A 72,089-nucleotide genomic window follows, 5' to 3' on the forward strand; every position below is an offset into this window, starting at 1 on the left:
TTCTTCAATTTCAACGCGACCAACCCCGCCGGTGTCTTAATAAGGGACGCCTTGGGGTAATAATTCAGTCGGTGTTCAGTGTGTGACGGAGCCGGTTGGTGTAATTTGAAGGCGAAACTGAAAGGTGGTGCTGGTAGCGGTTCGGTCTTCCTCCTGCAGCAGCGGCAGAGAGCAGCTACCGCATCACTCACACTGCGCTGCTCTAATCAGATCCTTCCGCCAATTGTCGCAGTCGCAGGAGACAGATTGCGCGCCGACGCCAGTTGCTAGCTAGTGCGGTAGTGAATCACGAAACTGATGTACTTGCGATGCCAAAATGGCGGATTGCGCTAAACGACTTCAACGCTTAATGAGCCCAAATGAAAGCATGTGTCTGAACGCTTCCATTTCGAGCCGACAAACGAGCTTGATGATCCGCTCGGTAACAGAATGGAGAGAATAAGGAGGATAAAAATATATGTCGAGAAGTTTATTGTTAGTTGTGTTCATGCGACTTATATTCATATGAGCAAAACAGTTTATTCAATTTTAACATGACTGGCAGCAGTAACACATATCACAGTTAACCTCTTTCAAAGTAAGTTTCACCACTGCGGAGTGATATTTGACAAATTAATGGTTTATCGCGGCAAAATACGAGACTATCGTCCATTGAGAGAAGAACCACTGCTCTCCCTCTCTCTAAATATACGAGTTGACTTAATCTGATGCATTGTAATTATTTATTTCCTTAGCTGTTTTTGTTCTCATTTGTAATATTTGATTGTTTAAACAATTAATAGCAAATATTTTTAGGCTGCTTTTGTCTGATCCTCATATAATTATGATTACACAAATCCAAAAAGATCAAACTATCGTCCTATATTCCTGAAATACCTTGTTTCATTGTGATATCTTAATCCCATTGCACAGGTTTATGCCCTCTACCCCATTCAGACAATCACATTAATTGCAAAAAAAGAAAAAAGGAATAGAACAGAACAGTACTGACACAATGGGTTCAAAGGAAATTGTCAATGGTACAGCACACAATAATTCCGATTCTAGTACAAAATTGAAAGTGATGAAAGCATAAAATGTGGAAATTAAAAGAAATACATTGTATTATATGGTTCATGTTCAGAAGTCCATGGTGGAGTGCCCAAAAACAATGAAAACAAGAATTGTTTTGTACTTATGTTCAATTCCAAAATGGTTTTTGTTCAAAATTTTGATAGATAGATAGATAGATAGATAGAATAAGATGATAGAAGTCAGAAAACAGAAGCTGGGTTGTTCTTACAACGTTCAAAATACAGTAAGATAATACGCTGCCTTATCTGACTTTCTATGCCATGAAGCATTAAAAAGACTGACGTCAATAAAGCAGCAACAAGGCCTGGGTGCGCGCGCTCTCTCTCATCTCGTTCGCAGGGAAACCCCGAATCAGCCTCCGCGTGATGGCAGTATGAGGCAGTCCCTGCAAGCCAGAGCGTGGGAGTTCCTGTCTTCGCCATGTCGGGGTGGTGCTGCAACGCGCTGAGGATACCCTGAACCGAGCAGAAGTCTCTCAGCCCCCTCCTGCTTCTCCATCCATCCATCCATCCATCTATCTGTCTATCTATCCGCCCCCACACGGCACCAGGCAGAGTCCAGCATCTCCAGCATAACAGTTTCCCTGGATCAACTGCGACACATCTTCCCCCCTGACCGACGGTGGACGGAGGAGAGACGCACCAAGTGATGCGGCTTCTGCAGCCCGCGAATCCCGCAGCACCGAAGACCGCACGCTCACCCGTTAGGAGTAGGCGCACTTTCCCCGTTATCCTCAACAACCCATGAGAATGTCCAGCGCAGACATCATGGGTTTAAACCCTACCGACCGCGTGATCAAATGTAAGTGGATTGTGTTTTGTACCTTTTTAATCGTACTCAGCATTTTTAAGCATGCAGCGTTAGGTGCGATTGTGCATGTTTCGCGATGCTTCTGTTTCTGTGATGATGCGCTATAAGAAAACTATATTTTTTTAAAATATATTTTGAAACATCATACGTCATTCATCAATGATTGATCAGTGATCAATGGATGCTTCAGATGGTGTGTTTGCATCCAAAAAACTATTTCCATTAATCGAGAATGGCAACCCATAGCGATGCTGATGCAGGAGAGGTATGGCAAGCCATTTTAACATGTTTTACCCCAAACTTTATTTTTTTATGTTAGCAAATTAGGAACAAGTGCTTATTTATTATTATTTTCTATTTACTTGGGGCAGACAGGGGCCACCTGTGCTTTTAGGGGGGCACAATTTTAAAATTCATCTTAACCTACTTTATTTTCCATTCAGTCATTTTTCAACGTCATATATCACTGCAATCTACAAGTAATCTATAACAATTTCAAATCACATGCTCACGAAGAGGAGCGCTTGTGCATTCGGCTGAGTAATGTATATGTACTTGCACATAGGCTTTTATGATGCAAGATTAATGTAAACACAGCCCACTGTGAACATCCTTCAATGGTTCAAATAGTGTGTGTGTAAGGAACAGGAAGTAAGCAAATTACAGCTATTTCTAAAGCACGCAGTGCCTTCTTCTGTTAAAAACGAAGCTCAGAATCGATTTAAGAGAGAATCATGATGCATTTGGAAAATCTCAGAATCGCTGCAGAATCATTTCTCGATTTGCGATGCATCGATTTATTGTCCCAGCTCTAATTCCATTAGGATTTATTGGTTTTAAGAAGCAACCAATATAATGGGTGATGGTTAATGTATCCTAATAGTGTAATCTATTAACTTTGCATAAGTTTTTTTAACTTAAGTACAAAATATTGTAATACTTTGTATTTAATGTGAATTTAATACACACACCGTAAGTTACTAATTAGCCTATAACACTTTCATTGTACAAAAAGAGAGCAAAGAATGTTTATATTATCAAAGAACGTTTTCACTTCAGTCCAGTGGGTTCAAGCACACAAAATGTTCCATAATAATCTCTAAAGCTGTTAACACTGTGAAATAAATATCTTACTTACATTTGTACATCTTCACTCTGTTTTGATGAGAGAACAAGCCAGAGAATTCGGTCAGCGAGCGAAACAGCAGGTTTCAGCAATGACTCATCTGAACGGCTGTGATTGGCCCTTGCATTCATAAACTCAACAGAATCATATGAGATTGGTAATAATGTGCAGTGCTTTAAAAATGTGTGCATCCCTTGCTTTGTGCCAGGCAGCAAATGCAGATTTGAATTTAGCAGCTGGTGATGTTTTTATATATATATATATATATATATATATATATATATATATATATATATATATATATATATATATATATATATATTGCCTATATATATAGTTTACAGGACAAACTGCGCATTTCATCCAAAATTGTTCGGTGTGATGTGATTCCAAATGCAGGTATCATATAACCGAGCTAGTAACTAAATTAGTACTAGTGTCTAATAAGTGCTATAAAACTGAAATACACTATAAATTTGGAGGACATTTTTAAAAGAAAATACTGTTTTTAAACTGTTTCTACTTCAAAATGACACATTTAATTTAATGTGTTACTTGCATTTCTTTGTAAATATTTGCTAGCAATTTCTGATCGAACATTGTTTTTACAATTTTTTTTGTAGATAAAGGCTAGTCACTATTGGAATAGGGACTAGAATCTTTATTAAATGTATACATGTAGTAATTAAAACTAAATAGTAGTCACATAAATCTAAGACAGTTGTAAAGAACAAAAGTGAAACGGCTTGCCACATCTGTGGAGCGCATCGACGGCTGCGCGCTTGCTGGCGGATGGACGAACTGTTATACAGTGGCAGGTTACCCGAGAGAGAGAGAGAGAGAGAGAGAGAGAGAGGGGGGGGGGGGGGGATAGAGATAAAGGGGGGAGGAGAGAAAAAGAGAGAGATAAACATCTCGATCCAATGAAATATTTTTGGCAGTTTGAGGATGACAGCGAAAGGACGACTTAAAGGTAGCGTGGCTATTGCATTGCATTCCTGCATTGGTTCATGCATCTCCTTGCGCTTTCCCATTCGCATCTTTTACTCTAATGTCAGTGCGCGCGCTTGTCGGGTAGCTACCAGCGCTCGGATAACGAGGTGATCTCGTGAGTTACCATATCGATTGTGCGTGTAATGATGTGAAATGTGTAATGCCTCGAGACCCTGCACGAGTACACTCTTGTCATGCAGGGAAAATGCGTTGAGTTCCTCGCAGTCAGTTCGTACACTGACATACACATCCTTGCATAGACGGCCTATGAGGGTATTTTAGTGTATCTATCCGTAGCAGTTTATCGATTCGTTGGTACATCGTTACACACTGTAAACAAGGCTTGCACATAGAGGATGTGCTGGATCCAGAAATCCCAGTGGCATTAAATCGAATTGTTATTGCAGAAAAACAAGTTACATTGCAGAACTATATGTTTCATCTGATATGATGCATAAATACATTAAGAGACTATGCAAACCCATCATAACTAGCCTATACCAATGCACGCATGCACGTAGCTACTATAAGCTTAGCGAAATTTAAAGCTATATTTATATTTCCAGTTTTTGCAATACACATTAAGTATATAATAATAATAAACAACAACAACATTAGAATGTCAAGTAGTGAAGATGTGGGCACTACAGCATCACTGAATGATGAGATATGTGGATGTGGATGTATAGTGTGGGCGGTCAGTGGAGAGAGGGGTTAATTAGTCTTCAGCAATGCCTGTGCATACTGAAAAGCTACCCAAAAGCATCTATCCCCTGTGTATATGTGATCAGTTTGTTTGGATTATGGAAAACAATAAAGGCGGATGGGGAGGCACGTTTTGGGCCACCGTAGTGTGTGACCAAGTGTGGTTTGGGCAGAGAGAGAGGTGTTGTGTACTGTAAGGGGTATCCCTTCAACCCTGGAGTGTGGCCGCCTGTAATTATTTAGCAACATATGCCATTCTGCATTAAATAATCATAGTGCAGCATATGTGTCACATTTATGTAATATTAACCGTTAGGTATCTTGGGTACTAAGCTTTAGGGAAGGTCTGTGTGAGAGCGTGTCCAGATATAGCTGGTGGACGAGGAAGGCAAAGCAGCCAGTATGAAGGTGAGAAAGGTATGAAGAGGACACAGCAGAAGTAAAAAACTGCCTGATGGTTCATAGGAACCTTTATACCATGGTGTTTTTTAGTCTAGAAAATGGTTTGCTTGGGATAATTATTCACATATTACTCAAAGAAACTTCAAAGAGTACCATGGTATTACCATTATGCTTGTATAGATGTTCTATTCTAGAAACAATGGTTATACTATGGTACCAATGTCCATTGTTGGGAAGATGGAATGAGATTCCATATTAGATATTGCTCCAAGATATCTTACCATGGGACCATGGTAACTAAAAGGATCACTATTGTACCATGTCCATGGCAGTACTGTAGTACTTTCTGCAGATTTTTCTAGGGCGTAACAGAGAGTAAAATTGGTGCATAGAAGAAGGCATGCTTGAGACAAACACAAATGAGTAAGCGAGTAGATTGCTTAAGATGAATTTGCTCATTTCCACAAGTTATTATGTGCTGCATTCTCCGTGAGACAGAATGCGCCTCACTGCCATCTGTCTCCTCAAGGAATGTAGTAATGCAACAATAATGACTAGATTATTCTAACTGCATCATAGTGTATTTTTTATGATTGGTACTAATAGGTGTTCTTGGCCCCTAGGAATGGAGATGTTTTGAAACAGGAATAAATTATTTGCATGCAATCATAAACACACACTTTCATGGCATTATCGAAACCGCTTCAAAGATTGAAATTTTTCTCCTGATTTTGTGCCTGTGTTAATTCATGCATGCCTCCTGCCGAGTGCGACACGCAACATGAACGGGATGTTAAAGCCCTGAACACTGAAACGAAGTAAGAGTGTTGACATGAGCCTGGCGATAAATGAAACGAGAGCAGGTGAAAGAAAAGAGAGGGGGAAGTGTGAAAAGTGTGGAGGATGAGAAGTGGGAGAGATGGGGAATCAGGCACTTGACATCCGATGGATGGATGGATGGACGGATGGATGTGCATGCACTTGTGTCCCAGCAATCTCTTTCTCTTACACACAGGGGGAAATGCACAGGCAGTGTTTGGAATGGAATTCTAAGGTACTGCATACTGCACACTATACTGAATATTGCTAATTGTGTTTAAAAAATAGTATGTGGACATTATGCAATTCTAATCAAACCAATGGTGTTTATTATATCACACTTGAAGAAAATTATAATTTTAACATTCCAGTTTATTTCAAAGCATTTTGTAGTGGATTTTATCACCCAATAACCTGATCTGTAAATCCCATGGATACTTTTGAATGACTGTCTGAATGGTTTAGTTAACTGAACTATGCTAACTAGCCAAATCTATGTTGCACAATGTAGTATAAAAGTACTTTTTAAGGAACATTAGTGTACTTGATGGCCATATTTATGATGCAGCTACATTAGGCATGCATGCATCACCTCTTATGTATCTGAAAGGAGAAATACTGAAATCTCAGACCAAACTCATTTAAATGGCATATTTCAAATAAGCAATAAATTCTGGCTTGTCAGATAAATGCTGAAATAGCATTAAAAAGGCATTAAAACCATAAGCAATAAAATAAATGCAAGCAAATAGCATCAAATAGTGTGCTTGGCATAATTATGTAGATGTTTCTTGACTTTTTACTATAGTATTGTGTCCAGAAAAACTAGTACCATTACAATGTACTTCAAAAAAAGCATTATAATACCATGGTGCTTTTAGTGAAGAAGATTTTGTGCTTTTTATAATTATTTTCCAATGTTGGAAAGATGGCATACATGGCATAATTAATTGTATGTTTCTCCAAGATATTATGATTTTACCATGGTATCGTGTCCAAAACAACATAGTATTACCATAGTACCATGTTCAGATAAAAAGGCATAATATATTTTTTTACATATTACTGAAAGACACTTCAAAGAATACCATAGTATTACCATGCTACTTGTAAACATAATAACCAGTGTAATGCTTTGGTCCAGTGTCTAATGTTGGGAAGATGGAATAGATTTTATCCAAAACATAAACTCTGAACTTAATCTCAGATGAGGAACTATAGTTTGACTAGACAAAACAATGACCTGACAACAAGGAAAAATGTCCAGCATGAGGACTTAAATGCAAGACTGTGTTAATCACATAACATAATCAATGACAAGACAGAACTGCTAAACAAGGTAACAAGACAAATGGACACGAACCAGTGAGAGAACAGAACTTATAATGAAAAATGCAATGAAAACAAGGCATAAGAAACAAGCTGGAGGTCACATGACATGGATCAGGAAACATAACTGATACCAAACTAAAAGAAAGGACATAAAAGACTTGATAGACCTGAACTGAAAACACGAAACATGAACAAAAACCTTAGACAGACATGGCATAAATAGCATTAAGAAAGTGTATTTTTCAGGTCGGTACCACCAATGCGCATGTGTAGTCCTGAGTGTATGCGAGTCTCAGGTTTCTATGGGAACCAAAGCTTCTAATGGCAGTGACTCTTTTATTTAGAAGGCAGGACTGGAGCCGTCATATTGCGCATTGCGGTTTCTCCTATTCATTAACTTTGTCACATGACCTCATTACATGCATGTTTGATCCTCTTGGGATGTTCCTGCTTATGAGTTTGAAAGTCATAATTATGGTGTAATAGTGTTCTTTTTTTTTAAATGAATGCATTGGCCAGTTTTAAAATTCAAAATTGTACTATTGACAAAAACTATTCAAAGAAAAAAAGAAAATGCACATTAAGTGTGTAACTGATGCATTGTCAGTGTATTTAACATTCTTTTTCTGCCACAGAAAATGATGGGAAATATTTTGTCAAACAAACCTGTTGCTTCAAATTTCACAAAATGTGTACAAATGAAAATTGTACAAAAATATTCACAGTTAGGCCCATTTATTCATAAACAATATCAATTTGTTTCCACCATTATTTTCAAATTTACATTCGCCAACTTAGAAATGTAGACTCTCTTGCTGGTAATCACAAAATGTAGCGGTTTCCATTTGCAGTAAATTAGCATATGACAGTAAGTGGAGTCAAGTTTCAGATTTTTGCATTTTTAATATAATTTTCTATAAAGTCGTTTTAACTCTTGGCAGTCTGTTCTAATAGTGAGGCCAGAAAAAGATGTAAAGCATTTCAGCTGATAATAGTAGCTTGATTTGCTACACTGGAAATGGAAGGTCAAGTACACTGTATTGTGGGATATAGTGCTCAGTGCATTGCGTACTGCAGTACTCGTTGGTATACTGCACATTTTTGGAAATGTTGTAGTTCATCCAGGTAGTTCATGCATACAGAAGAGTTGCATGCTGCAGTGTACACCCTGCATACTGCAGAAATATTAAGACTTGTACTGTAATATGAAGTATGTAGTATGCTATTCCGAAAGTAGATAGTGTCACACATTTCAGTTCTGCTTTCAAGCATGTGAGAATGCTGTTATTAAGGACTAAAGTGCTGCCCATCTAACCAGATACTGAGCTAATCAACTTCATCGCCCACCTGAATGATCCAATGGAGAGAGAGCGAGAGAGAGGCAATCTCGCATCAAATGCGGTGATACAGGACTGCAGGAAAATGATGAAAACTGTTTCCTCCCACACAGATGCACAAACACACACAAGACACACACACACACATATGTTACAGGTCACTAGAGACGTTAACTTGAGCACACACACTGATACATACAGATGTGTGTAATGGAGAACGCTCACACGCTTGACCACCTTCACACACCACAATCTGTGTCTCACACACACGCATCATGGAAAACAAAATGCAGTCATCTGTGCCTTGGGTGGGACTTCCAGCTAAAATCCCATTCACCCCCTAGTCTGTCATTCATCATTACTTTCTATAAGCCATATCTTCCTTTAAAGGAATAGTACAATTCTGACATTGTTTACTTATTTTCAAACCTGTATGCTATGGCTGCATAATTAATTGAAATAAAACAAAAATCATGACCCAAAAATTGCCCAGTGCACCTGCACCAGCTGTTGTCAACAAAAGAAAACCTTTGAGGGCTTCCACCAAAATAAAATAGAAAATAAATAAATTACGATATACATAAATATTAGTATTGTCATTTGTAATGTAAAATAAAATTAGTATAGTATGTTTTAAATACTTTTTTTTTTATTTGTCAGTGAAATTACCATATTTGTAATACTATAATATTACAAATATTTATATTCTAAAATGTTTAATATTAATTATAAAGCAGCATGAGAATATCTCCTTTTGTGTTTGACGAAGAAAATATAACACAACATACAGGTTTGTCTCAACATGAGGGTGAGTAAATAACGCCAGATTGTTCATTTTTGGCAGAACTGCTGCTTTAAACTGACACTAGACCTGGATGAGAATGCAGCAGGGTGACTGCCAGGAAATTGTAGGATATTCGAAATCATTAGTGCACAACACAGGATGTGGACCAGGGTAAAAATAACATGCCGCCACATACGCAGATCTGGTTCAAAAACAGACTAAAGGTGAAACTAGGAGGAAGAGTGGAAGAGGAAGAGAGAAAGAATGAGTGAGACTAAATTTAGCCTCTTTAACATAAATACTTTGAGTGTGAGTTTGGAGCACAGAGGACACAGTGGATAGCGCAGAGCTGAGACCTAATGAGGCCACACGAAAGCAGGAGCGCTTCTGTGATCCAGAAATCCAGTAGAACGGATCTTTATCCTGTATTTACTGCTGCCTGAGTGGATGACTTCATCATTTCTGGCCTGTCAGTCAACCCAGCTCACTCTGCTGATTGGTTCATTGGTGTTTTTGTCATCTTAAATCCCGCCTCCTGCTTTTATGCACGTGCAGATGGCCCCTTCATGTGTGAAGCATGCATTAATTGTGCAACATCAAACGGCGCTTGTAAAAATCCCTCCGTCAAAGGCACATGATGCTGTTACCTTCTCCAGATCTGGGTCAGGCGCGTCTCTCCCTCTTATCCATCCCTTTAGTCAATTTTCTCCATTCTCATTCCGACAGTACATTTTCTTTCTCTTTGTCTCATCTCTATACAGAATTCTGGGTTGTCAAAGGATGTGGCAGCTGTATTTTTGAACAATTTTGTAGTAACAATACAACGCTTCTGTCTGACACACAGCAAAATGTGTGTTCCATCGCTATTAGGTCTCGGGCTGAAACAGAGCCATCCTATAGTTGTGTGATCACAGGATGATGTATTTCAGATTGTCAACAGTTTAATTACAGGATGTTGCAGCTTGCACACTGGAAGCGCTTCTGGAATGGCACCGTGGGTGTCTGTTGGTCTTCGTTTGCTGCAGTTACAGCCACTTCAGATTGCACAAGTTTGTTGTCCGAAATTACAAATCTCAGAAATTCTTTGTCCTACTTCCTCCCCACCTAAGCCAGAAATTAGCTTCCCACTGACAACATCTTCAGCAGCAGTGTTGTATTGTACAATGGGTTCTCTAATAATCCAGTATGGCTTCATTACATTACAGGAAACTTCTGCTTCTGCATAAGTTAATGGGCCAGCAATACCACGACTTAGGTGCCCTTGAGCAAGGCATCGCACCCCCAACTGCTCCCCAGGTGCCGCAGCATAAATGGCTGCCCACTGCTCCGGGTGTGTTCACTGCTCTGAGTTTTAGCATCATTGCTCCAGTCTTCACAAGGTCACATGATCCTTCAGAAATCATTCTAATATGCAGTTTTTCTGAACAAGAAACATTTCATATTATTGTCAATATGTCCAAAATGACCATTTATTCAATGAAATCCAATGCTTTAAACAGTAGTGTATATTGAAAAGATGAGTTATTTATTTGCAAAAGTAACTTATTTTATTTATTATATTCAACCCCCCCCCCCCCCCCCCAAAAAAAAAAAAAACTATGCCAACTCAACATATATTGTTTATACCCATATATATTGTTTATATGCGGTTTTGAAGCCTAAAGTGTGCAGAGCGGGCCGTCGCCATCTTGGCAGCATGTCACCGCACGACTCTACCGGATAAACAAAAATGGGCAAAAAGGCGGGAGCTGATTGCTGAAGCCACAACCACCTAGTGCAACGGCATTGTCAGCAGCGGCAATCCACCTGTCACTCAAGTGGCCACGCCCTTAATTATGCAGAACTTTAAGTCTTAATATAATTTAAACGGATGAGTTTTAAAAAAATTCACCCCCCTCACAGTTGTCATGAAGGGCAAAATGAACAATATAGACCAAAATCATTTTTTTAACCAAGCTGTAAACATGTTTTTTTCTGCTGTAAAGTTGGGCATTTTAACATGGGGAGTCTATGGGACTGACTCCCTTTTGCAGCCAGACTCAAGCGGCCAGTCGATGAATTGCAGTTTTAGTCACTTCCTTATTGGCCTCACGAGAGAGAGCGGGAGGTTGCCGCTCGGTTGATAGGCAGGTAGGACAGCTATTGTATCCCTTGGACAGACAAACTACTTATGGTCCTACACCTTCAACAGATGATATAAATACATTTAGACCACTTAACATTTTGATTGCTATCAGGATGTGAATAGAATTTAACAAAAAATGTGTTTTAACCAAATCACCTACCCTGCCTTTAAAAGAGAAAAACCAATTGTAAAAGAAGACAGCTTACACAAATGTCTGCTATAGCACTCCTAGTGGCAACACTGAGAATACACCATTCACTTGAGTTGTGAATTACACACTGACACATGTGAAATTAAGCTTAGTGTAGCCAGAAGTGTCTGTATTCATGTACATTAGAGTATGTTTCAACTAGTGCTGCCAGAATTAGTGTGTTAATGCAGGAAGTTTAACAGTGTTGAAAATATTTAATGCAGTTAACGCAGGGTTGGAGCTAGAGTTGGCCAGTTCACTCAAAACTGCTGCTTCTTTCTTTTTTTCCCTGTCAACAATTGGATTTATTTAAATGCGGAACATCTTTATGACCATATTAAACAGGTCATATTTAGATGCACACTCCACTTTGTCTCAGTGCCAGGCATTAGTCAAATGGTACAGGTGATGAGGAGCTTCAAGACAGCAACAGTGAATTGCAGTGAGATGAGATGTTGTCTGGCCATATGTCAGTAAAAACAAATTTTCCTGTGCAATCAGCCATTATACTGTGCTCGTAGCATGTGCTCTTCAATTGCATACAAAAATCCGGTGGTGTGCGCTGTAGCCTGTATCATTTCATATTAACGTGTGAATGAAACTATGAGCATACATGTCAGATCCACATCACATCACAGCAGAGGCAGGTGTTAAAGTAATAGCAGCCAAATAACCTTATTACGGAGCCCCACACATGGCATGCAGGAGAAAAATAGGAGGCTAAAACGTTTCCTCAATTAAAAAATTGTGCGCACAATTTACTAATTCGTTCCCTCGATTTGCTAAATCCTGCACATGATTTTATAAATCGAGAGAACGAATTAGTAAATTGTGCAGATGATTTAGCAAATCAAGGGAACAAAATTAGTAAATTGTGCACACAATATATTTATTTTTTTCTTACATCTGCTGGCTCTGTACTTTCCAGCTGCTGCTGTGATGTCTGTTAATCAAAGAAAAGATAAAAGAGGAAAGCAATAAGTTTTGTAGCTTTAAGGATTCATCTATATTCAGTTTAGAATTTTGTATTTGATAACTTTATTCAATTTCTGTATATTTCTTGCTGAGGTGTACAGGTCGATATTTATTATAATGGTTTTATGTGAAGATTGTTTTAAGTTCACTTAAATTAGATTTTTTTTTATCTAATAAATGTTGAAGTTGATAGCTCTTGTAATGTTGAATGGCTAGTCAGTGGTTAAATATTGGGATAAAAAGAACCATTTTCTAGAGACATAGAAAAGTAGTATTAGTATCAGTGTCACTCACCTTCAATCATTAAAAAGGTGCCATTAAATAAATTTAAAAAATAAACTGACTTTACGTTTTTTTTTTTCTACATCATTAAAAATTATTGGTACTAGTGTACCCATAGTTTCTCCTCCACAGCAGGGGTCGAAGACTCCAGAATCAAAGGCAAACCTTTGCGAGTGTCTTCCTGTAAGTGGGGGTCAGGATGGGGCGAGGGCATGAGTGAATGGTCAGGAAGGAGAGGGAAGGAAAGACTAAGATAGAGAGAGAGAGTGAGGCTCTAGCACAGCTGTGACCTGAATGAGTCCCTCCCATCGTACCTCTGGGGTCTGGGAACAAGCGCGAGCCAGTCAGCGGCCTACTTTCCCAAAGTATGATTCTAGGCCGTTATCTGTGTTACCACTGGTGGGGCTCCAGTGGGCTCAACGGATCCGCAGAACAATCCTTTTCATTGCCCTGAACACATGAAGGAGGGCCAGCCGTTTGGAAGTGTTACTCTGAGAGGAACGTATCTTACAGGAGGGAGTCAAGGTGAGGTCGACTACTGAGATCAGGAGGATAGAGAAAGAGACAGAAGAAATAGCAGGGAAATAAAAGGAGAGAGATTATCAACCAAACTACTGCACATTGTGATTAGACTGCTGTTCACTGATATTATTTTATATAATGCAAATACATTTATTCATGCATACAAGTTTGACCCGAGTCTATAAATACATACTTTGTTCTTTGAAACACACAGAATGTTTTGAAAATAAATTGGATCTAAACAACAGTGTATACAATACATGTATATTTTTGTAATTACCTTTGTGTTCCACAAATGAAAGAAAGTCATCTGGAATGACATGAGGTTAAAGCGTTAGTTCACCCAAAAATGAAAATTATGTAATTATTAACTCACCCTCATGTCGTTCCAAACCCGTAAGACCTCCGTTCATCTTCGGGACGCAGTTTAAAGGGGGGGTGAAATGCTATTTCATGCATACTGAGTTTTTTACACTGTTAAAGAGTTGGATTCCCATGCTAAACATGGACAAAGTTAAAAAAATTAAGTTGTACGTTTGAAGGAGTATTTCTGTTCCAAAAATACTCCTTCCGGTTTGTCACAAGTTTCGGAAAGTTTTTTTCGAGTATGGCTCTGTGTGACGTTAGATGGAGCGGAATTTCCTTATATGGGTCCTGACGCACTTCTGCCGGAAGAGCGCGCGCTCCCGTATAGCAGAGCACTGAGAGCACAACAGACTTCACTGATCAGAGCGAGAGCGTCGCGAAATGTCACAAAAGGAGTGTGTTTTTGGTTGCCAGGGCAAGACAACCCTGCACAGATTTCCTAAAGAGAAACAGCATTAAGGGGCCAGTGGATGGAGTTTATTTTTACAGAGCATCAACGGAGTTGTGCAAGTGTTTGTGTTTGTTCCCTGCATTTCGAAGATGCTTGTTTTACAAACAAGGCCCAGTTTGACGACGGATTTGCACATCGTTTATTTATTAAGGATAATGCAGTCCCAACGAAAAAGGGTCACGATCGTGTGTTGGAACCACAGGCGGTGAGTAAAACGGCTTCAAATATCTTTGTGTTGTTAACTTAGCTATCGCCGCGTAAGCACATCAAGTAAACAACATGCGATGTTGTCATCAAACTGCACTTTCCACATGTATATAGCTTAAAAAAAAAAAAAAAAAAAAAAGACGACAAAGTGGAACTTTTCCAAAACCGCTAAGCAAATATATACAGTTTCAGTAAATACCACATAGAGACGTCGTTGTTGCTGCTGCTCTTGTTAAATTTCAGCCTTTGGATCTGATTCTGGATCATAAATATACGCTGAATCTGACTGTTAGCCATGGTTTGTTTTGGTTGGTTTTGTCCTCACGTAATGTCACAGCTTCCAAACGCTCTCAACGCAAAAGCTTACTGGTGCTCGTGATTCTTTAGCTCCGCCCACACGTCACGCCTACAGACGCTCGTGTTTTTCTGGGAAAAATCGGTACAGACTATCTTTCTCTTATGAATATAATAAAACTAAAGACTTTTTGGAGTTATGAAGGATGCAGTACTACTCTATAGGTACTCAAGATTAACAGGATATTGAGTGAAAACGAGCATTTCACCCCCCCTTTAAGATATTTTAGATTTAGTCCGAGAGTTCTCAGTCCCTCCATTGAAGCTGTGTGAACAGTATACTGTCCATGTCCAGAATGTAAAGAAAAACATCATCAAAGTAGTCCATGTGACATCAGAGGGTCAGTTAAAATTTGTTGAAGCATCGAAAATACATTTTGGTCTAAAAATAGCAAAAACTACGACTTTATTCAGCATTGTCTTCTCTTCCGTGTCTCTGTGAGAGAGTTCAAAACAAAGCAGTTTGTCATATCCGGTTCATGAACTAATCATTTGATGTAACCGGATCTTCTTAAACCAGTTCACCAAATCGACCTGAATCGTTTCAAACGGTTTGCGTCTCCAATACACATTAATCCACAAATGACTTAAGCTGTTAACTTTTTAATGTGGCTGACACTCCCTCTGAGTTCAAACAAACCAATATCCCGGAGTAATTCATTTACTCAAACAGTACACTGACTGAACTGCTGTGAAGAGAGAACTGAAGATGAACATTGATAATGACTCGTTCACTCAGTTGTGAAATATTAACATTTTTATGTCACAATATTGTTAATATATTGTCAAATGTAATTTAATCCTGTGATGCAAAGTTGGATTTTCAGCAGCCATCACTCCAGTCAGTGTCACAAAAAACAGCATTTATTTGAAAAAGTAAAAACATTTATAATGCTGCAAAAGATTTCTGTCACTGTTGATCCATTTAATACATCCTTGCTGAACAAGAGTATGAATTTCATAAAAAATAAAAAATAAATCCTACTGAATCCAAAATATCAAACAATAGTCAATCAGTTTAACTATCGGCACGTTCCACTAAGGCTTGACAACCACAATTCTAATCCAGATTAATTTAGAAAAGAATATTTTCTGTTATTATCAAAGAAGTTATATCTATGCAAATTAAAACAGGATGCAGGAACAACAGCAGCAACTCGGTAAAAATAAAATAATAATAATAACAAAAATAAAATACATTTTGGTTTCCAGATGAAAATTGTGCTGACAGGATGAAAAATGGTAAACAGCAAACACAATCAAAGAGTTACATCTTCCGCATAAAACTGGGAGTACCAAGTGGCACTGTCTATAATGCACAAACTATTTCTACCGTTTGACAGATTTAACGTTTTTCAAGTTTTTGATCTCCATTTCCTTTAGCAAAAGAGTTAGATGAATTTTTAATTAAGCTTCAGACAACAATAGCTCAAATTGAACCATATGGTGCTTTTCTTTTCTTTCTTTTCTTTTTAAAAGCTTTACAGCCGCTGGTGATTGTATGTTTTCATTGTATAGAAAAGAGCAACATAAACACTCAACAAAATGTCTCCTTCTCTATTCAGTGGAAGAAAGAAAGTCATACAGGAAAGTGAGTAAGTCATGACAGTTTGGTTGTGCAAAGATATGAAATTCTGCAAAGTATCGGTCAGAAATTAGATGTGAACAGTCAGAGGTTTTTTTCATTTTTCAATTTTTGTGGATGCGTTTGAGGCTTTTGTGAGTATATTTTTTATGTGTGCATTTGAGTGAGAGAGAGGGATCAGAGTGTTTGTGTGAGTGTGTTTGGTCTGCTGCTTGTTTTTCAGTCTCTAGTAGATGCAGAAGGAGTCTCAGCATCTGTCTCAGCAGCTGGAGGGTGTCTCACACGCACACACACACACACACACACACACACGCGCTCTCAAACGTAGGTCAGTTATCCTGACCTCACACTGCCGCTGCTTGTCCTGCCTTGACCTGCTCTATCACACACACACACAAACACACATGCAGAGAGCGTACAGGCTGTGAAAGGGCTAAGGAAGTTCGACAGAGAGAAGAAAAAAAAAAGCGCAGCGAGTATTCATGAAATGCTGATATTACATTTCCATGCCAGAGGTCAAAAGGTCAACACCAATGTTGACACAGAGCAGATGGCAGCTCAGTATTGGCATTGCTGATCAAAATATGCAAAACTTGTGTATGTGGTATAGCTGACATGAAATATGTTTCATATTTTAGGCAGTGTTTTGCTTACTTGACTAGTTTTCCACTAGTTGGAATATTAGATTTTTATAATTTTTTTTAATTTCAGAACTTTTTACAATAAACTGCTAAAAACAATAATAGTGAAAGTGTATAACCTTAAAGTCCAACTTTATATATTTTTAAACATTTAAAAAGAATTTACGTTTTATATTCTGCACATTAGGATGTTTGGATTTGACTAAATTCAGCATTTAATATGGTTGACTTTAAACTGTGTTAAATATTATAATAAAGAATTTTAATATAATCTATTTATAATTTATTGTCCAGCTTTTAATTCAAATTTAAAATGCTAAAGTTAATACTTAAAATCGTTAATGGATTAATAGTCATTAATAGAATTAAGTCATTTTAATTCTATACATTATAATGATGTGATGCCAAAACAGCACTAAATTCAGCTTTTAAAGTGGTTGATATAAAATGTGTGTTTTGATTTTAAACAAAAAGTGTATCACAAATGTTAATTCTATACATAGTCACAGGTTCATAGACACATGTCAGGTATACTCGTGTGTTTATTTTTTAGGCTTGTGCTGCATTTCTGCAACACTCATGTTTATATTTAGCTCACATTGTTTTGTGCGGGTTCGTTCCGCTCTCTGATTAATGATTCATGGAGTTTCAATTCATTGTTGTGGTTCATAATCCAACATGTTTATTTACATTTAAATGCCTGTGAAAAGAAGCACCACACGTGTGTTTATTGACATGAGAGAGTGTGTGAAGCCCGTCGCTCTATTACTGTGTACGACAATAATAATTATGCTCATGTTCAGAAAGAGGACAGCATACAGTATGTGCTTATTCAGAAGGAACACATGCAAATATCTGTACTGTAAAATTGTGTGTTTGTTTTCGCTAGTGTTTTAGGTAACCAAAAGAAAAAGGTTATTGCTCAGAGATCGCTTGATCTCATATGATAATTTCTTTCAAGTTTTAAGATGTTTTTTCTGTAATTTCTTAAGTAAAATCAAAATCAACACAAATAGGACAATTGGCTTGGGGTAAGATTACAGGGTTTAAATTATTGAGAATAGCAGCAGAATTTGAAGAGAAACATCATGCGAGTTGATATTGAATCTCCTTTGATTGCAGACTTTAGGGTCTGCAATAAGTTTGAGACATTGTTGAGATCTCTTGAATCTTTAAAGGAAACGAGAGATTACTGGGGTCTTTTTATTTTCCTATTTTCGAGTCTTTTTGAAAAATATGTGCAAATGCATGCACAAAATAATTGCATGCACATGTCTGGCTTTGCACGAGTCATGCATATTTCTTTTTTCGTGAGCATGTGTGTGTGAGTGTGCATTTATTATGTGCAAGTGAATGTTTGTGGAGTTGGCAGTGTGTGTGTGTGAGTTCAGTGCATTTGCCTGAGGAGTCAGTGTTATGTAAGTTATCTTTGCAGCATACTGCACTTCAATAATATACCCAAACTGCTAAATAAAGACACGCACACATTCACTGTAGAGCTTGTCCTAACAAACTGAGCCTAGTAAAATGCCATAGTGTTCTTATCAGCAGGAAAGAAAAATCACACATGACATCTCTTTGATATCTCAAGTGTTTCTCCTAGACTGGAGAGATGCAGACTTTCCCTAATACCCTAATATCTCCTCTGAGGGTTTTAGAAGAAATCTTAACTGTTTCTCAGACTATGCTAATATTTGAGCAGAATCAGGCTCAGATGCGAACTCAGAGAAAGTCATACTTAAAGGTTGCCCTTTCATAGTACTTAAAGGAGACCTAATGTGCCCCTTTTTTAGTTTTTAGTTTCAGCTCAAAATACCTCACAAATCTATTATTAAATTTATTATATCATTTTTAAAAATGCCTGTTTTGAGTGGAAGCAGAAACACACTGTTTTTGTGCATGTCTCTTTAAATGCAAATGAGCTGCTGCTCCCCACCCCTTTTTCTAGAGTAGGGCTGTCTTTACAGCTCTTACCTCAGATACTCTGACATAAAACATCTGTTTGGTTCTGATTATCATGTCTGCCATGCTGAAATGCATTTTAAACCATATTAGTTGAAACTTCTGATATACGGTTTTCTGAGTGCACACATCTGAAGCACGCGTACTTGTTTTTTCACAAGCTTACAGAGAAAGGATCACCAAAAATTTACTAGGTTGTTCTTTTTCACAATTCCTGGTAAATGCACTAAGGACCCACTTATATAGCATTTAAAAATGGAAAAAGTCAGATTTGCACAATATATATCACCTTTATAACTTAATGGGTCTTAGAGGAATTTTATGTAAAATGCTTCAGTTCATATATAAATCTTAACTCATTGAGACATTGCTACAATCAATAGTCAGATTTAAATATGAACTCAAAACTTTCTCAACAAATTCACCTATTTCCATTGGTTTTTATAGCTCTATATTTTCTCTGTCAGTGTTTCTCGGTCTCATTTGAGTCTCGTTTTATTGCTTGCAAGGAATTTAAGAAGAATCCCCTAAAACAAAGTTGACAATTTAACATGCTTGAGAACTCAATTAAGTCATCCGAGCAGCAAAAGAGAAACTTTTGGGCAATACAACTTTTCTCTGTGTATGATCTGATGTTCTGCATCATGGAAGTGACTCCATTCCTTTGTTTCTGAAATATGTAAATGTTATCTGACTGAAATTAAGTTTCTAAAAACACATTTTTTGGATGTGGAAATGGGTTAGCATGTGGGCTGCTATGACTCAGTGTGTGTGTGTGATACGCTTCACTGGTGGCATGCCAACCTCTGGCTGCTGTTGCCCGGTAACACTTTGCCACAGTTTTGCTCTCATTTCACCTTTTTACAGACTTTTTTGTCTTTTTCTCGGTGTATCTATTTTTTCCCATTTCATCATCATTTCCAGCATGTTATGTAATGCTGAAATTATAATAAACCAATATCACTGTTGTTTTACTGGGATTACTTGCCTGTCCTGACCTTTTCTCTCTTTTTAATCATCAAACATGTTTGTGTGCGGTTTTAGAAAGTATTTATTAAATACTTTGCTAAAATATACAGTATTTCCCTAAACAATTTAGTTTCTTTTTTAAAATCTTGAAGATCTATGTCTTGTCTTGCATTGCAGCATATCTGAGCAAAGTTTGAGACATTGTTGAGTTCTCTTTTGAAACTCTGGAGGAAACAAACATGAGATAATATGATCTGATTTCATCTGATTTCTGTCTGAGGAGTAAAATTTGAGAGATGAGAGGAGATTTACTTAGAGGAGTTTTTCCAAGTCTATTAAAAAAATATTTGTAAATAAATGCATAAAATCATTATATGTATGTTTGGATTTGTTTCTGAGCAAATTTGTTTGAAGTAAGTGTCTTTTATGGTAAAATCCCAGTTGAATTAGACTGTTGAAACATATGCTCAGTGTAAAAAAAAAGTGCTGTTTCAACTGCTGCCTTAAAATATTACTTAAAAATGTACTGTTATAGTAACAGCTTGGGTAGTTTACTACACGTTTTTTTTAACTTACAGTGCTCTAAAAAGTATTTTTCAAAATTTTAAATAAAGATTAATGCTTTGTTTTAAAAGAAAATACTATTTGAATCATTCTACTTCAATTTCATGTTCCATTCATTTTGTTACTTGCCATTTCTTTGTAATTATTTGTTTCAATTATTAATTGAGTTTCAAAAGTAGATTCTACACCATTTATTTTCCCAATGTATAAGTAATCCGTATAGATGTTTTGGTCAGTGTGTGTTTTAATGTGTAATCAGTACAGTAACTTTTACTGGTATGCGTGTCTCAGTATGCCCAGATTTTATGATTCGATCCTTCCTTTGTTGGAATTATATTGGATTTTTTTACTTGTTTTGTTTCCTTTGTCAATTAGAATCAATAGTAGAATATGTTTTATCAATAATATTTTGCAGATTGTGTTGGCGGATATTACTGAGATTTAAACAGTATAGTCAGTCTGGTCTCTCATCCTCATGTTCCTCACGAAGTCATCTGGAGGTTTTTCATTGTGTATGTTTTATGTGTTCTAGCTTCACTCAGCATTCTGGATGTGTCACTGTACAATGGATATTTTATTTATTTATTCTGTAATCGGGTTCCCTTTTGGTTATCTTGAACTCAGTTCTTTTCTCTGTCCTTCTCTTACTCTCTCTGCAGCGGTGCCATTTCCGCTGAGCCACAGGTTAAGCATGCGAGAGGTGTTCGACTGCGAGGGGAAACCGCGTGTGGACCTGCTGAAGGCTCACCTCACTAAAGAGGGCCGCGTGGAGGAGCCCGTCGCTCTGCGCATCATCAACGAGGGGGCCGCCATCCTCCGCCAGGAGAAGACCATGCTGGACATAGAGGCCCCTGTCACAGGTTACTGATATAGACATCTCTGACAAGAATCAATAGACACAAACAGAAACTGTTATTGTTCCCAAACACAGCTTAATATGGGTATTACATCCTAAGTGAGATGTAAACTCACAAGTGACATATTTGGATCACTACAATCAATGCATCATACAAATAGCTCTCCACACAGGAGACTCCACTCGTAATAGATTACAATAGGCCTAGAGTTCGATGTGAGCATGACGCTAAGCTTGCAACTTGTTATTCTAATTGCAATAAAATATTGCATGCATAAGAACACAGTGTAATAGTACATTTTTATTTGTCATTATTAAATTAAATATAAAAAGCCATCTTGTATTTACTCTGAGCTAAAGACAATGCATTCAGGGATAGCCTTCACAAAGAATATGTGCGACACTGCATTAAAATTGTCCAAAATAAGGCATCCATGTATAATTATTTGATGTTATTTGATTATATTCACTGCTCTGTTAGCTCTATTGCAAAATCTACTGAGCTGATAATCCCAGAATGCATTGTGTTGCACTCTGTGAAAATTCGGCAGAGGTCCTTGAAATAAAATGTTGAATTTAATATACACATTTGATTAATTACTGAAAATATTAATATATGCAATATTTAATGTAAAGTTTACAATTGCACTAGGTTGGTGCAATTTTAAGAAATATTTAAGTAAATATATTTATAATGATACAAAAGATTTGTATGTTAAATAAATGCTGTTCTTTTGAATTTCTTTAATGAATCTGTTTTTAACATTGATAATAAAAATGGTTCTTGAGCAGAAAATCAGCATATTAAAATGATTTCTGAAGGATCATGTGGCAGTGAAGACTGGAGTAATGATGCTGAAAATTCAGCTTTGCATCACAAGAATAAATGACATTTTTATATATATTTAAATATAAAACGAATAATTTAAATTGTAATAATATTTCACAATATTACTGTTTTTACTGTATTTTCAATCACATAAATGCAGCCTTGGTGAGCATAAGATACTTCTTTCAAAAAACATTCAAAATTCTTCCCAACCTCAAATTTTCAAACAGCATCGTGTCATATGTTTTTTTATTTATGACAACAGAAATGAACATTGCTGAATATTTACCTTTATATACCCATAATCTTGAACAAAAGGATTTATTATATTCATGTTCTAGAGAAAAATAAGAGACATTTTGTCTTTTGTGATTCAATTTAGACATGTGTCAGATTATAAAAAGATACATACACAAATACATAAATATACATAATATGAATATGAAATATATCTCTAGAGACAGGGAGTTTAAGATATGCATGTGCATGTATTTATGCAATTACACTGCATACTCATTTTTTTTTTTTTTTTACCCTAATAAAGTAGAAAACTTTTGAAAAGACAGGCTGAGAAGACGTTATGGAATAAATGACATTGTTAGGAGAGGTCAGATAATGAACTGCTCCTCCTGAACTTAATTTCCCATGAGTCAAAGCGTTGTTTAACATAGACAGCAGGTCTGACGCAGAATGAAGATACCATCATTTAGCAGGAACGAGCACATTTCCCTGCTCTCGCTGTCCTCACACCTGAGACCGAACTCCTCCCTCTGTCCCAGCATGCATTTCTGAACCCTCATCAGCTGGTGGCCTGGTGAATTTCACACACAGGAGTCATTAAACATTAACTGATTTAATTCCCTGGAACCCATTACAGAGAGAGATTGTTAGCTATGTGTGCTTTCAGTCGTTCAGACCTCATGGCCTTTAACCCTTTGACCTCCCATTGGGAACACACACTCACATGTGAATAGTTCCAATTAGACGACTTCATTAAATCTAAAACGACTCTTCAGTCGCTTACTCTTTTTCTCAAATACACACATTTCTGTCAGGATGGTGATCAGCTATACAAGATCTTACAATGGTGACAAAACAACCAGACTTTGTATATCACAGAATAATCGCAAGAGGCATTTTGATGTTCTAATATGTACTTGTGTTCTAAAAATGAGGTTTAATTATTAAAAAAATATATATATAATTTCTCCAAAATATATGTTTACATGTTCGTCACTGAAAATGTAAGCTCAAATACTTATTGTGTGGCAAATAACTGTATAACAATCAGATATTATTTATTTATTTAATATACGTTTGTGTTTAAAACCCTATTAATCCCACTGTGACCGTAAAAAAGGTTTTCATTTATAAATCTCTAAAAACCTTACTGACACATGTGTAAGTGTACTTCCTGCAAATATGAAAAAAAATAAAGGGTCTCAATTAAATATGTGCAGTTTCACGTGATTAATGCAAATCATCACATGACCAGAGCAGTTTACTTCTTGTTTGTACCTTGAGAAGATGAAGGCTGCATCAAAGCTCCAAAACTAAAGGCTAGTAAAGTGTCTTAACATAAATATATGACAAAGATGTTTGGTTCACATGATCTTTAGGGTGTCTAATATAAATATATGCATTCAAATATATTTCATTTTGTTGAGTGCGGTTATAGAATGAGTAAATACGCTGATGGTCACAATAGTGACCAGTGGGATAACAGTGAACTTAGATATACAATATTAATCTAATTGCAGTTGCTAGTGAAAATGACAATAAAATGTTTCAGTGACAAAATATAACGCTAAATTAAAAATTCAAATGTTACAAAAAATTTACAATAATCATGTTGTAATACTCTAAGCATTAATATAAGTATGTTATATAAATATATAAATATATATATAATATATAACATAAATATAATATGTTATAGTTTACAAAAAAGAAAGAAAAAAAGTACAAAAAAGTAAAAAAAAAAAAAAAAAAAATATATATATATATATATATATATATATATATATATATATTTTTTTTTTTTATCTTAGTGTTCCTACGAATGTTGCATAAGTATTTTATGCATAACAGTAACCCTAGAATGTGATCAAACAGTTCAAAATAGCTGGGTTAAGATATCTAACCATTTTTATGACTGTAGAAATATTTTATTTCAGTACACTCATTATCACATAAAACATAAAACACACTTTTTCACACACTTTTCCAAAATGTAAAAAAAAATAATTACTGATTATTTCAAAGGGTTACTAATGAAACATCATTTGGATATTTTCATGTCTGTGAAAAAAATGGGATTAAATGGGCTAAAATTATTAGAAAATTGTATAAATTAATAAATACATCTAATCCTAAAATAATAAATATTTGTAAGGTTTCTATTCTAGTTTATTTAATGGAAACTCAACTACAGTTAAGAGGCCTCAATTAGAGTCGTTCTCTTTTTAAACCGTCACAAACAGCAATTCTGCTAAATTCTTCCTACTATTCTAACTCTACTCTTTTACAAGCACTACTGTTTCCTTCGGCTATTGGCAATCTTTTTTTGTGTTGTTGCAGTATGCGGGGATATTCACGGGCAGTTCTTCGACCTGATGAAGTTATTTGAGGTTGGCGGGTCTCCTGCGACAACGAGGTACCTGTTTCTAGGGGACTATGTGGACCGAGGGTATTTCAGTATTGAGGTGAGTACATCCTAAGGTTCTTTTCATCGCTGCTTAGGGACCCTAGTTTGTAGGACACACCACCTCTGTCTAAATATCTTGATTTGCTCTGTGAAAGCATCTTTCTTTCTGTCTGTATTCTGTTCTTCAGTGTGTCCTTTACCTCTGGTCGCTGAAAATCCTCTACCCAAAGACGCTGTTTCTGCTGCGGGGAAACCATGAATGTAGACATTTGACTGAATATTTCACTTTCAAACAAGAATGTGAGTACTGACACGAGGAAAACTCTTCCTTGTCATTCATGGTGTCTCTACACTTACATTTAAGGTGTGAAACTATTCAGTTCTTATAAACACAACATTTCCCTTCCTCTCTCCTCTGATGGAGGTCTTTTCTGGAGCAGTCTCTTGTCAGATAGAAAGAGAGATGCAGTGAGAGAAAGAGGGAGTATGATTAGCAGAAAATTAATTTGCCTGTTAATGCTAGGCCCAGGGAGCCTGTGAGTGTGATTTCCCTGATGAGGGGAGTGAGGAGGAGTGGGTGCCCTCCTTTACCATCTGCTGACTGACAGAACACACACAAACACACACATTAATATGCTCAAACTTGTAAACAAATGTTTACTGTGCTTTCTAAATTGGGACACACCATACACCCAAAATTAGTTTAAAATAAAACTAAATACTACTACTTCTACTTCTGCTAATAAAGTATCATTTAAAATAATCATAAAAAAAACAATTAATGTATTATTTTATAAAATAAAATAAAAATTACATTTGTCATTATTTACTCATCATCATGTTTGCGATTGAAAGTCATTATTCAATAATTATCTTCCTCTCTACATGGAGTCTGAAGTGTCATTAGCATGATAAAAAAAAATGAATATTAAAATTATTAATTTGAATTAGGTCCAGCTGAATTAATGATATATACTGATATATATATATACACTCACCTAAAGGATTATTAGGAACACCATACTAATACTGTGTTTGACCCCCTTTTCGCCTTCAGAACTGCCTTAATTCTACGTGGCACTGATACAACAAGGTGCTGAAAGCATTCTTTAGAGATGTTGGCCCATATTGATAGGATAGCATCTTGCAGTTGATGGAGATCTGTGGGATGCACATCCAGGGCACGAAGCTCCCGTTCCACCACATCCCAAAGATGCTCTATTGGGTTGAGATTTGGTGACTGTGGGGGCCATTTTAGGACAGTTAACTCATTGTCATGTTCAAGAAACCAATTTGAAATGAGTCGAGCCTTGTGACATGGTGCATTGTCCTGCTGGAAGTAGTCATCAGAGGATGGGTACATGGTGGTCATAAAGGGATGGACATGGTCAGAAACAATGCTCAGGTAGGCCGTGGCATTTAAACGATGCCCAATTGGCACTAAGGGGCCTAAAGTGTGCCAATAAAACATTACACCACCACCAGTCTACACAGTGGCAACAAGGCATGATGGATCCATGTTCTTATTCTGTTTACACCAAATTCTGACTCTACCATCTGAATGTCTCAACAGAAATCGAGACTTATCAGACCAGGCAACATTTTTCCAGTCTTCAACTGTCCAATTTTGCTGAGCTTGTGCCAATTGTAGCCTCTTTTTCCTATTTATAGTGGAGATGAGTGGTACCCGGTGGGGTCTTCTGCTGTTTTAGCCCATCCGCCTCAAGGTTGTGCGTGTCGTGGCTTCACAAATGCTTTGCTGCATACCTCGGTTGTAACGAGTGGTTATTTCAGTCAAAGTTGCTCTTCTGTCAACTAGAATCAATCAGCCCAATCTCCTCTGACCTCTAGCATCAACAAGGCATTTTCGCCCACAGGACTGCCGCATACTGGATGTTTTTCATTTTTCACACCATTCTTTGTAAACCCTAGAAATGGTTGTGCGTGAAAATCCCAGTAACTGAGCAGATTGTGAAATACTCAGACCAACAACCATGCCACGCTCAAAATTGCTTAAATCACCTTTCTTTCTCATTCTGACATTCAGTTTGGAGTTCAGGAGATTGACTTGACGGAGGGAGAGCTGGAGAGAAAATGCAGAGTGCTGTGGTGATGTGGCTGAACAGATTGGTAGATTTGGAGCAGTGAGATTGACACAGCACAGACTGTCTCTCACACATGCACACACACGCACGCACATCTCAGGTTTAGTGTCCTCTGAAAGTGTAAATGAATGCAAGAGCTTAATGTACTAATTAGTTTCATACAGAGAAAATAAACTCTTCAGAAGAAGCTCACTTCATATCTGAGCTCTGGAATGACATTACTTCTCATCCGTATCTCTTCTGCGCTCTCTTTGTTTGTCTCTCTCTGTCTCTTGGGAGAAATCAGATGTTCCGTGCAGGTGTGTGTGATCTCTGTCTCTCTTCCTTTCAGGTAAAATCAAATACTCGGAGCAGGTGTATGACGCGTGCATGGATGCGTTTGACTGTCTGCCTCTGGCTGCTCTGATGAATCAGCAGTTTTTGTGTGTTCATGGCGGCCTGTCTCCAGAGATACACACATTAGATGACATTAAGAGGGTGAGTGTGAGTTTGTATATATTTTATGCTTGTTCTTTTGAACTTTCTACTCAAAGAATAAAAATGTGTCATGGTTTTCACAAAAATATTAAGCAGCATGACTGTTTTCAAGAAAAAAAAAAATATTTTGTAGCAAATCATCATGTTAGACTAAACCACTTAAAATCTTACCCACCCCAAACTTTTGAACGGTAAATCCAGTTCCTGTTCCCCAGAAATTCCCTAACAAGCAGTCCTAGATTATTTCAAATGTTTTACATTTTAAGACTGAGCTCTAACAACAGACGTTTGAAGGATCTTCTGAAAATCTCCCATAATGCCTCTGGTGTGTTTTCTTTAGCAATAAACAGGCTGTGCACAAACACAGCACACAAAACTGTTTTTTTATTATTATTATTATTATTATTATTATTATTCTTGTCTTCGTTACTTTATACAACAAAGTATATTTTTATTTTCAATGCAGAAAAAAAAAGAATGCGAATGTAAATAAATGTGAATGGAGTAAAAAAAGTAGTATTAACAAATTAAAACAATAGTGTGATGTAAAATTAGATAATAATACAGAAAAATATGGTTAAATATTAATAATGTTTTTAATTTCTTAGTATTATTAGCATATTTAAATAATATTGAATTTTAGTGATGTTGACACTGAGCATATGACTCACTGTATTAATGTAAAAACTTTTTAAGATTTTAATTGTTAACTAATATAGTGCCACTCTTTTGCATTTAGAATAAAATAATAAACATGCACTCATTGTTATGCAGTATTGATTCTCGAAACAGAGCACATTTCTTATACTACTTATACTAAACTGTCTCTCTGTTTGTCTCTCAGCTGGACAGATTCAAGGAACCGCCAGCATTTGGCCCCATGTGTGATCTGCTCTGGGCCGACCCGCTGGAGGACTTCGGCAATGAAAAGAATCAAGATTACTTCGGCCACAACACGGTGCGCGGATGCTCCTACTTCTACAGGTGAACACACAGCCTCCTCTGGTATCTCAGGGATTTCTCCTAGACAGCAAACTGAGACTATCCTGTTCTTACATTTCTCTGATGATCTACATTTATTTTATAATGCTATACTCTTAGTGTCATTTACGCATCTTTATATTACCTCTTGGGAATTTTAGGAGAGCCATCTTAAATTGTAAATCTTCTGCACTATGAACGAGCAACCACTGAGCAAACCGATGTTCCTCAGGGACCGTTTGTACAGTCAAATAAAGGTGCAGATGAAAGTCCAGCGCCTGAAGTGCTGCACGAGTTTAACTGGAATGGTAAAGCAGTCCAAACAGTGACCAACCTCAGCACAACACAGAATCCCCACAATCCCACGGGAATCTGCGCTCTGCCGTTACCATGACAACTGGCTACTACTGCCAGATCCGCTGAGATATGAAGATACAGAGATATTGTGAGACCCTGAGATAAAGACAGAAATGATGGAGCAAAAGGAAGAGAAGATAGAAAAGAGGGCCAAGCGATTAATCGAAATGAAACTGAAATCGTGATATGGCTTAGTGCGATTATCAAATCACAAAGGCTCCTATTTAATTAAACAAGTAGTAAAGCATTTTGTAATGAGAAGCATTTTTAAACCTGTAGCCAACAAAGGAGAAGCAGTTTTCCACATGATGAATGAACAATGGCTTAACATTTGAAAATAAAGACATTTGGACATTTGTATATAAAGACCCATAAAAAAAAGTTAAACGACTGGCAGCTAAGGCTGCCAAATTAAAAACGTTAAATTAAAGTAAAATATCTTAATTGAAACAAGGAAAAATCTGTAAAAATAAAAATATAAATATTTTTTTTCCTGTAAAACCTTTAATAAAAATTTCTGTAAATTTTTTGCACTTTATTTCATTTAAGATATTTTACTTTAATCTTATATTTTTTCTTTATATTTTTTTTACAGTGCAATAGTCTATATATATGTATATAATATTATTACATATAATATTATTATTTTTCTGTTATACAATAAATTAGTAATAATGTAGAATGTATGTATTTCTTATTTTAGTTTATTTTTTAAATAATAATAAAAATATATATAAAAATAGTTAATGAAATAAATATTAAACAAAATATGAAATACATTCCTATTATATTTTTTACTATAAAATAGTATTTAAAAATACTATTATATATGAATAATACTACTAATAACAATTATTATTATTGTTGTTTAGTCATTTATATTAATATTTTGGCTAAATTACAAGGAGTCACAGCAAATCTAGAGCAATCAAATAAAAAACAGATAGCATTTTTACTTTAAAATTACTTTTAGATTCAGACTTACTTAAAAATATACACAGAAAAAGAGCGAGTGAAAGAGGAGGTATACCACAGATAACATTGTGCAGAATGTGAATGAGAGCCATGGGGGTGAAGATTATTACCCACAATCCTCATTGTTTTCACTTCTTATGAAACCTTCTGAAATCAATGAAATACAGAGTGTGTGTGTGTCTGTATGCGCTTTAGGTCTCTTACATTTAATATATCAGTATAAAATAAGAAAATAATAGACTGCTAAGTTAAACTAACAAATAACATGCAGGACTATTTTTCAACATGCAATCAAACACCACCGAGTCTGAGTGCTCTTCTCTTTACTGGTATCACAGTTAGACCCTTCAGGTATTTTGAGCAGAAAATGATGCTGATTTCACTGTAAGCTGCACATTTTCATCACTGCTCCCCCCTGGTGGATGATAGCGGCAAGACAATAATAAACACGCTAACGGGTGAAGTCCTCTATCATAAATATCAGAAGGCTGTGTAATCAAATAAAACCTAATGAACTGGCAATGAGGTTTCAACAGATATGCTAGATCTAAATCACAAGTGCTAACTGGACTATTAGTAATGACACACTAACATCCTGCTGGAAAAAGCAGTCTTTGTTGGTTTGCTGGGCTTAGCTGGTTTTAGATGGTCTGTTAGCCTGGCTAAGTATGTATTTAGCTAGTTATTTAGTCAAATGAGTTGTGTTATTAGTGAAGGACTGTAAATAGTGTTTATCAAGCCTCATTAATGTTGGTTTTATCTTCTTTTTTTTCTTTTTTTTTTACAGCTATCCTGCAGTGTGTGAGTTTTTACAGACCAACAACTTACTGTCTGTCATCAGGGCACATGAGGCACAGGATGCGGGGTGAGAAACCAACTTCACTTCTGACCTCTTGTCTCTTTCTATGTGGCTTTTTTCTTCACCTTCCTCACCTCCTACAGATATGCCTGATGAAACACCCACACAAAAGCAGTATGTGTACAGTATATTGACAGGCTGGTGGAGTTTGTATTGATGGATGATCAAATACAGGAGACAGACAGACGAATAGAGCCATTGATTCTCCATAATCCACATACATTACAGTACAGTACTGTTTATTGATCTGAGATTCCTGTGATTCCTAACGCGTTACAAAGTAACGCGTTAGAGTACTCTAATTACTTTTTTCCTGGAATGTGTAACTTAACGCGTTAGTTTCGTGCGTAAGTAATCAGTAACTTCGTTATTTTTTTTTTAAAGTAATCCGTTATTTTAAGGAAAGGAAAATCCCGACTGCAGCCTGCTTTTTGTCAGACAGTATGCCTAGGTCTACTGTGCCACCTGCGGATGTATCAGCGGAGCCGAAGCTCTGTGATAGTAAAGTCAATGGCTGTGATGCGTCTGTGCCCTGCGCCTGACCCTGTGTGTGTGTGGGATTTTTTTTTTTTTTTTCGAACTCCCGTCTAGATGGCAGAGAGGACCGCGTTTGATTTATGGAAGTACGCACATTATTTTCAATTTGTCAACGAAAAAGAAATCGACTGTCGGACAAACGTTTCGAAAATCTGCTTCTGCTACGTTTTAATCACTACTTTGAAGAGTAAATGTAAGAGGACTGTGTTACAGCGAATTTAGGCTTGTGACTGTGAGTGACACTTTAATAATATTTAGTTCGGCTATTAAGCGATTTGTCATTTGCCTGTGTGGCAGTGAAGGATTTAATTCGGTTTGTTATCATTTTTGTTTGACAGGCAGCTGTTAATTTCTGTTAGATCGTTGGCTGGCTGGTTGTTCATCATTTCTAAATGGATTTAAATCTGCAAGCCTGTTTAAGGTTGTGTTTACAAGTAAGCATACTTGTACTTTGATAACTGCATTATTTAAAGTTAAAGAAAAATCAGGAGTTTTCTTGTGGTGCTCATAATATACAGTAGCCTAGGCTACCCGGGCTGGGTAAGTGCGAATTTTGATTAATAATATGTTCTGTGATAATAAATAAATAAAACGCCATGTGGAATAGCCTATTGCTGACTGTCTTTCCTGTTATTGTTATCCTGCAGTGTTAATTTAGTCGGATGACTGACGTTATTCATTGTCGGGAGTCACGACTTCTAGGTGCATTTAAAGGGGCCGGGGGCTGTGTCTGTCATGTGTGAGCCGCTGCAAACGGCTTTTAATTTTTGGTAACGCATGAGTACTCTAACGCGTTACTTTTATGAATAGGTAACGCTGTATCATAACTGATTACTTTTAATTGATGGTAACGTTGTAACTTAACTAACTACTTTCCAAAGTAACTATACCCAACACTGTTCATCACCTCAGCCCCATGCCCACTTATCGGTCAGTGAAGCTTTGAATGTGCCAAGATACTCTACAGTACTCCACAATAGTGAACTACAGCTAAACAAATGTCAGTAATGCATCTACAATATTCAGTACACAGGGATTAAAGTTATCCGTCGCTATGGTGGATTTCCGTTAATTGCAACGAGTCATTTGGAAAAAATTATTGGAAAAGAAACATGCAGTGTATTGTTGTTGTTGTTAACCCACATGGAAAGAACCTATATGAGGATATATGCGCATATATGAAACCTATGTGCAGTTTATATGCATATATATGCTGCATATATGCGTATATATGCCACATAATGGTGTCAGTTAGAGCAAGAATTACCAGTCAGGTAAGAAAATCTAAAGTTTTCCTTGTGTTAAGTCAAAGTTTAAGGGTGCTTTTGTTTTGCATTCTAGTATTGTGTAATCGGTTTATTGCGCCGTTAATAGATTGGGAGATGTAAAAGCGCATGACTCTCTGTAACATATTGACTTTAGTATATATATATATACTAGGGCAAAAAAGATAAGTCGACATTATTGACCACGTCGACGATAAAACAAATTGTCGGCAAATGTTTTTGAGTAGTGGTTTGATCTTGTATCTACCTAATGTGAGAGCCTGCAATAATGTGGTTTGACCAGTGTGGCGCTGTAGTGCAATACTGTATTACTGCTCTCCTGATTCAGTTCAAAAGAAGAAGACAGCTCTTCAGTTGTACATGTACATATCATATAGGAAAACTGCCAATTTTATAAATTGTCACATATTTTAAAAACCTATATTAAAACATATGTTTATATAGGTTATTTCCATGTGGATTGTTCTGCCTGCACCAAAATCATCTCGCCATGGCTGCAGCTTCTTAGTGACAGTGTAGTGTAGACAACACGGAGCAGAATTTGAATTTCTACGTGTGATTGCGGCTGTTAATAACAATTCTACTCATTCCCACAGGTTCCGTGTTTATAACGGGACGACAGATGACGAAATGTATCATTTACATGTGCTTTTAAGTCTTAAGAACTCACTTGCACACTCTCATTTTTGTTGTGCGCCCACAGATCACGATAAGGAGAGTGACAACTTTTGCAAACAAGGGAGTTTGCAAATGTGATATTGATTTAATACAACAGATCAATAAACAAGTACTACCTGATTTTGCTCTGTCTTCAACAAAAATAGTTCTAAATATACAGGTGCATCTCAATAAATTAGAATATTGTGTAAAAGTTAATTTATTTCAGTAAGTTTATTTGCAGGTGTTTTGAGTTGATTAGCTGATTGGCATGTCCCCATATTCTAATTTGTTGAGATCGTGAATTGGTGGGTTTTTATTGAATGTTGTTGTATTGAATGCCAAAATAATCACAATTAAAAGAACCAAAGACTTAATCTACTTCAGTCTGTGTTCATTGAATTTATTTAATACACAAGATTCACAATTAAGTTGAATTACTGAAATAAATTACATTTTCCACGACATTCTAATTTATTGAGATGCACCTGTAGTAACAGCTCAGCCACTGCTCATCTCTAAAAGCAAACACAGCAGAGTTTCATTCATTCAAGGAAAGTGCATTTTTGAACAGTCAGTGATTCATGATTACCCATTCATAAAGACAGTCACTTGCTTCATTCCTGAATGTATCAGCCATTACAACGAATCAATTGAATGCATGATTCGGTGATAAAAATCAGTTAATTTGCCTCTACCTGCTGGTGGATTTAGTTTCAATTTTTAGTGTATAATTTCAGTTATTTAAACCCTTTAATATTTCTGTATTCAAACTTTTATATTTAAAACATTAATCTCCACATGAATGGATGAATTTAATTGCACTCATGCCACCTCTGAGCCTCATTAAACGTCTCAAGATGTACCTACAAGCCACTTTTGTGTTCTTCTGCCCCTCTTTAGTACAAATCATTTTTTTATTAATACTATCATATGATTGGTAACTTATTTGTTACCAATTCTAGTTCTTATTATATTGTTTTAAATAAAAAAAGAAGCTTATAAACATAAATTTTTGAATTTGACAGATGAAAATTATGCCTTTACAAAGGTAAAAAGAAAATACCCCTGTAAGTCACTTTAAGGAGTCAAACGTCACCTCATATTAAAAAGGATAATTTTTGATCATAATTTTTGATAATTGATCAGAAGGTTCTCCTAAAAAAATGTAATTATGAGGACAAGCACTCCTAAAAAGAAAATTAAGCATAGAGCCATGTGTAATAGAATATTATATTAGTGCATGAGGTCTTAAAGAGACAGCAGCCTAAATAAACCTCCTTCTACCTTTCATTATACACTGAAGACTACCCAGTTTTATTTTATTATGTTTGTGCTATTGATTGTCATTCATTTATTTATTCAAATAAATTAAATTCTGATGTGATTCTTGTGTGGGTAGGAGAGAGGAGGGGGCATGGTCCATGGGAAATAGTCCTGCCACCTCAGCTGGAAAAACGTGAAAAAAGCGAGACGCGAACCTACAACCCTAGGGTTAGGAGTCAAACTCTCTAACCACTAGGCCATGACTTCCCAAGAAGAAAGGGGTCATATGATGTTGCTAAAAAGAACATTATTTGGTGTAATGAAATGTGTTTATGTGGTTTAAGGTTCAAAAATTATTATACAATTTAAATTCAGGTCTCACATACTTCAATGAACTTTGAATTGAACATATACGTTCGCTTCGAACTGGAATCATGACGGAATACCCTGTGGTGTCCACTTTGCAGGGCACTTACTTTCGAATAGAACGAACTGCTCAAAACTTGTGTTTAAATCATCAGTGGCAAATCCTTTACATATGTAAAAATACTTACAGACTGTGAGTCAGAACAGCCGGCAATGTAGTATTCTCTCCCAGAATCAGGAAACAGTCTTCAATAAAATGTGCTGCACACATCTGAATATTTGGGTTGAACTGGATACAACTTAACCACTGATTTCTAATTGTGTCCTCTTTTGGAGGGCCAAACAAAGTATTTTCGCTTTCACAATGAAACTCCACAACAGCGAGGATAAAAGTTACGCTTTCTTTCTTTGCGTGAACATTTGGGCGGAGTTATGCAAATCTTCCCACATAGTGATGTAGAGATGTGGGGGCGTTTTAAAACGAGACGTTTAAGGGGGGCGTGGAAGAGTCTTAACTTTTATAAAGAATATCTCTTTGGATTTGAGACTTTAATCTTTGCAACTTTACAGATCTTCTTTATGCACCAAGAGCTTGTAACACTGCAATGAGAAAGGAAAATTTTAAATCGCATCATATGACCCATTTGAACTGGGTGTATGACAGGTATGGCTGTGGAATGGGGTTTGGATGAGGATAAAATTTCAGTCAAAAAATGGTTTAGTACAACAGAAGGCAACAACAGACAGCATGTTAGATGAGTACATTCATTTTACACAGACTAATAATATTAATGTTCTTTAATCAAATTTAAAGCATTATATGTTTGTTGTATTGCACACCTTTGCACGTTAAAGTCCAAGTTCTTTAAAATAAACAGTGAATAAAGGCTTCCGAACAATCATGTATTATTATGACACTATGCTTTGAGAAACAAAACTTTTGGGGGTTTTAAACGGGGTCCACCACAAATAAGTACTTAATGTCTAGCAAAATCTGAGGAAGAAGATTATTTTTCCCTCACTTATTTCTTGTTGTGATTCTGATTGCCATACTCTAATTATGTTCCTTCTCTTCTTTGTTTTCTTACTCTCTCAGTTACCGTATGTACAGGAAGAGCCAGACTACAGGTTTCCCTTCTCTCATCACCATCTTCTCAGCTCCAAACTACCTGGACGTTTACAACAACAAAGGTCTGAATTCATGGGGCTATTTCATAAAAGATGCTAAGAAAAGTGGGAATTAAAGTCCAAAACCTGACTTGAAATTATCTAAGAAATCAGTCGGGACTAAAGCTGTTTCATAAATGACGATTTAAATTCACACAATCTCACTAATTCGATCTAGGTTCAGTGAGTCAAGATCATTTATTGTTAAGCAGCCCTTAAAGGGAAAATCCACCCCAAAATTTTGTCATTAATCACTTACCTCCATGTCGTTCCAAACCAGTAAATGCTTTGTTCTTCTTAAGAACACTATTTTGGATGAGAACTGGGAGGCTTGTGACTGTCCAATTAACTGCCGAGTAAAATACACTGTCAAAGTCCAAAAAAGTATGAAAGGCGTTGTCAGAATAGTCCATCTGCCATCAGTGGTTCAACCGCAGCGTTATGAAGTGAGGAGAATACTTTTTGTATGCAAAGAAAACAGAAATAATCACTTTATCTCCTCTGTGTCATATCACCATAGCGTATGATATAATATAATTAGGAATTATATATATATATATATATATATATATATATATATATATATATATATATATATATATATATATATATATATATAGAGAGAGAGAGAGAGAGAGAGAGAGAGAGAGAGAGAGAGAGATAATAGTTGTTTATAAATCTCTCCTAAATAAACCTGTTTTTTAAAATTTATAAACACTCAAGTATGTCAGTGGCCATTGTATGTAATTCAAGGTTGCAAGGCTTTGTGTAACAATCATTACACAGAAAGTAAATTACAGATGCTCATTACAGAAGATACTTATGTAAATATGTTTGTTTTGTGTGAATATAACTGCTTTAATGCCTCTCTGCAGCGGCTGTGCTTAAATACGAGAACAACGTAATGAACATACGACAGTTCAACTGCTCGCCACATCCGTACTGGCTGCCCAACTTCATGGACGTCTTCACCTGGTCTCTTCCATTCGTTGGAGAGAAAGGTGGGAAAATTATAGGAAACATGTTCTTGAACAGTGTTGCTAAACCGCTTGGAGACAGCCAGGCTTTGTGACTGCACAAATGCCTTACGTTTTCTTCATTCTGGGTGTGTGAGAAAAGTGGATGCGCTCTTCTGTTGACTTGTTAAAACAAAGCAGATGGAATAGATCTATTCTGTCCCAACAAGTCAAACTAGGATGAAGCAAATGACCCATCCAAAAATATTTGACTAGATAGAGATGTAGATCAGGTTTATCCAGGATATCAATATTACCCTAGCATTTCTTGTTTCGGTGTTGTTGTGAATGTATTTGTTCAAAATTATCATAGTTTATGCAAAAATGTCAAAAGATCTTGCCTCTTTTTTTTACCTTTGACTCCTCTACAGTGACAGAAATGTTGGTGAATGTCCTCAGTATCTGCTCTGATGATGAGCTTATGAATGATGGAGATGAGATCTTTGATGGTGAGGACTGCACATTCCTCATAAGTTTTTCCTCTAATGTTTTCTAAAACACACATGACTAGATCATTTCAATTATTACACCTATAAACTTATTAAACTTAAGATGTAGTTCTCTAACAACTTAAATTGTTTAGCAACTGGACAATAAACATTGATGTACTGTAGCTTTAAAAATAAGATTTAACCATCCCAGATTCATAGAGGAACAGTCGTTCGTTTTAAAATCTTATGCAGAATATTCAGCTTCAGTATGTTGTTTATGAAATCTGTTTGTTTCCTGGTTCCTCTTAGCTAATGCTGCGGCCGCTCGTAAAGAGGTCATCAGAAACAAGATCCGTGCCATCGGCAAAATGGCCAAAATGTTCTCAGTCCTGCGGTGAGTCTGGAAGGGGTTGTGAACACATGTTTGTGTTTTTGATTTGTAGGACATTTAAAAAAAAAAAAAAAAAAAAAAAAAAAAAAAAATATATATATATATATATATATATATATATATATATATATATATATATATATATATATATATATATATATATATATATACATACAGCCATATGTGTGTGTTTGTGCAGTGTGAGACAGTGTTGTCATTGCTACCATTAAAATCATTTTCATTAAATGAAAAACTTTAATCTCAAATAAAGATTAGAAATGTTGCCTTGGCTACCAACTGAAATACATTATATGGACAAAATTATTGGGACAGGTTTGACTACTTTTTAAATCATGAGTTAAAGCCACTTTTAACATTGGTTAACACTGATTTTAACTCACATGTCTAATGCAGTCCCAAAAGTGACCAATCACAAACTAAACAATTATTGCATCATTAAATATTCATGTGTTGTATTATTGTAGTACTTTTCAGAAGACACATTTCCACAAATGGACAAGCGGTTGCATGCTGAGCTTGTCCAATTAATGTCATTAACCTTTTAATTATGCACCTAACAATGTTTGTGTGGTGTACAGTATATGAGTGTTTAAATCGCAAACGTGTGGTTGTATATCGACAGAGAGGAGAGTGAGAATGTGTTAACCCTGAAAGGTTTGACCCCCACCGGCATGCTGCCGAGCGGCGTACTGTCTGGAGGAAAACAGACCTTGCAGAGTGGTGAGTTACAAAAACAAAACATCACTCTTTCTTTCTCTCCCATCACAGCCTCTTTTCTCTTTCAAGGTCACTAAGACAATGACAAACTCATGGACATGTTTGCTAACCCCTCTCTTTTAGTCAGACACTTCCGTTTATTTTCTTCACTAATTAAACCATCAGAAATGTGCACACACATACAGGGACACTAACCGGCTAATGCTAACTGCTAACTGTCCGAGGCAGCTACTTGGCAGCTAATGCTGGGGAACTGTGCTGCGTGCATGACTGTCACAATAAACTCCCCATCCATCCTCTCCCTCTCTCCCTCTCTCTCCGTCTGTCTTTCTGTGCCTCCTCAGCTACCATCGAGGCCATTGAAGCCGTGGAGACGGTTGAGGATGGAGAAGGTAAACTGGCCGGCCTCTATCTCTCTGTGCTGCTCAGAGGTTTCATAGCGACCGCTGTAACATGCTAGCTAGCTAGACAGCGAGCCTAGCTAACGGAGCGTGTGGGGTGCTATGACTGGTCAGGGATTGTTTATTTTTCACAGACACACACACAAAGACACATTTAGCTAGATGTGTAAATGGGAACATACACCATTTAAACGAAATAAATACATTTATTAAGCAAGGATTCATTAAACTGATCAAAAATGACAATAAAAACAATGTTACAGAAGATTTCTATTTCAAAAAATACTGCTCGTTTGAACTTAATATTCATCAAATGATCCTGAAAAAATAAATATATCCTGGTTTCCACAAAAAATTTGAAGCTGCACACTTGTTTTCGACAATGATAATAATCAGAAATATTTTTGAGCATCAGATCACTGGAGTAATGATGCTAAAAATTCAGCTTTCCATCGCAGGAATACATTACATTTTAAAACTAATTCAAATAGAAAACACTTATTTTAAATTGTAATAATATTTAACAATTTGACTGTTTTTACTGAATTTTTATCCAAATGAATGTAACCTTGGGAAGCATAAGAGTCCTCTTTTAAAAACATTAACCATAAGCTTATATTGTTTTTAAGCTACATTGATGTTAATTACAAAGACTACAGACTAGAAATGAAAAATTTAATTTCTAGATAAAAAAAAAAAAAGAAACATGCTTTATTTAATGATCCTATTTGTTTATTTTTACTGCTGAGGGCATTCCTAATGGAGGTTCAGGAACGATTTCACAGACTTATGTTTTCTCCAATTTTACTATACTGTAGTCATCTCTGTTAAAAGTTATGGCTAAATTGTCTACTATTTTCAACTAATAAGTCCAAATAAGATTATGTAGCATCAAGTTTGATTATCATTTTAAATAATTCCTTCCCATAATAATATACATAATGTCATAATCGTGTCCCCACTAAAAGAAACCTATTAAATCACCCTAAATAGCTTTTCACCTCTCCCATGCCAGCCAAGCTGATCTGTTTTGCTAGTTTTAGAGTGGTTTGGGGCACTTGAGAGGCAGGGAGAACAACTAGACCTGCATAAACCAGCCAAAACCAGCACAGTTTAAGCTGTTTTTTCAGCATGGATATAATTCTTAAACATTGTAATGACATCCAGCCAACAGACAATCTCATTCCAGTAAAAACTAGATCCCATTCTTGTTTAAATCAGTATTATAAAATATGTCCTCTGTTGATAACTGTAACTCAGAGGTTGTTTAAAAAGCTAGTCTGAATAGTGTTTTATAGAAATACACATAACCACACAAACACCTGTGTCTTCCTGCTTATGCAAATGCTGGACTCTGCTCTGCTGTTCTCCACCTTTTTTCCAATGGCACACATTCTTATGTACCTAATCAGCAAAGTTACAGAATGACTCAGCAGACGACAAGAATCTGGGCCATGGGTAGGTGAGGGCACGCGCCCCTGCCTCTCACTAATGAGCCAGTATTCTTACAGCAAACACTGATCACCCCAGCGCCGCTCCTCGTGCACTCACTCTGGGTTTGGTCTGTTATGACCATGTGATCTGCAGGGATCATGTGACCTCTCTATGATAGGGTTTGTTTTTAAGACTCGTTCTAAATGGTCTCTGGTTATATCTGGTAAACATTGACTGAAAGGTCAGTGAGGGCTCTGGATATTAAATGCCATTTAAAATCTCCATACAGCAAAACTAGCTTTAAATCAATACCATAGCCTTGTGAGACTGACCTCAAGCTCCAAGGTTGTGAAACAATGAAATACACTTTTTTTTTTTTTAGAAGTGACTCTTACTTGAAACCAAAAGTTTCACATCTGAAATCCCTTCATTATGTTGTATTCATGATGACAATATAATACAAAACAAGTTGAATTAATTTCTGTGTAGAGCTTTTATTAAAAAAAAATATAATGAAATGGGAACATTTATTAAGAATTGTTTTAGGAACAGTAAAAATAAATATATACAAAATATACAGTATACAAAATATATTGTTCTTCAGAAATATATATATATATATATATATATATATATATATATATATGTGGAAAGATGTTAAGTAAACAGCAATTATTTTAATATTATTTTACTTCTAATGTAGCATTTATTTAAAAAAATAATAATAATCATTTTCATTTTAGTTTTTAGTAATTTGGTGTTATGCTTTTGTTATTTTTAAGTACTTCAAATTCGACTTATTTCAGTTAGTTTCCTAGGCAAAATGTTTTATTTTTATAACGTTTTTTTTTATGTTTTCTAATTTATTTCAGCTTTGTTTGAATGAATGGAAATTATTTTTATAATTAGTAAAGTTTCTAGTTAATAACAATAGTGCACTGTCTGTTTTTTTATATAACAGTCAAATAGTTATTAATGTTTTAGCATCATTATTCATATCAAAGTGAGTTGGTTAACTTCAAGGTTTACAGATACTTATCAAAAAATACCTGTGGAGAAAATCAGCAGCAAAAATACTCCCAAAAATCTTTTTTTCTCTCAACACACAGGGTGAGATGAGAAGAGCTTCAATTATATTTGAAACTGAAAAGCATCTCTGTTGTCTGAGAACAAACCCAAGAGAGAGTCTCACATCATCTCTGACTGTGATATAATGCACTGTGTTTCCATCAGAATGGATCAAAGTACATAAAAAATTGACATTACAAAAAAAATGTTTTTGATGCCGGTGAAATGAGTTTGTTTTCTAATGGAAACATTGACTGTGCTATTGGTCCTTGTGAGGTTTTCCAGTTAAACTGGGAGTGAAAGTGATAAGATGTAACATCCATTATCATTGCCACAGCTGTTCACTTGTACATCACATACAGTGTTGGGGAGTAACTAGTTTTTGATTGTTCTGAATTTCAGGAGTTTAGGACATAGGACATAGTCTTGGCATTGTTACATGCCAGTGTTTCCTGTCCTTGCTATGCAGTGATTTAATTTCAGAAAAAGTATTATAGCTATTAAACTATTTCTCCATCTGTTTTTAACCTCAGAACAATCTCAAAGTAAAAATAAGTGCTGATTGTGGTGGTTGTGCTTTTTTTAAAATAAAATTATTATAATCTTAATTTAAGTGAGGAGGGATTTTGAAAGTGATCAGTGTTGAGTTCTACTGTAAGGTTAACCTGCCTGGTTTAAATGTCTGAAAATGATTTAAAAATGTATACATTTAGAAAAGCAATCAAATGTGATCACCTACATTACTTTTAATAAAGCTATTCAAATAGTTTGAACTAATCTATTACATTTCCAAAATAAGCTTCCCAACACTGACCATATATTGTGTGTGTTACTGGTTGTGAAATATGTGCAGTTGTGAATTTGTGCTTATAATGTGACTATTACATGGCAGAGTGAAACCGTCGAGTGTTTGAAGAGATATCTGTGTATGAGTGAAATTTTAAATCAAACCAGATCACATTTCACTCCAATAATCAAAAGAAATACGTTTTCATAAAGAAAATATTAGTGTATGCAAAATATTAAATAAATGGATATTTTTGCAGTATTATTCACATTATTTATGTTGCAATATAATGCCCCTGAAATATTAATTCATATAATTTGTCCAATATTATAAAACAATGAATAAAATTTGAAGAATAAAAAATTACATTACAGTAATCATATTGTGAGGAAATTTGTATTTATACATAAATACATGCATTTATTTATTTAAAATAAATAGTATATTTTTTAATATTGCTGGCTATATATTTTATTTTTGATCTTTTTTTCATATTAAAGTAAAAATATTTTTTCACCTAAAAAAAAAAATGCTAAAAATGATTTTGAAGTGAAATATGACCCAGACATGTGTATGTGTGTATCTCTGGATAAAGATATATAATCATGTCAAGAGAACACTCGGTGACTGTATCCAATTTGTAGAATAATCCACTCATCTGTCTAACAGTATGTGATCATTTGTGATTTGTCTGCTTGTCTGGTTTAGATTTTGCCTATTCACAATTGGTGACTGCTCTTATTCTCTCTCTCTTTTTCTCTCGTAGCCATCCGTGGCTTTTCTCCACAGCACAAGATCACCAGTTTTGAGGAGGCGAAGGGTCTGGACCGCATAAATGAGCGCATGCCGCCTCGCCGAGACGTGGTCAACAGCGTGGGGCAGTCGATGGGCAAGATGAACATGGCCGAATCCAATGGCACGGATGACAACAGCAATATCCAGTGATTCATCTCCTCCTCCTCCTCCTCCTCCTCCTCCTGCTCCCATCCCTCGCTCGCCCCTGCTCCTCCTCCCATAATGCAATTCTCCCCCTCCCCTCAATTTCACTGCTACTGTCTATGTAGCAGATGGATTATGTGGTATATTTAGACAGAACTCCCTGCTTGACGTTCAACGGCCTCAACGACAAACACGAGACGGGCTGCGCGAAGATGATCATGCGTGAAAGTTGCATGATGGGATATGTAGTTTTATTGATATGGGGCTATGAAATGGAAATACGAACACGGAGTGCATTTCCTGTTCCTTTGTCCGAAGAGATGTTCATTTATGCGTGTTTGCACTTTGCGTGCGTGTTTGTGTGCGTGCGTGGGCGACATGAGATATATAATTACTATACGATGATGATGATGATTATGATGATAAGTAGGTTTTCACAAAAGCTTACTTTTTCTTTTCTTGGCCTGACGTGAAACATAAAACACAAGGCCGACACACTATTTATTCGAAAGCGTCGGAGCACACGTTTGCGTTTGTACGTGTGCGAGAAGCTTGTAACCATTTACTTTCACACTTCTCTTGCAGTTCTATATTTTGCTACTAGTAATCACTATATCTATGGAATAACTAATATTACACAGAATAACTTTACACTGGTTATCACGATTAACCTGCAAATAATAGAGAGGTTTGGAGTCGCAGCAACGCCCCTCATGCTGTGTGCTCGCTGTGTTGAGTAAATCCGCCGTTGTCACGTCCTGCTGCGGTTGCTATGGCAGTCTGACACTTTCCCGCCTCCTCTGGTGCTCCGGAGCTGAGCGGGGGGAAGCATTCAGTCAGCTCTGTGTGTGTGTGTCTGTGTGTGTGTATGAGAAAGAGAGAGTGAATGCGAGAAACAGGGGAGTGATTTGAGCTGAGGGATTGCGTCTGGCTGTTATGAGTGGTTTCAAACAGGTCCTTGTCTTGTGCCGGCGCACTAGACAGAACGGATTCCCAGCCACACATAATTCATGGGAGTTTATTTTGTATATAAATGGCGTATATTTTTAAGGACGGTTTTGTTATCGCTTATTTTCATGTCATTTTATTTTGTATCCAAGCTGTTTATTTATTTATTGTCTGTTGGGTTCTTTTTTGTTTGTTTACATTGCTGTACAGTTAATTAAGCTCAGATGAAGTGTTAAACCTTTTGCGTTTCTTTATCGATGTACAGAAATTATCCAGTAGTGTGAAGGAACATATAATTCTGTAAAAAGAGATCCGGGCTGCCAAAGCATGACTGCATGGTTATTTCAAATGTAAATCGAATATGGACACACCTTAACGCGTCTCACATTTTTAAGGAGAAATATATTCTGATCATTATTCTAAACAATATTCTGGTTACTTATGATTATTATTAAGAGTTCTGCTGGTTGATTCCACTTTGCCTCATCCTTGTTTTGGTTGCTCATTGTGCTTTACTTTATGAATAATGAAAACGTTCATGAGTTATTTGTGATTCTATAACTTGTATTTTTCTCTGGAGCTTCATTCTGAGCATCATGATTTCCTGACCTACAGTACGGACAGTGTGAGCATGCCCTATGGGACAAATCTCTTTTTTACTCTTGAATAAAATATGCATGAACCTTTTGGATTTTTCTGATTTATTCAACTCGCATTGCCAGCGTGTCTCACAAACAGTAAATGATAAATTAGCAAGGACATCAGCATCTCCATCAGAGTATGTGAGCGGAGTGGAGCAGCAACAATTTCCCCTCCGCACTCAGAGCATTTAATAATCACTCCGCTCCAGCTCCGCTCCGGGTTCACAATTTCCCGCTCCCGCTCCACTCCGCGCTCAGTGATACCAGAAACACCACTCCGCCTTCGCTCCGTGGCTAAAGTATTTCAGTATGTTTGAAACGTTATGTTCATAGCGTAGCCTATATTAAAATAGAGTTTCAAAGTGGCTTAGACTGTTGTGTGCAAACTTTTTTTTCCTACCACATGCCAAACTAATAACATGGATGTCAGCATTAAAAGGTATAATTACTGTATTCTGCTGTGCAAATTTTGTTTGTGATGAAAATAACAGTACATTTTTATTTTATCTACAGATCAATGCATTTCTTACAGATTTATGCTCATTCAAAATCAGATGAAGTAACACTGTAAGATTACATTTGTTTGAATGCATTATTGCGAAAGCGACTGCATGTGAATGTGCTGTAACTGTTTAAATCATGCTTTGACCCGAAAATATTCAGTAAAAGGAACAGACAAACTCCTTGAGAACTAACCTATAACTTCCCGCTCGGCTATTGTCGTCATTGTAACCTTCTGATTTGAGAGATCCATCTCTATCAAGCTATAGTTAAATATGTTTTAACGTGAATACTTGCGATTTTACTGGCCGTTGGCATGAATTGTACTCGTGATGGAGCGGTGGTGGAGTGCTCTTGGAGAGAGTGAAAACCACAACGCTCCGACTTTTAAAAAATCCGCTCCTCGCTCCTGTCAAAGTCACACCGCTCCACTCCACTCTCCGCTCCCACACTCTGATCTCCATAAAACCAAAAAAAGTGTAACATATGCTGCATTAGTGAGTGAAATCATGAAGAAATGACAAGGTCACATTGCATAAATCAGTGGATCCCCACCACATTCCTGGAGGCCCTCCAACACTGCACATTTTACATCTCTCCTTTGTCTGAAACACCCAGAACAGGGGCAAGTTCAAACTCAAACCGGTGTGCACCATTTTGCTACAGGCTCCGGTTTGAACAAAATGTTTCCTGGAAATGGTGTGCAACATTGTGCAACGGGATTCGAGATGTGTTTTATCTTGTTTGGTGGTATTAAAATTGTAATTTACATCAAAATAAATTCACAAGAGCAAGTATATTGTTTGCACATTTATTTACATAAAAGGCAGATAATTCAAATAATAAGAGCACAAGTATAGATCTGGAACTTCTATACACATTTTTATATATTTTGCTATTGTAAATGAAAACCATTATTTATCATAACCATTATTATTCACTTAAAGTGCAAATCATTGTTTTTTGTTTGTTTTTTTTCATACATATGCAGGTTTAAGTCTTGAGTGTGCTTTAAAAAATAATTTGAAACACTCACAAAACTTCAAACATGTTTGGACAAGGACTATATAGGCAACTTACTGAAAAGTGAAAGTAAATGAAAAAAAAATAAGGTGTGCTTAACTAACCCAATAAAGACAGAGCGAGAGAGAAAGAGAGATCAGAAGATTACACGGAAGAGAGAGAAGGTAAGCTTTGAACATGTGTTCAATTCAATTTCTTATCAATATTCTGATCATTTCAAATATCAAAATCAAGCAGAGTAGGTGAAGGAAAGAACAGGCATAGGCTACTTTAAAACTTTTTATCTGATGCACTAGAATTAATAGCTAGATTCAACCCCCAAAACTCACGCCACATTATCTGTAAGATAATGGCACTGGGTAATGACTGATAGATACTGATAGTGAACACAGATAAAGCCGTTTTGTTTGCACATATCAGGGTTAGATCGAGTAATTTCTGAAATAAAGCAACAGGTGCTGAGAATCTCTCACACAACTGCAGTGGGTGTTTTCCCCCTCACTTATGATTTGTGTTGTCTGGAGTTCTCCATCTATCATATCTGAAATGCAAACAAGCTCCGCTAAATTATGTTTGTATAACCAAATGAAGCTTTAGAGACGACAGTGGCATAACAAGGAGTGGCATTCATAATGGTAATTTAAAACTTGTAGTTCCCGTAAGCCCAGGTCATCTTTATGATTAAATACATTTTTACAGCTGTACAGTAGCTATATAGCCTACACCACGTTCAAAACAAGAACCAATTCAGAACTGAAAGTAAAAGAAGGATTTCTCTGAAATTTAGAAGTATAAGTATAGTTTTTTTCTCTTCACATTAATAGAAATCACAGGGGAATTCATTAACATTTATTTTTTCTAACAGTATTCTGTAGTGGAAATATTAGTGATGCAAATTACATTTTCGGAATAAAACGACCAACGGCGAACTGTCTTGCTAAATAACGATAGTTTAATAATATATAAATGAAAAATAAATAAATAAATAAAATGTAATAATGATAACATGATAATTTCATTTTAGATGTCCTTAATAATAATAACATAAAAAACAATCACATCAAAATCTAAGAAATTATATTTATAAAAAATATATAGGCCTACAGTAAATAATGAAGGCCTGTTAGTTTTGAGAAAAATCTCTCTCAAAACCTCTGTGGAATGAAAGTGCAGTATATGAGTGGAGTTAAGGAGTGGGTGTGAATGTGATGTGTTCAGATGTCTGGTGTGATGGGAGAGGACGGTCTGGTCCCCAGAGCGCGCAGCAGGCTGCCGGTGGTGTGTTCTGCTGGACTGGGGCTTCTCATGCTGCTGGTCGCTTGGCTGCTGGACCCTGCCAGGTTCAGTGATCGAGCTGGAATTATCATTTTTTGCATCACAGTTGAAACGTTCATTCACAGTATGTGCTTGCTTGCAGAGGAGTGGCTCTTCCATTCAAAGCAAAGGTTAGAAAACAATTTCTATACCATGTATGTCCTTATTTTATGCAATTTAATTGCAGAATGTGAAGACACGTTATCTTCACTCTTAAAAGTAAATATTATAAAAGTTTTTTTTTTGTCCAGCAATGGCACAGAAGAACCAGTTTTGATTCCTCAAAGAAACAAAGCATGAACACATGTTAGACTGCAGCCCATAAACATCAAGCCCATAAGACTTTAAGTTCATCATGGAAACAGGCGCCACAAAATGAATAAATAAAAAGTTTATTCAAAAATGTATTGTTTCAATTTATAATATGCTTTTTTTCCTAGGTATCATGGCAAAATAAATAAGATCTTTCAGGCTTGCTTTAGAAGGCATGTCGTTCTCGGAATGTGTCCAATATGCCTGCTAGTGTTGTGGAAAATTTCATTCTCTGGAGAACAGAAGAGCACCATTGCCCTCATGTGTGCCGTTTCCCTGTTACTCAAAAGCTCGGGGTTTCTGGTAAGATTCATCACATGCCAGGAAAGCAATGTTTACATCAGATGATTATATGAATAATATTCAGTATATACTTGTTCAACTGTTCAGTTACATGCTAAAGGAACAATATGCAGTGTGGCACAGCCCTTTGCATTCTCAGTGGTTTTCAAGTGGTCTACACAGTTGAGTCTATTCGGATGCTCAAAAATATCAGATCGTCACACTCATAAAGCACAGTTTGGAAGCTAAAAGACATTCAGTCTTGATTTGAAAAGCTCCACTTTAAAGATAAAACACACCCAGTACTCATTTAACACAAGAAAATCTTTCAGGGTACACTGCATTATATAATGATCAGCTTAAGGTGCTGTATAATCTCAGCTTCACGTTTGCCTTCACAGAGACTGGTGGGATTTATCAGGACACCTGATTCTGATTTGTAATACTGATATAAATAGCTCAGAGATGTTAAGAATACCCCGTAGTTTTCTGATTGCAGTTTCTCTCTTCAGTTCAGATTTCCAACTAAAACCACATCTCATTTTTTATATTTATAAATTGCTATTAATATTAAATATTAAACAATGTCATCCTCCACGGCACCTTGGTTCATTACTTGTTCATACATACAGGGTTACTGTGGAAGCTAAAATTCCCATTCCAGCCATACCTTTATCTCAATTTCCCTTTCTTGTGTTTGTATGGAAACATAGCTGTGGATGATCAAAAAAGAAAAAAGAAAAAAAAAGTGCAAATTAAACAAGAAGGCCATATATCAAAATTGTATATTTCTGTGTTTTTGCAGGGCCCTGCTCCGGTTGAGATCTCAGAAATTTGTGAAATGAAGAAGATGAATGTGGCACATGGTTTGGCCTGGTCTTTCTATCTTGGCTACCTCAGATTTCTCCTTCCAGGTACATTCGTCTGCACTCTACCTGTGAGACGATACTTGTTGAGGCCTCTAGGGGACAGTAATGAGACAAGGTTAACTCAAAGGCTGCTCACTAAACAGCTGGATGAATTAATCATGCCTAGTTGTAACTTCATGTTTCTGTTGTAACCGAAAATTCTACATTTAGTGCACAAACTAATTTTATGTTGGTTTCGGGTCATGGTAGTCCCTGATCACTTTATCCTTTAAGATGGAAGTGTACACAGTCATCATAATTTCAAAGTCATGTTTCAAATGTGTAATTAAATTATGACCCTGAGCTTTAAAACCATCTGATCATTTGAAAGATTCTGCTCACTTTCTATTTTCACGCTTCTGTTCTTTCACCTGCAGATTTACAGAACAAGGTGATTCAGTACTCCTCCACCAAGGGGAAACTGAGCTCTCCGCGTCTACATATCCTTCTGCCCCTCAACGCCAGGGTTCCAACCAAACCTGAAGATGAGGACACTAATGTGATCTTCAGCGAGAACCTCCCCGAACTGGAGCGGGACACAGCAGGGGTGCGGAAACGTAGCTACAAGAATAGTGTCTACAAGATCACCCAGGACAGAGAGGTGGGCTAATGCTGATTGCTTATAATTGATGTTTATAAAGAAAAAAAGAAATCATTGCAAAAATATGATATACAGAGAATTCAAACTAGCACCAGTGTATCCACTGATTGAGAGATAGATGTGCCTGCTAATGCATGCTTCTAGTCTGGACTTCTCTGGTGGTCAGGAATTCCATAGTTTTAAGTAGGCTATGTGGTAAGGTTATATGCCAGAACTGATGCAGAGGTTTGCACGTCATTAAATATATAGTTCTTTTTTGTTTTTTTACTGTAGTAGAAATATACTTTGACGACCCACCTGAAATACTAGACACCATGCAGCATACTGTTTTCAATGAGGTGCATTGAAATAGCAGGGTTGGATGCATAATATGCAAATTAGGATGCAGCAACACAAACATCTCCTTGTGGCTAAAAGCTGCAGTGGCACTGGAAATAAATCCAAGGTCATACCTTCTCTTTGTGCTGCTGTAGACTTTTAGCTGTGTTCTGGAATACGCCACACCACTGCTGACGCTGTATCAGATGTCCCATGAGAGCAGTGCAGGGTTTGGAGAAAACGAACGAAAGCAGCAGGTCCTGTTGTTCTACAGAACGCTCAGCCAAATTCTGGAAGATTCTCTCGAGTGCCGGAACCGTTACCGGCTCATCCTGCTCAATGGTCAGAATTTCATTCGAATTAGAGTTTGAAATAGACTTTAAAATGGTATCTGGATATAATTCTATGGTTTTCTCTTACGGTTGTTTATTTCTATTATATTTCTATTTTATTTCTATTTCAGATGAGCACACAGGTGACCCTCATTACCTCTCCAGAGAGATCATCCAGCACCTGAAACAGCAGGACAGAGAGATTCACATGAATCCCATCCAAGAGCTACCGAATGAAGTCCATCCTGTTCCAGAAGAGGGTCCGATTAGGAATTTTAATGGTGCGCATCATCCAGAAGACCCAATAAGCAATGACCCCACCCTCATGTTTAGCCAGCCACATTCCTTAAGATCTGAACCAGTGGAGACCACTGATTATTTTAACCAACCTAATAATGCAACGAGATGAGGCTGAATCATACAGTGCTCTGCATGAGATCATGGTTGCTTGTGTTCGGTCCTAGAATTATTCAACAGACCTTGATGTAATAATAATATTTAAGAATCCATTAAATCAGCTGTTCATTACCAGCCTCATTTTCTCTGTTTCCTCTCTGTCGTGTCTTGGTCTGTAAATATGAAAAATTATCTACCAGCACTCAAATATATGCTCATGACACATTCACACTTCTAGTGTTATTTTACTTTTAGTATTATTTTTGTTTTAGTATTTACTTTATTATTTTAATAACACTGGCATTTTATTATTTATTTTTATGTTTTTGTTAACCCTTTAACTGTCAACCCGTCCCGTATACGGGACACCTACATTTACTTCACTATATTGCAATGAAATCTAATCTAATCTTGACAAACTATATTGGAAAGGTCTAAGACTCCCAAATATATATTTTACCAATGTTTTTTGTTAAAAATTATGTAGGAAAAGTAATAGATTAATTTATGACAAGAGTGCACCCTCAAAAATCTAAATTATAACAGGAGTTTTGACCTTTGTTTAAAAAAATAAAAATTTTTCTAAATCACATTTTAGAAATCATCAGAAATTATATATTGACTGAAGACTTAAAATCTCAAAATTCATCCTTTAAAACCCTTTTTTTTTCAATCATCAGAGCCATATGGATCTTTGAATATGTTGAAAGATATTGCAAAACACAGGACTTCTACTTAAAGATGGTGAAATTGTTTTAGATTTTACAAGAAAATAAAATGATTTTTTTTTTCTATTGAAAAATTATTGTCTTCATATATTCCTGTGTATGCTTTTTCCCGTACTGAAGAACTACGTATTCTCAATAAATGCTGTTGAAAAATTCCTTGCTTCTTCCAGTGAAACAGCTCTCTTCTGACTGACTGTTTTACTTTCCATGTCCTGTGGCAGAACAATTACACTGAATGAGAGAAACAAGTGTGAACAAGTCATGATGACGGAGGTGATGCATAACACATCCTTTAAGCTGAATCACTACACTCACTATAAATCTATAAATCTAACATTTATCCACAGATCTAATGTCTAATCCAGTCTAGATAGGCAATTTAAAAAGATCTATTAAGTGCTTACTCTGAAGCTGAGCAATTTAGCCGAGTAATATTTTTTATGAAGTAATATACTAGTCCATCAGGTTCCTGCAGCTGAGCTGATGTAATTCGGCACTCAAATGATAAATGAAAACTAGAAGTTTTTAGGTTTATGGCTGGTTTGATCATCTTTTTATAGTGAATAATTATGTTTGAAAATGACTGAAGGGTTTCCTATGTAGTGGTCCATATATGCAGCTGATTAAAAGAGCTTGTCTATCAGCTTTTGATTTGACAGTGATGGATGAACTATCACGGGTTTCACTGTCTGTTTGTGATCAAAATCAACAAAGAGGAGCTGTGAACTGGAAAGGAGGAAAGAACTAAAATATTTCAAAACATATTGTTTAAAAAAGTCTAGTCTAAGGTCACATGAATGTATTGTTTTAGCAGCTGATTCAGTGAATACACACAATCTTTTTCTGTATGTCACATTAGGAAAGCACCCCATGGTCAGAGGTTTCTAGATAGTTTATTCTTCCTTCCTCGTTCACCCACTCATTGAAACATATACGAGATCTGTGATTCATTTATTCTCCCTTAATTTAGACAACATAAGTTCTGGAAGGATCTTCTACAGAAGTCTCTTCTAGTTCCTCAGTGAATTATCTTAAGATGATTCTCTACTTCTGTGTGCTTGAGTGGGGCGATGTGACATCACAGTGCAACCGGTTAGTTAATGACAGAGAACAAAGGTGAGGTCACGAGGAAAAGTCCCTCGTCGTGACTCAAAGACAGACAGACGGCAAACAGACCGTTGCTAATGATGCCAGTAAAACTGTAAAAGCACTTTCTAGATCAAACCTGCAGCAGATCAGACAGACTTAAATCACAGATCTGCTTTCTTTTGGTTTATATTGTGGGATTTACTTCATTAAGACATTTCTGAATGAAAATTTTCGGTAAAAGAAACAGGTAAAAAGGTTCTGTTTGTTTATGAATTCAATGCAATTTGAAAAAATGAGTGATTGTAATTGTAAGAGTGTAAACATGCTTCCTGGTTCAAAGAGAAGGCTGCTGAACTGGATTTTACTGACCATGTGTTTGTCTTTCTGGTCATGTGAGTCTCACCTGTGAATAATCACATCTAATCTCACACTGTCTGAATCACTTTCTGGAAAATACATTTTTAGTACAGCACACACTTGTTCTGTCTATCAGCATTTATGTGCATTGATAAATTATTAGGATAATATATGTTTTTAAGTTGTTTTTTTAACCAAGGGTCTAAAAAGTAATATTCCCATAATTGTCTGTAATAGGCTATAATTTGAGAAACTACATGTAAAATAATAAATAAATAAGCTAGGAAGCATTGGAAGGTAGATTTAAGATTGTGAAAAAAAAATAATAATAATAATATTAATATTATATTAATATATATATGGCTGCTATGGATGAAAGTAGTTTAGTAATATTTAAGGTATCATATTATTTTAGAAACTACATGTAAACAAACAAATACATCATTTAATGAATAAATGTATGAATGAATAAGCATTGCGGAACTACTTAAGTGAATTTCAACAACATTAAAGTTTGATTAAAAATTGTGGATAAAGAAGCAGTAAATAAAATAAAATAAATAAATGGGGGGAAATTATACAGTATAATCATAATTATCTGCTACAGAAAGTAGTTTAGTAATGTTTATGAGCTCATATTATTTGAGAAACTGCATTCAAACAAACAAATAAACAACCAAATAAATACATGAATATTGTAGGACTACTAAAAGTTTATTAAGAATTGTGGAAAAACAAGTAAAATACAATAAATAGCCTAAACAACAATAATGCTATAATATTCCCACAATTGCCTACTATACTGATTAAAGCAGTTTAGCCATGTTTATGACCTAATTGAATACATGTAAATTAAATAAATAATAGTATAATACATATTGTGTTTTAAATATTAAAATGATTAAAATAAGAAAAACAATAGGCTATAAAAATAGGTATCTGCATGGTAAGCAAACAAACAAATAAAACTTAAAGGTGATTTAAAAATTTGGGAAACGAAATAGTGAGCAGCCAGATTATTGTAAAATATATATTAAAAAATCCATAATAGAAATATATAAAAAGTAATCCAAAAAGTTAATGTCCACATTTATTTGCCAACTGTTTGCTTAATATAATGTCTATATTAATATAATATAATATAATATAATATAATATAATATAATATAATATAATATAATATAATATAATATAATATAATATAATATAATATAATATAATATAATATAATATAATATAATATAAACGCAAGAAGCCGGTTCGGTTGCACGTACTCACGGCGTCTGCTCAGATGACATCATCTCTCTCGGGATTGCGTTATGTAGCCCAGCCCACAAACTTCAGCTGATGCAACATTACACTCAGTTTAAAACCGGCTGCAGTCTGAAGAGTTACACATTCAACCTCTCGCATTCATGGAAGGAACAAAGAAACACTCAGTGGAAGAGCTGGGCGAGCTGTCGGGGAAAATCTCGGAGGAAATCACTTTAACATGGTCTATACACAAGCTCTCGTGTTCGGTAACGGGATGTCCGTCAGGAGCGAGCTGGAAACCCTAACGTTAGCTGAGGACCTGAGCTTTATACAGCACTTCAGACCAGATAGAGACAAACTCAAACACTGTGGCAGACTCATGAAAGCACACAGCTCATCAAGTAAGTAACCTATTGCTGTCTAAATGATCTATAATTGTTAGAGAAACCGGGGCAAGTTGTCACAACTAGGCGCTCTATCTCAGTAACAAAAACCAAAAGGTTTGGTTCTGAGCGTTGATTTGAAAACACCCAGCTCACGAATGTTAAATTGAAATATTTTAATAAAAAAAAAAACAGGATGACACCGAAGCAAAGGTCAGCTTAAAAGTCCAATGAACATTGATGTCGTGTTTTGTGTAGGCCTAGATTTGATTTTAAAATACTTTGAAAATGACAGAATATCCCCATTGTGACAACTTAGCCCTTATAATGTATTAAATCTTTTTTTTAAATTTTATGTTCAAAAGATTTTAGATCAGACACGTGATTATTTATGAGCAGGGAAGCATTGTTCCAGTTTTTCAAAATTGCAACATATTAATTCTGCAGACTAAAGTCAGCTGATGGCAGCTGAGATCAGCTGATGACACTGTATCAGAGGCTGACGGTGTTAGTTTCAAGATCCTAATCTAATGATCCACTGGTCACTCTCAAACTGCTGAGGTGTAAAGTTCCTGTCCGGTCAGCTGAGCCTCACACATTCTTCCCCTTTACTCATTCATAGGTCTGGGATCTGAGTGCAGTTTGGAAGAGGAAGGAGAAGATGCGTGTCTTCAATTCGACCTGGCCAAACGCATTGAGAAGTGCCTCTATGAGGCCAAAGAAGCCAGTCTGAGCTGCCAGGAGCTGCGCCTGCCCAGACGCATGACCGCACGTGTGGCCGGAGACATCCTGCGCTCATCCACAGATGAGCCGTGTGGGATACGAGGTGCGCTGATCCATTTATTCATGGAAAGCAAGGGTACACTACTTAAACTGGGCACCGTCATTCCCGATCGGAGTCTCACACCCACTTTTGAGGTCTCCGTGGTGCTGCAGCCTGATCTGAGCGGATGGCCTCCACTGAAGATCCTGTTCGGAAGAGGGAAGGTCTTGAGCCTCAGACGGGAATATCGGCTGATCAAGCGGAAGCTCTACTCGTCTGCCACTCCCACTGTACTGGAGTGTTACTAAAAGTTTGGCATTAAGAGTAAAGAGAAGAAGACAATGCCTTAGGTCTTCGAGAAAGAGGACAACTTTAGGAAAAGCTCATTTTGCACATTACGATTATAACTGTTACATTAGTGTATTTCAGTTCACCGAATAGTTGATGATAATGTTCAGTTCAAAGAAAGAATGTGATCTTGTACAACTGAAATTTCTAATACTGTACGAGCAGCTGTTATAATACTGCATTATGTTTCCTTAAAATATCATTAACATATGCATATACACAATCATTCAAAAGTTTTGGGTCTGTAAGATTTATACATTTTCTTTAAACAAGCCTCTATGCTCACCAATCTTGTTTTATTAGATTAAAAATATAGTAATATTAAAAATATTAAAATAATGTTTTTATATATTTTGAGACTTATTTGTTACTTTGGCAAAGCTGCATTTTCAGTCTGCAACCTTCAGAAATCATTCTGTTGATTTGGTGCTCAAGAAACATTAGCATTATTATTAATGTTGTAAACAGTTATTGCTTACAATTTAACATTTCATTAATATTACATCATTTGTTGATCAGGAAGTTCAAAAGTACAGCATTTATGAATAGAAGTAATAATTTCTTTCATTAAAAAAAAAAATCTCACTGACCCAGAGCTTTTGAACAGTAATGTAGACTCCTGTATAACCCGGGATTTTACCTTGTCATATCTTGATGTTTGTGACAAACACTATTGTCAGGTGACACGGCACGTGAGATCAGATCATGTTTGTGTGAGAGTGATGGGTGTGTAGAGACTCCAGAATGTTCAGTTTCAGTTCTCACTATTTATTGTTTACTGATGTTCAGGGATATAGGAAGGTTCACATGGTGTATGAATCACGCCACTGATACATGTTGATGTCTTTAATGGATATTGAGTGTTTTTTTTTTTTTTTTTTGGGTGTATGTGAGACTTTGAAAAGGACAGGCCGGTATTGTCCTCCCAGTTAAGCATTTGTACTAATATTTTTTGCTTTGAAGCACAAGTTGAATAAATTATTCCTAAAACGATATCTTATAATTCCAGACTTTCGTTTATTTATTAAATCATTTAATGACACAATATACAAAAACACTGTACACAAATACCCTGTACAAAACTATATGTTCTTTCTAAACATACAGATGTCAAATTAATTATCACTTAAAGAACAAAAACAAACTGAACATAGTACAGTAGACCTTTAACTGTAAATCAAAGCATCCATAATCCTGACTAGGAAAAAATCAAGTTAAAAGAAGCTTTGTATCCATCTTCATTCCTATAGAAGAAAAAAGCTTACTTTTATTGCTCCCTTCTCCATCGTTCAGGGTTCCACATCATGAACAATGGCTTGTAAGATTTCATTCTTGACTCTAGAAAATAACATTCTGATTCATGACAGTGGTACATTCAGTTTTTTTTTAAAGGCCAGTGATGACAGCTAGAATTTGTGACATCAATTTAAAATCTTTTAAGCAACTCCTAAACTCAAACAAACACAAGGTCAGTTTGTCCTGTCCCGTGAGTCTAGAATCAGAGCACATTTGGCCAGTTTTTCAGGTCTAGGACTGAAGGGTTTCTGTGAAAGAGGGTCAAGCCCTTAAAGTTTCCCTTTTTTCTGTGTCCTTCTGTAATTAGACTGTCGAATTGCTGTGTCAAGCTTAGCCAGAACTTCTAAACAAAACGGAAATAAATCCTATCTGAACTTCCGTAACAGCAGCAGTGCGACATCTCCGTTCACTTTTTCATCTTCATATCGGCCTCAATGGCACTGCGGCGCCCTCTGGTGCCTCCATCCTGGAAGAGCAGAGAAGCAGGCCAGCCGTGAGAAAGTGCAGACAGCCTGTCATCCACTGCCCTAACACACCAGACCATCAGTGTGAGAAACTAACTAGTTTGACCTGAGAACACGGTGTGTGTGTGTGTGTGTTAATAGAACAAGCACTTCATCTTAAAGAGAGGGTGACTTCAGAACTGTGCGAGTAGGCCTACAAGGCAAAAAAAAAAAAAAAACCCATTCGTGAAAAGCGCATTCAAATGTAGTGCTTAGGTGTGTGGATGTGTTAATAGTTAAAGTTGCTCATGGAGGTTTTGTGTCATTTATTGAAGACAAAAAAAAGAAGCTTTTTCCATCACGGTCATCATCAGAGCGCATTTTCCCACTACATTCATAACCTGGCTCATATTAGCGATCTCAAATCTACCGTAGTCAATTACTTTAAAAATCAATATTGTGATTGCTGGTAGCTTATTCACCACATCCGCCATCAAACGACAATGACACTTGTTTTAATTGCTTACAGTAATGGATCTGCAGTAAAAGCCATTCTAGCAGTTCAGTCAGGTTTAATACTACTGAAGATATTCTTTTGTTTTATGCCTGAAGTAATTAAGAGTAAAACAACGCCAACTTAAGGAATAAATGTGATAATTGTGCAATCACATTATTGTTGCTCAGGAAAAAAATATACTCACTTTTTTTTTAATCAGAAAACAATATTTTAAATTTGACTTTTTTCTTGTTATATTGTTTATAATGAATAGACTGAGGAATATGAAGAAAGTTGACATCTAACTTAAAAAAAATGGAGGAGGAAGAAGGTAGTAAATGACGTCCCTGGTCACAGAGACCCGAGGTACGTATTTAAGGGTTAACAGAATAATAATAATAATAATCGTCATCATTTATACTGAAAAAAAAAGTATTACATTAAAATATCTTAACTGTCACTTTCGATCAATTCATCACATCCTTGCTGAATAAGTGTTCAAACCTTAAAATAGAATACATTTAAGAACTAATGAAAATTTATTCACAACTTATTAACACACAAACCTGGAAGAAAGCGAGCGATCAGCTCTAACCAATCAGAGAGCAGTGTCAGAGAATAAATGTGTGTGATTGTGATTGGGTTTGGTAAGAGGGGATGGGAAATATCTTGTGATCTTGAGCCTGGATACTTACAAAGAGAGAGAGAAGGAAAGCGGGAGAGGCCATGGAGAGGCTGTCCTGTAGAAGGACAAACAGCACAGTGAGAGACAGAGAGAAAAAAAAGTTCACTATTTAAAACCTATTCTAGAAGACATGTACAATAGAGCAAAAGCAGGTGTTAGGGTAGCAAACGGCTGGTATACTAATCTTAACCCCTGATCATGAGACGGAAAACATCAGAGACACATGCAAAGAGACTAGAATGACCAGACATTTTATGAGCCATATAATTGATATCTTGATGGACTAACATTCACTTTCACATTTGATTTCTATGTAATGATTTGATATAGCCTTAAATGACAAAAGTGGATGGGATATCCGTTGCTTTCTCTTTACAATATGAAGAGATAAGATGAAAATATAGATCATGCATGTGCAAATTGATTGCCAAAATATTTAGGAGAAATAGATGCTAATTTTATTGTTCGGACAATAAAATCAGAAAAAAGAGATTAAATCATCTTCTAATTGTTTATAAAAGCAAACCTACTCATGATATAGTTGAATTATTTTCATATACACATTTAGCAGACTCGCTTTTCTTTATTCTGGCAAACCTTTTACATCGCCAGTCCTCTTAAAAACATCTTATAATGACTTCAGGTCCACAAAACATTTGCTTTCCTCTGGAATTTTTTCACAGATGGTTGTGCATTAAAACAAAAACATGAACTTTTACAGTGGAATGGATCTGAACTCTAAAGTTTCCGTTTTCTCTCACGGTCACCCTAGAAGCTTCTCTACATACAGACACACACAGCTGAGAAAGAAAAGGAGGATGCACAATGGTAAAGAGAATCCTAATCTTAATCCTGCAGATACTAAAGAGAGGATCTGAGGGGTTGATGAGTGGCAGTGATGTGTATATATGTGTGTTAGTCAGATGAAGACATCAGATGTTCATGTGTGAGGGAGTGTGTTGTAACCATTTGCATGATGACTGCAGCACTCCAACATAACTCAAATAGATGATGAAATGAGTGTCTAGTCATTTAAATGACCTCAATCACACTGTAAACAGCTCAGTGTGAAAGCATCACTGAGACTATAACCATGCAAAAAACAAACAAAAAAAAAACACTTGTTTAACTTTGGTCTGGTGTGTGTTAAAAATAAAAACGGCACATGGATTCAACCAAAGAAACCATCAAGTAGGTGTTTAAGCCAACCCTTGCTCCACATACAGAAATATATTATTTACATGCTTACAATAATCACATTTATATTCTGTTTATAGTAAAATAATACACTACTGTTAAAAAATTTGGGGTCAGTAAGAATTTTAATGAATACTTTTATTCAGCAAAAAAAGATTAATAACGCTGCAAAAGTTTAAAATTCTATTTAAAACAATGCTGTTTGAAATTTGTTCATCAAGTAATCCGGAAACCTCAAATTTTCCAGAAAAATATTAAGCAAGTGTTTTCAACATTGATAATAATAAAAATATATATATTTATTGAGAAGCAAATTAGCATATTAGAATGACTTCTGAAGGATCATGTTACACTGAAGACTGGAAATCAGCATTGCATTGCAGGAATAAATGACATATTAAAATATAAATAATATTAAAATAGAAAACATTTTTTCAAAACAATTTTATCACTATTTCACAATATTAAACAATTTTAACATTTTAAAAACTCTTACTGCCCCTAAACTTTTGAACAGTATTGTGTGTATAAGCAGACATAGATAAACAGATATTCTCCCATATTTCAGAAAACGTTAGATTACTCAATGATACAATCATTTCCAGGACAACTAGGACACAAATATGGTGCCATGTGGAAACCTGGAAGAGAAACTCGAGTGTTAGACTCAAGGTGTTTGTGCATGGGTTAGTACAGAAGTCCTCTCACCTGCAGTGCCCTTGATTCTCACCTGTGAGTGTGAGTGTGTGTGTGTACAGAACTGACCTTCTCATTAGTGTCTTGTTTGGAGTTGTTCCTTTTCCTTCTGGCTGGTGGTTCTGGCTCTAAATGAGGGTCTTTGTGTGCAGGACTCAGGGTCTACATACAAGACTGTGTGTTAATGCAAGTAACGCTAACCTTACTGTCGGGGACTTCAGCAGTTCATGTGTGTGTATTAGTGTGTGTAAGGGACAGAAAGTGTTTTATTTGGGTCCTATCAAAAGGGGTTTCATCTATGTGGAACGTGGGGAAACCAAAGTGCTTTCGGATCAATCTAACACAAACATGTCCAGCCCCATTTCTACCCAAACTAAAAGGTACAGTGCATTCAGAAAAACTCAACTCACTTTTTTTTGTGTGTTGCAGATTATTATTATTATTTTCTCTCATCCATCTACACTCCATACACTATAAAGCTGCATTTTTTGTGCATATTATTTCAGTTGCATGAGACTTTTCTTTTTAACTCTTTCCCCGACAGCGTTTAAAAAAAAAAAAGTAAACATTTCGCTAAAATTCATGGCCCTTGTATGAATGCCTGACCACGCAATACATGAAAATACAGAGAGCCTCTACTTTTAAAACGACAACAGCAACAACAATTTTATTCTAGCTTCAAGAAATCTTTTTTTTTTTTTTTTTTTTTTTATCAACACTTGAATGAGTTAATAAAGCTGTAAAACTTTACAAGTCTGGTTTTAAATGTGTTATTCTGGCTATAGATTTTAGATTGCTATGAAATTATGTGCAATTTAAGGCTGCCACACAATAAATATGTAAAAAATTAAGTGGTCTGAATACTTTCTGAATGCACTGTATTTGCCATAAAAATCATAACTATGGAAATTAAACTTGTGGTCCTTATTTTATGCTTCTTATCTTGGGGTGAAATATGAACCATTTTTGTGAGCTTCACCATGCAAACAAGGTTGCATTTCTGAGTTGTACAGAAAGTATTTGGACAGTGACACTTTTTCCTGCACTTCAGCACTTTTGGATTTTAAATAAAACTTAGCTCAGGGCCTAAGTGCTGAAATGACAATTTGAGCGTAGCCATCCCATTAAGAGCTAGAAAATCAATTTGTGCAGATTACCTGTGAGTATTACAACGTCATGTGCAGTTTGTGGTCGCAAATCCATTTTGTGTGTATTGACAGCCATTAAGTCTGCAGGCTAAAGACATTAAGAGTTATGTTTCCTGATGATGCTTCAGTTTGTGCTTTCCCGTTCATTCTCAGATGGACTGAAATCAGGTCAGTTTGTAGGTACTTTTGCTGCTCAGTGCCACTGCCAGCAGATAGTTAGAGGCAAATGGTTTTTTAAAAATGTTGTTTTCAGGACACTTTTGAATGAATGCTGCTTCAACAGAGACTGAAATAAGAGCCAATCCCCCAGCGTCATCCTCACATATAAAGCTTCATGCTGTGATGCACAGAACGCTGTTTTTTACTCTCCTTTTATGACTCGGAGCTTGCGCTTCCTAAACCGTTTCACTGTCTGCAATACTTCACTTCAGATGTCCGCAGACTCTTTGATGTACTTTGATGTCCTGTCCTTGAGACGTTTGAAGGTTCTAGCCTGCTCTCTGAAAAACAGCTCAGACTTTATCCTGGAAAAGCATCAAGCAACTTGATTTGTTCTAGAGATGCTTTTTTATATATATATATATAACTGCACTTTTCTCTCAACAGTCCAGTGTTGTTATTCTGAACTAAAATGATTTTTAAAATCATTTTAGAGAAATGAAATATAGATGGAATAAAATTAAATATAAGTATTAGATAAAAAAAACTTGCTGCCTTTGTTACCAACTGAAATAAGCAAAATATTAAAATTATTTTTAAAATTAACAACCAATTCAAAATATTAATAACTATAGTCACATGTAAATAAACTAAAATAACAGCCTTAAATAGCTTTTAATGTCTTCCTGCTTCTTTAATCGCTCTTTTGTCTCACTGAATAGTGATAAGTGTCACTGCCCAAATAATTAGCAGTGAAAGCATTGTGTGATTACTTCTCCTTATAGTTCTCACTGTGTAAATGTGTGTGTGTGTGTGTGTGCGTGCGCGATGATGATATTCCTCCAATCTTCTCCACAGCGTTTTCCCTCCACTTTTGGTTTCGTTGTGTGTGACTATGTATGTTTGTCTCTAACCTTTTCATTAGGGTCTTGTTTGCGGTTGGCCTCCCTTCCGCGTAGGCTCTTGGTGCCGATGCCTGATTCTGATGTTTGCATGATCAGCTGAGTGGCCAAGAACTGCTGGATCTGTTCCAGAACGTCCCTCTGCATCTCTAGGGCCATGTGGTAGACGTCATGATCTGAGCTGTTGTACATCACCGCGTTCTGGAACATCAGCATGATGTCACGCTGGAACTCCGCCGTTGTGCGGATCTGCCCAGACTCAATGTTCTTCTTGATGGCTGATAGGTCCATCGGTCTGAGATTGTGGAGATTTCAGGAAGGACAAGAACACAATTAGCCAACAGAAAAATTGTTAAAGGGGGGGTGAAATGCTATTTCATGCATACTGAGTTTTTTACACTGTTAAAGAGTTGGATTCCCATGCTAAACATGGACAAAGTTTCAAAAATTACTTTTCCAGTTTGCCACAAGTTTCGGGAAGTTTTTTTCCATTATGGGTTTGTGTGACGTTGGATGGAGCGGAATTTCCTTATATGGGTCCTTAGGGCACTTCTCCCGGAAGAGCGCGCGCTCCCGTGGAGCAGAGACGAGACATTCACTGATCAGAGCGAGAGACCGAATTGTCACAAAAGAAGTGTGTTTTTGGTTGCCAGAGCAAGACAACCCTGCACAGATTACCAAAAAAAAAAAAAAAAAACAGCATTAAGGGACCAGTGGATGGAGTTTATTTTTACAGAGCATCAACGGAGTTGTGCAAGTGTTTTTTTTTGTTCCCTGCATTTCGAAGATGCTTGTTTTACAAACAAGGCCCAGCTTGACGGCAGATTTGCATATCGTTTATTTCTTAAGGATAATGCAGTCCCAACGAAAAAGGGTCACGATCGTGTGTTGGAACCGCAGGCGGTGAGTAAAACTGCTTCAAATATCTCTGTGTTGTTAACTTAGCTATCAGTGTGTAAGCACATCAAGTAAACAACATGCGATGTTGTCATCAAACTGCACTTTCCACATGTACAGCTCAAAAAAAAAAAAAAAAAAAAGACGACATAAAGTGGAATTTAGTCATTTTCCAAAACCGCTAAGCAAATATATACAGTTTAAATACATACCAAATAGAGACGCTGTTGTTGTTGCTGCTCTTGTTAACTTTCAGCCTCTGGATCTGATTCTGGATCATAAATATAAGCTGAATCTGACTGTTAGCCATGGTTTGTTTTGGATGTTTTTTTTCCTCACGGTAATGTCACAGAAGCTCTCAACGCAAAAGCTTACTCGCACTCGTGATTTCTTTAGCTCCGCCCACACGTCACGCCTCCAGGCGCTCATGTTTTTCTGGGAAAAATCAGTACAGACTATCTTTCTCTTATAAATATAATAAAACTAAAGACTTTTTGGAGTTATGAAGGATGCAGTACTACTCTATAGGTACTCAAGATTAACAGGATATTGAGTGAAAACGAGCATTTCACCCTCCCTTTAATACTTTACTATAATGTTTGTTTAGTTGACATGAGTCAATACATTAATTCCTGGAGGGCCACAGCTCTGCAGAGTTTAGCTCCAACCAGCTACAAATCACACCTGCTTGGAAGTTTAGTTATCCTGAAGACCTTGAGTGGGGAAGTCATGGCCTAATGGTTAGAGAGTCGGACACTCAATCGAAGGGTTGTGAATTTGAGTCTCGGGCTGGCAGGAATTGTAGGTGGGGGGAGTGAATGTACAGCGCTCTCTCCACCCTCAATACCATGACTGAGGTGCCCTTGAGCAAGGCACTGAACCCCCAACTGCTCCCCGGGCACCGCAGCATAAACGGCTGCCCACTGCTCTGGGTGTGTGTTCATTGGTGTGTGTGTGCACTTTGGATGGGTTAAAAAGCAGAGAACGAATTCCTAGTATGGGTCACCATACTTGGCTGTATGTCACTTTCACTCACTTCACAAAAATTTCATTTTATACCTTTCTGGATAAAGTTATTTTTGGTTTTTATTTGTCTGGATCATGTTTTTTTTTATGGTTAAATTAAATATTAACAATTTTAGTGATTAAAAAGCATATCTATTGCCTTGAAGTAACAAAATGTTTATTATTCAACAATTTATTAAACCAATTTATTAAAGGTTTAACCAAAATTAAATTTTTACTATCCCATGAAACCTTTTATTTTTTCCCAAACTGTGTTTTACTGGTTGCACATTCCATGTTTACATTTTAATATTTTAATAAATTAATTTAATATATTTTAATTAAAAAAAAATCATATTATACTAATACATGACACTTTAATTTAATAATCTATCATAATTTTTATAATAATAGGGCCCTATGAACCGTTTCTTTCATTAATTCATTCAAGAAATTCTGTTATCTGTTTTAATTTGGTTGGATTTATGATTTAATACAGCTTTATTATTATTATTATTCATACTTAAGATACTTATCCTTATCTTGATTTGGTTAATTATTCACAGATTTATTCACCCAAAATTTGCCGTTTGGTGTCAAACAATAAATTGAGTTTTTATGACTGGATTCCATTATTATGGTCACGTTTTCAAGTGAGAGCTCATCAGAAAACAGCAGCTGAGGTAGCTCACCTGTGATTGGCTGCTGCCCGCCACACCAGCATGATGGCTTTCTTCCAGATCTTCTGAGCCTGCAAGGCCTCTTGATCTTCACTGCACATGGAGCTGAGAGAGGGTGTTGTTAAAGGCAAATGAGAGATTGAAACACACAGAATACAAGCTCACACACTCACAACTGAGATGAGGCAGGGCTGCTGGCGATGGAGTCCGCTGTAGTGTAGTGCTGAGAGTGACTGCCGTATCCATCCTCACTCTCACTGGCAGGAGGATCAACCTCTGAGAGATACGGCCCCTCTCCGTCCCCATCGCCACACTCTTTCATCTCCATCCCTTCATCCACATCCACCTCACTGCCTCCATCCTCTTCCTTCACCTCCTACAGCATTTGAAGGAGGAATAATAAACAGTTACTTCTTCATCCTTCAAGTCATTCTGTGAGGGAAATGCATGGGGCTTGTGAGCTGATGAAGTTTACTTTTTTTTTTTAACAATTAAAAAAAGTAGTGTTTTTAATGGTTTAAAAAACACTACTTGTTTTCCCTTTATGTCATGTGACCATTAACCAGCATCAGAGAACCGAGAACATTTTAATTTATTTTTTAATTATTAAAATACTAACATTAAAATCTCAAAAGGTACCTATGTTAGGTCAAAAGGGTTAAAAGTGCCATTTTGGTCATTCTAATTCTTCTGAATTTCTTTTCTACAGAAAAAAAAGAGAGCTTTGTTTTTGCCGAATTTCCTAATTATGTTGTTAATGAATCGTTTTCTTCCAATTCACTACAGCTCAAATCTCATTTGCATTCCCAGTCTCTTAAATAAATCATGTCAACATGCTTCAGACCAGGTTTGATGTCCAATGTGTCTTTCATACATACTTGAATGCAAATAAGAGTGGGAGTTTCAAAAGGTATAATTTTTAGTGATTAATAACTTACATTTGATCTTTTACTCAAATAAAGCAATCTTATGACTTCATAAGTGCCTTTTTTTTTACATTTTTGGAGGTCATCAGTATCTTTGTTGATTCCCTTTCTAGAAAAAGACATTTGTTGTTTTTATGCTTTCTATCTGACACTATAAATGTATTTTATAGTGTTTTTTATGTTAATATTGTGAACTATTGTTACAATTTAAAATAACTTTTATATTTTAAAATGTATTTTAATCCAGTGATGGCAAAGCTGAATTTTCAGTATCATCACTCCAGTCTTCAGTGTCACATGATCCTTCAGAAATACATACTAATATGCTGATTTGCTGCTGAAGTAGCATTATTTCTTCTTATTACCAATGATGAAAACAGTGCTGCTTCATATTTTTGTGGAAAAAATGAAACATTTTGTTCATAATTCTAAGATGAATAGAAAGTTAAAAAGAACAGCATATGCATAAGTCAGGTTTCATTTTGCTAATACCTTTGTGTCTTTCGCCGAGGCTGAGCTATCTTCTGAGTCCAGACAGGGCGTCATGGTGTCTGGCTGAACCCAGTCCTCCCCCTCACACTTCACGACTGGACTCAGGGTTCTGTTCTCCTGCTGCGCTTCCTCCTTCCCTCCTTCTCCGTCTCCTTCCCTCTCACCCTCAGTCTTAACCTCAGAGTCCTGGCTCTGCTCTGTGTCAGGGGCGGCAGGTGCCACAGTGTCCCCTGTCACTTCATCAACTGCTTCGGTTTCTGTAGCCTTCTCTACCAGAACCTCCATTTCTCCTTGCACACCCGCAGGCTCAGGGCTGCTCTGTGTGACCGCTGGGGCAGGACTCTGCTGGACGATGGGCTCTGGTTCGGCTGCCTTAAAGGTCTGTGACTCCCAAGGACTGGTGAGGGGGTGGCCATTGACCGCTGGGTCCTCACAGAGAGAGAGAGCTGCCTCCACTGCGGCTGCGTCCAAAGCCTCCACAGGATCGTCCACCTAAGACAGATATATTAGTTTACTTTTTGGCAACAGAAAGGAAAAGCTTTTTGAACTGTTTTCTGTTTTAGGAGTCTGTAATAAATTGGGTCAGAGAGATGAATGGTACCCGCGGACGTCCATTGTATTTTTTTTCAATACTATGGAAGTCAATTGGTTGGTTAGCATCATTCTTCCAAATATATTTTTTGTGCTCAACAGAAAATAGAAACTTGTCCAGGTTTACTTGAGGGCAAGTATATGATGACAGAACTTAAACTTTTGGATAAACTATCCCTTTGACATGACATGAAGTAGCAACCAATCGCACATCCCAACCATACACATGTGTTTGTGTGCATATACCTTCTCCTCTATGATTGCAATGATGTCTCCCACTGTCTCCAGGTCCAGTTCGTGGGCCATGTATGACACTGACATCACTGTGTCCTCCTCCACCAGCTCTGCCTCCTTCCCCTCCACCTCAGCCGGTGTGGATGACCCTGCAATTACTGCTTCTGCACCAGAACCTTCAGCAACGGCTGCAGCTCCTGCACACAACAGGAAACACATCACTTAGAGTACTCTTACTATGGTTCATTTCTTTCATGTGTGCCCTTTTTTTAAGAGGAAAAAACACAACGTTTTTAAAGGGTTAGGTTACCCAGAAATTCTGTCATAATTTTTTCAGTCTTATCCTTCTTCCAAACCCAAAATTGGCTGAATTTGGCCTTTGCCGTCAGTGCCATTACTTTGAAAGAAATTAATACTTTTATTCAGCAAGGATGCATTATATTGATCTAAAGTGACAAATACATTTAGAATGTTTAAAAATATATATTTTTTTATTCAAAGAATGCTGAAAAAAAAAAAAATTATGGAATTTTAACATGAATGGTTTTCAACATTGTTAATAAGAAGAAATATTTATTGAGCAGCAAATCAGCATATTAGAATGATTTCTGAAGGAATATGTGACACTGAAACCTGGAGTAATGATGCTGAAAATTCAGCTTTGCATCACAGGAATAGATTACATTTAAAAATATAATAACATGGAAAACAGTTATTTTTAATTGTACTAAAGTTTCACAATATTACTTTATTTTTGATTAAATAAATGCAGCCTTGGTAAGCATAAGTGATTTTCTTCAAGAACATAAAAAAATACAAAATCTTGTTGACCACAAACTTTGTTTGTATTAACTGTTATTCTAGAATATCTGTCAGTGCACTCGGAGTGATTTATGATTGGATGAAAATGAACTACACAAACAGGAAACAGACTGCCAGAGCAAAAACATACAGACAGTTCTACAGAGAGAGTGCGGAAGAGAGGAAATCAGAGACCTGTTTTGGGCACAGAGAGGTGGTCCGGGGCTGGGAGGACCACTGTGGGGGGCTTAGGGGGATCAGCAATGACAGGTGGCTGCGCTGGGGTGGCGCTTTCCAACAGACGAGATAACGTAGGAGCATCTGACACAGAGACACACACATACAGTGCTACAAACATACACACACTTAAGCACACAGCTACTCTCACAATAATCAAACTACATGGAAATAATGTACTACAGAGAGCATGAAATCTAGAACTTGCATGCAGGGCGCATTGTAAAAATGCAAAAGAATTGTGCTAAAGTAAATCAAACCAAAACAAACAGCATGACTCAAAATTCAGTCTGTTCAATGACACAGAAAATGTTTAATGTTGAAGAGAGACAATTAAAACATACAGAAAGAAAAATGTGTCTTTGTTTACCAGCTGTAATGTCTTGATTAGCAGGCAGAGCGGTTGCAGCAGTGTGAAGCTCCACTCCGTGTGATCCATTACTCAAACATGTGGCCACATCACCTTCAACCACCTGCCCAACAGACACACACAGAGCAATACGAGAAACCAATCGCAAAATCTACAAACACACTCTCCACTTTTAATGCTAGGTAAGGTTTCTTGCACCAAAAACTTTCAGTATTTAGCTTCTACACTGGGTTTATTTCGTTAACTAAAAACATTTATGAAACATTTTTGTTAATTTAATTTAGTTACTTTAATTAGGCTGAAATAAATTAAAATAGCCTTAATATGATTAAAACCTTGCACAAAAATTCTAAATCTTGCCTAATTAATATGAGAAAACTACTTATAAAACAAGTAATAAATACAAGAAGTGTATATTATATATATATATATATATATATATATATATATATATATATATATATATATATATATATATAACATTAGTAAAAACTATAACAGTACATAACACTAAAACAACACTTGATATACAAGCTGCTTTCTGACTCTTATTAGTAAACACACGTTTTTTTCACAGCACATCTCAAAATGCTGACCTAAAAGCAGCAAAGCACAATCTAAATAAAGTGTTTGGTGTAAACGGCCCCAAAAAACAATAAATGTACTTTGTTATGCCCAGCTAACATTGTTGCACATGAAAAGAGTACTTAAAGCTTGGCCCTCATCAAAATGCAGAAAACTCTTTGTTGTTAAATGTTAATGTGCTAATCTTTGTGACGTAAATATGAAGATTTCTGATGGTCCATATCTGAGGTGTAGTTAGTACAAATGGGTTGGCCTGAAGAGGGAGCTTTACACTGTAAAGGTTAGAACCATGGGGTTCTGGTGACTTTATTTATAAGACAATATAAAGTAAACATGAATGTAAAGTCGAGAAATGTAAAATGGTTCTGGGACAGGCAAAATCCTGCTTGCTGTGACATGCCCCTTAAATCCAAAAGCTCAAACATTGCTTCACAGTATCCCACACTCACAAGTCTAGAGCTGGCAGCGATGAGACTGCCCTTCTTCAGCAGTTCAGACAGCAGCGGGGAGGGAGGTGGTGTGGCTTTTGAAACGAGGTGCTTCTTCTGCGGGGAGTCATCTACCATAGGGGCCAGACCTGACTCTTTAGGCCCTGGACCCGTGACCTCTGACATAGCCATGAAGACGGTCAGTCCTTGAGCCTAGGCGAAGAAATCATGAGTATGATCTCTCATTAGAATCAGCTTTAAGTTTAAATGTTAATAAAACAGAGGTAGGAATTCACCACGGGACTGGCACAGGATTCATCTGTCATTGGCTGCAGTGTTTCTGGTTGCAAGACGTCCAGGCTGGGAAAACTAGCACTGGGTGGAGAACGTACGGTCACGCTGGGAACTCTCTTGGGTGTATTTTTAGCTGCCTGACGAACTGGAAAGAAAGAGAAAAATGTATTATTGTTTTAATGCAAAACAAATGTATTTAATGTATTTATGCAAAATAAACATTTCACTGCCAGAAACAAGCCCAAAGTAATAAAAACTGAAATTTCCTAGTATTAAACATGCAATGTTTGCAATAAGATGCATGGTAAACTAATATTATTTTCAAGTGCATCAGCAATATGTTACTCTGCTAAGTTAATTTAATTAAAACAATTGTTTCTTTTGTGGAGGCATTCACTTTTGAAAGTGCTGAGTGAATGTAAATCTCACCCTGATATGCTGCCTCAGTCGCCCTCTTCTTCTGCTCTGCCTGCTCTTCGTCCTGCCTCCTCTTTCTGACAAGAGAACACACACAATCTCATGATGACAGAGAGCATTCATTTCATAAAAACATGTTTTTATACAATAAAGGGCTCCAGCCATTTCTTAAGGTTTTTAACCTAATGTGAAATAATGTTTGTTAAAGTGAAATCAGTACAAGGGTGGTTGAAACTAGACCATATAGAAAAAAGAATAGAAAAGAAAGACAAATAACAGAAATGCAAAACCGGTACAAAATTGTCTTACAGCTCTATATCTGCCCACAGCTCTTCCAGTGTAGGGTCCAGATGGCCTGCCTGAATCAAATCCACCTCTCTCTTCAGTTTCCTGAAGGGACAGCACACAGGTATCACATATGTGTGAAAGATACAGACAGTGAGATGGAGAAGCAGGTGGAGATGTACCTGTATTTCTCCTGTGTGTCTTTGATCAGCCTCTTGAGCTCCTCGATCCTCTCTGCTGTCAATCTACGCACGATCACATCCTCAATGGTCTCGACCACCTCCCCTTTCTCACCCCGTTTACGTCTGCAGGGAATGAACACGTCAAACTTACCAGTGAACTTGTGAATATGCACTATATATAGATAGTTTAGGTTTAGTACAACAAAACTACTACAACATGCTAACTGGCTAAGATAATAGCCGGAGGTTTAATTACACAAAGTCTGTGCAAAAATCATAAAATGTTTTTTCACATATTTACTGCTTTCCATGCACAAATATAAAGTACAACTTCTATGCTGATTATTAGTTTTCATTGTATACACAGAATAGGTCGTAAAATTTACCTCTTTTGGGTTTCGCAAGAACAATAAATATTTAATAAAGCGCTCAGCACAAATGTTTTGAGAATGAGAGAGAGAGGGATTTACTTACTTTGGGGCCTCTGTGGTTTCCAGCAGCTCTGAATATTGGGAGGCACAATGCTGCAGAGATCGTATTGACTTATTAAAATATGAATCACCAAGCAAATCACTAATACTAATAAAATCACTCCCAGTCACTCTTTATTTAAATTACCTTCTGGGAGAACCAGTCCGGGGGTCGTCCAGGCTCTGAGAAGGGCTTGATGGCTCGGCTTACAGACACCCTAGCAAAAAAAAAAAAAATAACATATTCATATATATTTATTCTTTATAAATAATTACATGCACTTAATATAATTTGGTACAGACAATCGCTAGTAAACTTCACAAACAATTACAAAGAAACAAGAAACGCGTTGAATTAAATTAGTGCTATCAAAATATTAATCGCGATTTATGGCATCCCCAAAAAAATTAAAATTGATTACAGAACAAATGTGTGTGTACTGTGTATATTTATTATGTATATTTATAAATACACACACAAGTGTGTAATATTTAAGAAAAATATGTTGCTTATATAATCACAATTTTAA

At 36.4% G+C, this 72,089-nt stretch overlaps 4 protein-coding genes across 12 annotated transcripts in view; 3 read left to right on the forward strand and 1 right to left on the reverse strand.

Annotated features, from left to right (window-relative positions):
* The first annotated feature begins 1,505 nt into the window (after positions 1-1,505).
* Positions 1,506-44,780, forward strand: LOC127971720 (protein phosphatase 3 catalytic subunit alpha). Of its 4 annotated transcripts, none has more exons than XM_052574932.1 (14): positions 1,507-1,875; positions 21,235-21,435; positions 24,841-24,965; positions 25,096-25,207; positions 27,344-27,489; positions 28,334-28,473; positions 30,590-30,667; positions 35,870-35,964; positions 36,816-36,941; positions 37,328-37,405; positions 37,697-37,781; positions 38,422-38,519; positions 38,861-38,908; positions 42,973-44,780. In XM_052574932.1, exons 1-14 carry the CDS (start codon positions 1,818-1,820, stop codon positions 43,149-43,151), a joined length of 1,569 nt encoding a protein of 522 aa, XP_052430892.1. In that variant the 5' UTR covers positions 1,507-1,817; the 3' UTR covers positions 43,152-44,780. The 4 variants fall into 4 exon arrangements, with proteins under 4 accessions (XP_052430894.1, XP_052430892.1, XP_052430893.1 ...); XM_052574933.1 differs by lacking the exon at positions 1,507-1,875 and adding an exon at positions 3,876-3,983; XM_052574935.1 differs by lacking the exon at positions 1,507-1,875 and adding an exon at positions 6,050-6,164.
* Positions 44,781-46,352: 1,572 nt separating this feature from the next.
* On the forward strand, positions 46,353-51,604 carry LOC127971011 (stimulator of interferon genes protein). The gene is made up of 7 exons (XM_052573750.1): positions 46,353-46,422; positions 47,477-47,703; positions 48,013-48,187; positions 48,972-49,080; positions 49,452-49,675; positions 50,149-50,335; positions 50,457-51,604. Exons 2-7 carry the CDS (start codon positions 47,477-47,479, stop codon positions 50,732-50,734), a joined length of 1,200 nt encoding a protein of 399 aa, XP_052429710.1. The 5' UTR covers positions 46,353-46,422; the 3' UTR covers positions 50,735-51,604.
* A 2,643-nt stretch (positions 51,605-54,247) lies between these two features.
* Positions 54,248-56,636, forward strand: LOC127971497 (DNA damage-inducible transcript 4-like protein). The gene is made up of 2 exons (XM_052574530.1): positions 54,248-54,550; positions 55,155-56,636. Exons 1-2 carry the CDS (start codon positions 54,388-54,390, stop codon positions 55,601-55,603), a joined length of 612 nt encoding a protein of 203 aa, XP_052430490.1. The 5' UTR covers positions 54,248-54,387; the 3' UTR covers positions 55,604-56,636.
* A 4-nt stretch (positions 56,637-56,640) lies between these two features.
* LOC127971495 (bromodomain-containing protein 8) overlaps positions 56,641-72,089 on the reverse strand; it is a 17,356-nt gene continuing 1,907 nt past the window's right edge. The window contains exons 3-19 of one of the 6 annotated variants that reach the window (XM_052574524.1): positions 71,708-71,777; positions 71,564-71,613; positions 71,090-71,212; positions 70,932-71,012; positions 70,635-70,699; positions 70,208-70,350; positions 69,933-70,124; positions 68,899-69,001; positions 68,487-68,612; positions 67,503-67,687; positions 66,666-67,157; positions 65,421-65,623; positions 65,260-65,352; positions 62,678-62,960; positions 60,526-60,618; positions 58,574-58,618; positions 56,641-57,405 (exon numbers count right to left, since the gene is read on the reverse strand). In XM_052574524.1, coding sequence (XP_052430484.1) covers positions 57,346-57,405; positions 58,574-58,618; positions 60,526-60,618; positions 62,678-62,960; positions 65,260-65,352; positions 65,421-65,623; positions 66,666-67,157; positions 67,503-67,687; positions 68,487-68,612; positions 68,899-69,001; positions 69,933-70,124; positions 70,208-70,350; positions 70,635-70,699; positions 70,932-71,012; positions 71,090-71,212; positions 71,564-71,613; positions 71,708-71,777 — 2,407 coding nt within the window. In that variant the 3' untranslated portion in view covers positions 56,641-57,345. The other 5 variants (XM_052574527.1, XM_052574525.1, XM_052574523.1 and 2 more) reach the window with 5 other exon arrangements.

The sequence above is a fragment of the Carassius gibelio genome, chromosome B14 (assembly GCF_023724105.1).
Source record: "Carassius gibelio isolate Cgi1373 ecotype wild population from Czech Republic chromosome B14, carGib1.2-hapl.c, whole genome shotgun sequence".
NCBI lineage: Eukaryota > Metazoa > Chordata > Actinopteri > Cypriniformes > Cyprinidae > Carassius > Carassius gibelio.

Bases quoted from the DNA above. Each gene is read 5' to 3' on its own strand.
- LOC127971720 (XM_052574932.1), top strand. From the start codon at position 1,818: ATGAGAATGTCCAGCGCAGACATCATGGGTTTAAACCCTACCGACCGC. The intron at 30,668-35,869 runs GTGAGAAACCAA...TTACTCTCTCAG, and splicing joins CATGAGGCACAGGATGCGGG to TTACCGTATGTACAGGAAGA. The intron at 37,782-38,421 runs GTGAGTCTGGAA...GTATATCGACAG, and splicing joins AAAATGTTCTCAGTCCTGCG to AGAGGAGAGTGAGAATGTGT.
- LOC127971011 (XM_052573750.1), top strand. From the start codon at position 47,477: ATGTCTGGTGTGATGGGAGAGGACGGTCTGGTCCCCAGAGCGCGCAGC. The intron at 48,188-48,971 runs GTAAGATTCATC...GTGTTTTTGCAG, and splicing joins TCAAAAGCTCGGGGTTTCTG to GGCCCTGCTCCGGTTGAGAT. The intron at 49,081-49,451 runs GTACATTCGTCT...TTTCACCTGCAG, and splicing joins CCTCAGATTTCTCCTTCCAG to ATTTACAGAACAAGGTGATT.
- LOC127971497 (XM_052574530.1), top strand. From the start codon at position 54,388: ATGGTCTATACACAAGCTCTCGTGTTCGGTAACGGGATGTCCGTCAGG. The intron at 54,551-55,154 runs GTAAGTAACCTA...ACTCATTCATAG, and splicing joins GAAAGCACACAGCTCATCAA to GTCTGGGATCTGAGTGCAGT.